At 42.7% G+C, this 60,716-nt stretch overlaps 4 protein-coding genes across 12 annotated transcripts in view; 2 read left to right on the top strand and 2 right to left on the bottom strand.

The window, feature by feature from the left end:
• The first annotated feature begins 5,452 nt into the window (after positions 1-5,452).
• Positions 5,453-30,541, top strand: GTF2H2 (general transcription factor IIH subunit 2). Of its 2 annotated transcripts, XM_032769567.2 has the most exons (16): positions 5,453-5,521; positions 6,109-6,192; positions 6,271-6,348; positions 7,240-7,276; positions 8,226-8,312; positions 10,655-10,705; positions 11,275-11,329; positions 12,279-12,384; positions 14,373-14,463; positions 14,614-14,701; positions 15,281-15,388; positions 16,667-16,730; positions 21,151-21,254; positions 29,032-29,134; positions 29,390-29,429; positions 30,089-30,541. In XM_032769567.2, the coding sequence occupies exons 2-16, from the start codon at positions 6,137-6,139 to the stop codon at positions 30,206-30,208; spliced, it is 1,188 nt and encodes a 395-aa protein (XP_032625458.1). In that variant the 5' UTR covers positions 5,453-5,521; positions 6,109-6,136; the 3' UTR covers positions 30,209-30,541. The 2 variants fall into 2 exon arrangements, with proteins under 2 accessions (XP_032625458.1, XP_032625459.1); XM_032769568.2 differs by lacking the exons at positions 5,453-5,521; positions 6,109-6,192; positions 7,240-7,276 and having other exon boundaries at positions 6,270-6,348; positions 30,089-30,301.
• Positions 16,898-46,487, bottom strand: LOC116818563 (survival of motor neuron protein-like). 4 transcript variants are annotated; one of them, XM_075067033.1, is made up of 9 exons: positions 46,371-46,486; positions 45,927-45,998; positions 40,580-40,705; positions 40,208-40,408; positions 37,953-38,099; positions 36,998-37,069; positions 35,364-35,474; positions 34,291-34,376; positions 16,898-21,233 (listed from the first exon to the last, which is right to left on the bottom strand). In XM_075067033.1, the coding sequence occupies exons 1-8, from the start codon at positions 46,422-46,424 to the stop codon at positions 34,320-34,322; spliced, it is 840 nt and encodes a 279-aa protein (XP_074923134.1). In that variant the 5' UTR covers positions 46,425-46,486; the 3' UTR covers positions 16,898-21,233; positions 34,291-34,319. The 4 variants fall into 4 exon arrangements, with proteins under 4 accessions (XP_074923134.1, XP_032625462.1, XP_032625460.1 ...); XM_032769571.2 differs by lacking the exon at positions 16,898-21,233 and adding an exon at positions 24,180-25,559; XM_032769569.2 differs by lacking the exon at positions 16,898-21,233 and adding an exon at positions 33,062-33,223 and having other exon boundaries at positions 46,371-46,487.
• A 2,610-nt stretch (positions 46,488-49,097) lies between these two features.
• On the bottom strand, positions 49,098-54,540 carry SERF1B (small EDRK-rich factor 1B). The gene is made up of 3 exons (XM_032769574.2): positions 54,435-54,540; positions 52,098-52,206; positions 49,098-49,282 (listed from the first exon to the last, which is right to left on the bottom strand). Exons 1-3 carry the CDS (start codon positions 54,439-54,441, stop codon positions 49,210-49,212), a joined length of 189 nt encoding a protein of 62 aa, XP_032625465.1. The 5' UTR covers positions 54,442-54,540; the 3' UTR covers positions 49,098-49,209.
• Positions 54,541-58,462: 3,922 nt separating this feature from the next.
• Positions 58,463-60,716, top strand: part of BDP1 (BDP1 general transcription factor IIIB subunit) — an 81,306-nt gene continuing 79,052 nt past the window's right edge. For all 5 annotated transcript variants that reach the window (XM_032769558.2, XM_032769557.2, XM_032769559.2 and 2 more), the window contains exon 1: positions 58,463-58,921. In XM_032769558.2, coding sequence (XP_032625449.1) covers positions 58,692-58,921 — 230 coding nt within the window. In that variant the 5' untranslated portion in view covers positions 58,463-58,691. The remainder of the gene's footprint in view (positions 58,922-60,716) is intronic.

Raw genomic sequence — 60,716 nt, 5'->3', positions numbered from 1 at the left:
AACAGAAACATTACCCAAGAATTGTAGTAAAATTGAGTGAGCGGGTTTTTTTAACTTGCAACTGAAAAAAATATTCTACATTGAGCTGTTCACTTTAGTAGATTGAGCGTAACGTAGCATTTCACTAGTTTCTTTCACATCAATAAAGCTGTCAAAGTTGAATATATATATTTCCATTATCTGAATACCCATTTAAACATAAAGCTATGCGTTAGCTGATGCACCTACTCTTCAGTGAGGTTGCTGACTCTGACTGATCTATACCTCATGTTTTCAGAAGCATCACAAGCCATTTTAAATTGGTTTCTCAGAGGGAATATACTTCATTCACTGGGCTTTGTGCCTGTTTATATATAAAACTTTGAATTCTGTGCACCCACTGCTCTACCAGGCAATGACCTAGTACAACTTAAACTCTTACTCAAGTTAAAAGGGACTGTATTTGATAATTTCACCCACTTATTTATTGTAGTCCTTACAAGGAACTAGACTGAGTGTGTTCAGTCAAAGGCTTGTATCTTAGTCTTGAAGTCTTATTTGTATTCCTTACTGCCTGAAAACTTACTCAAAGCTTTACAGTATCTGCAACATCTGTGCTGAAACCTATCCTCTCTTGGAAAGGCAGAAGATAGGCCACCCAAATGCAAGACTGAGTACGCAGCTTCCATCAGTTTTTTGTGAGGGAAATCTTTTTCAAAAGGACTACAGAAACATTACTAGCATGACATCAGGCACAGTGGTGAACAAGAGATTTGATCTGGAGGAAGTGTCCTTGTGACAGGTTTCCCCTGGGGTGCTATCTGGAGCTGGGGCTCCACTGAGTCCCCTTGACCCACTAGCCTGGGCTTCCTTTACACTGTACTGTTGTGACAAGCTACCCAGCCCACATGTAGGTCAGGATACACCCAGCTGCAATTACATGCAGATGCTGTGCCCAGCCCTGCATGGGAAGGCTCCAGCTAAGGAACTTCCCAACTACTCAGGCATGCACCCCCTCTGGATTGTAAACCCAAAATTATGCCAACTTGCACTGCTCAGAGAACTGTACAGCATAAGCTCTTTAAAGTTACCCCCTCCCTCAATGTGGAGAGGAATATACAACAGCTTTTTATGCCGAGTTATGACTCCCACACAATGGTCTTAGGCAAAGCAAAAACAAGTTTATTAATTACAAACAGATTTTAAGTGATTATAAGGGATTACCTAGCAAATAAACAAAACATGCAAACTAAGCTTAATATTCTACATAGATTGCCTATGAATAGCAAATCTTCACCTTAAGTAAGGATACAAGCAGGCTGCAGATTGGTAAGGGGCAAGCTGCACTTGCTTACAGTTTGGAGTCACCAGGTGTTCCATTCACAAGCTAAAAAATCTCTTTAGCCTGGGTCCAGTGCTTCCCCCAGTTGAGTCTTTGTTCCTCAGGTGTTTCCAGGAGTCTCTTCGGGGAGTCAGAGAAGAACCATGATGATGTCACTCCTCTGCCTTAAATAGCTTTTGCATGTGGCAGGAACCCTTTGGGCTTGTCTACACCATGTGGGTTTTAGGGACAAAGTCTGTGTGTAAATGCTCTTTGTCCATACTTTTGCTGACAAAATACTTCCAGGCACATGAGTGGCATTAGTTTTGTCAGCAGGAGAATGCTCCTGTTCACAAAGCCCTGTTCACACTGCCACTTGCATTGTCAAATCTTTAGTCTTTCATGGGGAGGGGCTTTTTTAACTACCCGTGAAAGACAAAAGTTTTGTTGACAACTCTGCATTGTAGATATACATATACCCTTTGTTTCAAAGCTTGGTTCCCAAGCCAGCCATTGGAAAAATACTGATATCCCAAGCTGGAGTTCTGGTCACATGTCCCTCTACTGTCACAGCAGCCATAACTTGGAGGCTTTCTGTAGCATCCTCAGGAAGGCTCACCTTCTAAGGCCTATTGTTTTCTCCTAATGGCTCATTAACCTGAATGGGTCCTTCCTAGCCAGCGATCTAGACTGAGACCTTTGTCTAGTGGGCATTCCCCATGTGTAAACACATTTGTAATACAGATGCATAGTCAATATTCCTAACTTCAGATACAAAAATGATACATCCATACAAATAGGATAATCATATTCAGTAAATCATAACTTTTTCAATGACATCTCACATAACCTATCTTCCATAAAATACAGCATAATTATGCCATAATCATATATCACTATGAAGAATATGGGGTGCACTGTGATAGTCCTGTTCCAGAAAATCCGTGTGATGACTGTTTTGTGCAAGACTATATTGCTATTCTGGATTTGCATTAACACTGGACTGCACAAATACTGGGTGAAACCACTCCCAAGATTTTAAATGCTGGAAGATTCCAGGTGTAGGACTCTTTAATGATAGTTTTTCTACTGTGTTAAAAGATTAATTGAATAAAATTATATTCTTCTCTTTGAACAATGAAACACTTCTGTTAAGTTAAAATTTACTAAGATTCAGCTATTTTATGAAGAGTAATCTCAATTCTTACTCACCACCTTGTATTTTAGGAGTAGTGTACAAACAGCATTCAGTCCACATCTCTCATCTTGTGAAGTGGGGAAATACCCCCATTTTACAGATAGGGAAACCAAGACAAGCAGAAGTGGTATGACCATCTTGAAGTCTGTCAGTCAGCCATGGATTACAATGGCTTAAAACCATGTGTAGTCCACTTGACCATACTGTCATAGTTTATTAGAAAATGCCCCTGAGTATGACCTGAACACAAGATCTGGAAAGGGTTTAAAGTCTATTTGATACCAAGAGCTGTCATATATAGGAGCCAGTAGTTTTCAAAAGTTTGAATAACTAAATAAATTATTTTTAACGGTTTCCATATACAGTATGCAATGAGTTTGCATGAGAGACTATTTTAGACACTTAAAAAATAGAAACTACTAGATACTTCGAAAAATGCTCAAAAAGAATAGGCGTATTTGTGGCCCCTTAGAGACTAACCAATTTATTGTAGCATAAGCTTTTGTGGCCTGTTTCTCTTCCTCATAGCAATTATCACACCCACTCATAATAATGTTGTTCCAGGTAATAAATGTTGGGAGATTTCATGTATGAGTCAAGTAACTGTCCATAGGTTTTGTAATGATGTTTTATTACAAAAAATCCTAAACAAAGTAAATTATCCCAATGAAACAGGTTCCTGGCCCCAGGGAAAGCATTCTGAGGTCAAAGTCTGAGATTATTTGATTTGTAAAAATTAATTTTTTGTTTGTTCAAAATTTTTCTGTTAATTAGTTGATTAGTCATAGAGCCATATCAAATAGATGTTTTCACCCCTCTTTATTACACTACTGTGTAGAAGTACAACAATTACTGCAGTGGTTCTCAAACTTTTGTACTGGTGACCCCTTTCACATAGCAAGCTTCTGAGTACAACCCTCCCTAATAAATGAAAAACATTTTTTTTATACATTTAACACCATTATAAATGCTGGAGGCAAAGCAGGGTTTGGGGTGGAGGCTGACAGCTCACGACCCCATGTAATAACCTCATGACCCCCTGAGGAGTCCCAACCCCCAGTTTGAGAACCCCTGAATTAGAGACTCTGTGTCTTACAAGAGTGTTACTACCCTATTTGGGGTCATAGCTCTAGACTATAACAGTATCATTAGGGAACATTCAACAAATGGAAAAAATAGATGTACAGTAACTTACACATAATACTGTATTTTAATGTATAAATCCTACCTCTCAGATACTTCAGTTAATGACTAAAATAAAGATGATTTACACAGGTGTTTTTAGAAGTAGTGCTTTAAACTGGTGGAAAATCATACTTCCTTGATAACACATTCCCCATGAAACAAATTTATTTATGAACAATTGGCATGAAATCTCCACAATCTGGCACTATATGAATCATAGCAAACGACCAAGAGAAACAGTATTATTATATGGGAAACAATATTAATTTATATCTACGTGAACAGGAATTTTGCCCCAATCCTACAGATTTATGAACCTGCAGAACTCTAAACCCTGTGAGTAGTCCCACTGATATTGGAGGTATTCACACTATGCAAACAGTCTTTGGAGGACTGGGATCTTTGTCAAGTAATTAGAGTAGGGAACTAACAGTTGTGTGATTCATTATTTGTCCTAGAGTAAGGCTACTTCTGGATCTGAACTAGATCAGTCTGTTTTCGGTATAGATGCTGTGCTAACCATCACAGTCAATACTGGAGTGCCTTACAAACCCTAAATCAAGAGAATATTCTAGATATAAATACCTCCTTGCCCAGCACATGGATTTTTTATTAAATATTTCTTAGTATTGTAAGTTAGGGTAGAGAGATGTCTTGTCTTTTATTTGGACAGTGGCAAGGTTTGCCCCAATCTTAGCTTTTAAGGGAGTTTCACAGCTATCAGCTGCTGTATCAGCTCCTACTAGTCTCATTTTTGTTCTTGCAGGGCACAGCTTGATGGCAGTATGGAAGACTACTTGTCCAATCCTTTTGACAGTTTTGAAGGTCAAACCAGGACATTAAACTTAATCTGGTATTTCACTGGAAGCTAATGTAGTTACCAAAGCATCAAGGTGATGGTACTTATGATGAGGTATGGTGCCTAATAGTAGAGTTTCACATGTTGCACCAGCTTTTTCAGTGTCTCTTAATTCCTAGCTATATTGTGTGTTGTACCCATCAAGCCTGCCATGGTGTTGGTGACAAATAAATTGAAACATTTCCCTCTTCTTCACAGGTGCTGAGTTATTTCAGGGGTTTGAACCAGGTGCTGAGTAATTTCAGGGGTTTGGGATATGGCGCTATTTGCGTTTCAGGTAAAGCTGGAACTTGTCTTTATGCAACTTGCCACTTAACTCCTCTTACCTCCTCACAGACAGATTTGAACTTAATGGGCGAAAGAGCCCAAGGGTTCAGAGGCCACGAGAGGGGACAGCTCTGTCTGCGGAGAGTTTCCCCTCGCAGGAACCAAGGAAGTGCGAGGCTAGACCGGCCTTAAGGTCCATCTAAGCCCGAGTCCTGTCTCTGACAGACGGCGGCCAGCAGTGGAGGCTGCAGAGCCAGGTTCAGAGCCGTCCCCAGCGAGCGGAGCATGGCCCGTGGAGATAGGAGCGCGGACACTCCACTGCACCAGCGCTGGGCTGCAGCTCTGCCGGGAGAGTGCTGCGGTCCCGTGTAACTCGGGCAGCGCCTGTGGGCGGCCGGCTGGGGCCGACCCACGGCAGCCTCGCACAGTAACGGGTCAGCCTGGCCCGGGCGCGGCTGGAGGGAGAGGCGTCCCCTTCGGCGGCCTGGGCCTCACCGGAGGGGAACGTGCGTTCCCCCGTGTAGCTCCCCGCGGAGGCCCGCCACCAATCCCTACCCCGTTCCAGGCCGGCCCTTCCTGAAACCGGAACGTTCCTGCCGCGGCCGGGCGCGCCGGTCGGACGAGTTGCAACGGCACCGAGCGGGGGTGTGGGTGTGCGCGCGCGCGGGCGTTTCCGAGATTGTCGCCGGGAGCTCGAGCCGGGTCCTGGCAGGTCAGTGGTGTGCGCTGGAATCCGTGCGTCGCTCCGCTAAGCTCCCCAGCCGGCCTGGGTGAGCGGGGCGCGCGGGTGGCAGGACCAGGTCGGGGCCGAGGGGAAAGTAGAGTTGCGCCCAGGCCCGCAGACTGCTGCCCCGGCCCCGCCTCTCACTGGGGCCCCGGGTAACGGCGCTAGGCAGAGCGGCCGCGCCTCAGGCTCTCGGGGCCCCTTTTAGCTCTGTAGGAAATTTGCTTTAAATGAACCGCCCTGGCCTCCCCTTTGTGAGGCGCGGGCGTGAGCGTCATTGACAGCAAAACTAACCGGGCACAACAAACGCACGGAACGTGTTCCCCGGGCGCGGCGTTATTCAGCCGTTGTACGCTCAGCGCTTCGCTCAGGAGCTCACCCATGCACAGGGCAAAGTGCATGTTAGTATTGAGGGACCTAGTTTTGACAAAAGTAATTGAGCATCTTAAGTCACATTTTTATTGTTAACACAGAGACTGATGCATTGCATTAGTTCCAATGTTCTGTGGCACGTAATCAGACAGAATTTAGCAAAATGCCTTTGCTTATAAGGATGTAATCATTGTACTTAACAGTGTTGTAGGCGAGCAGTTTTGGACAGACATGGATGACGAGCCTGAAAGAACCAAACGCTGGGAAGGGGGTTATGAAAGAACATGGTAAGCTTTGTTTTATTAATTATTTTATTTTAAGAGTGAAAATTTAATCTAACTTATGTAATAAATTGTTCATTGTAGGGAGGTTCTGAAAGAAGATGAATCTGGGTCACTGAAAGCAACTATAGAGGACATTCTCTTTAAGGCTAAGAGAAAAAGGTAAGCAGCCCTGAAGTTCTGAAGTACAGAGAACACATTAGGAAAAGGTCATCTCTGGAGTAACTATGTTGAAGTCAAAGGAATTATATTGAGAAAAAATTGTCCCCATCAGATAGTTTAAACATACTGCAATATTTATAAGTAAACATACTTTATCTTTTCCCTTTTTTTCCTCATTACGTGTCTTAGATTCAGCCTCCCCTTCCATAGTTCCATCTTTACTTAATTGTGTCAGAAAGAGTAATATGTGATTTCTTTTCAACCTGTTTAAGGGCATTGATACTGCGTAGTTCATACCTCTGCTCCCAAAGAAAATGGGTCCTAAACTTATATTTTATATGTGGTAGTGCAGTGTGCTGCAACTAGACAACTGAATGTAAATAGCAGAATCCATCTTTGTATGCCCTCTAACAAAATATTGATATACAGATTATTTTACTCTATTCATTATTGGACTGGCTGGATATTTGCATAGTGCTGTGTTATTTGCACCAAATTATAAACTGATTTTGTTTAAAATTCTGTATCTGAAAACATTCTAGGCAAAGGCTAGTTTTCATTCACAGATTGATGTTAAGGCAACCCCCCCCAAACTTTCAAACATACTATGTTTGTGTAAATACTTCAGAGTGGCAAAGAAGTTCAAAACAAATAACTCCATTAAAATTTGATACGACTCACTGCACTGTTTTTTTTACTGAGCCTCTTCCACAGTTTTTCACAGTCCTAGTTGTATGCTTATTTAGAACCTAATCTTTCATCTCTTTTAAATGCATTGATGTTAATGGTAATTTAACATGTGATGTAACTGTAGGATTGGTTTTAGTCATTGATGCTGTTTTAGAATCCCATGTTACAGTCTTAGCTCAAATTCTTCTGTATTTTTAACAGAATCTTTGAACACCATGGGCAAGTTAGACTTGGAATGGTATGTTTATATATTCCCCTTGACTGTTAGATCTAGTTTTGTTGTGTCTGAGATTATTTGTACAGAGGTGGTTTTCCCTCTTCAGAAAACAGTGGCATCAAATCTAAGAAATATTTTTACTGACTTGATGTGCATGAGTTTGAGGTTTCTTTCTGTCCCAACAGACAACTTTTTTTTTTTTTTACTTTCATGAGTTGGTGTGTGGTATGCTAAATATTGAACGTGCCTGATATTCAAGAGACCTGGGTTCTATTTCTTTTGGTATGACCTGCTTTGTGATACAGTTGAATTGGACAACCTCTTGGAGTCTTTTTCCCAGTGTGTAAAATGGGCATAATGGTACTAGCTTAATTCATAGAATATCAGGGTTGGAAGGGACCTCAGGAGGTCCTCTAGTCCAACCCCCTGCTCAAGGGAGGACGAATCTCCAGATAGACTTTTGCCCCAGATCCCTAAATGGCCCTCTCAAGGATTGAACTCACAACCCTGCATTTAGTAGGCCAGTGCTCAAACCACTGAACTATCTGTCCTCCCAATTCAGACCAGTTGTGAGAACTGATTGATTTGTAAAACACTGACTTCCTCAGTTGAAATGATATAAATACAAAATATTATTATTCCATAATCCATCTTTTGAGAGAGGATGAGAACAGTGATCATTTATCAGGAGAAGCTCTCTGCTCACATTGTAAAGGGAGGATGGAGAGGAACTTAACCTCTTTAATCAGCAGCCACCAAAGACTCCGTAAAGGCCATTATGCTGTTCTGTACTCTAAATATTGCCAATGTGACAGAGAAGGCTATATATGTTGTCTATTTAATTTACTTGAAATAAACAGCAGTTATTTTAAATTACTGTCTTATAAATGTGTTTAATGTGAGTTCTAAAAGTTTATTTGTTTCAAACCAAGAATTTGCGGAATTAATATCCTTTCTGATTATGATTCAGATGCGTCACCTTTATGTGGTGGTAGATGGATCAAGAACTATGGAGGACCAAGATTTAAAACCTAACAGGCTTACGTGTACCTTAAAGGTATTTATTTTATCACAAGTATATTCATCTACCTTTGTTGTGATGTCTGCAGATCACATTCATCTGGACTCAAACAGGATTGCAACTACCTTTGACTAATACTTATGTTAATGCTCCCATCTGCCTCTTCTCTCTTTGTCTGTTGTTTGTCTTGCATATTTTCCAAACTCTAGATCAGTAATTCCTAGACTTCGTACTTAGGCGACTCACCTACAGCATTTGGTCTTGGGTTTGTTTTTTTTTCTTTTGTAACCCACCATTACATATATGCACCCTCTGCTCTCGCACTGCAACCTTAATCTTGGCCCAGTGCGAGGACTAGGAGAGGAAGGGCATGTTTGGAGAGTGAGTCCGCCCTGCACTGATCCCGTAGTGGCAGCTCCTCTCCAGGGTGTGTCCCCCTCCAGATGTTGTGACCTGGTGCACAGGGGCACAGCACTTCTCTCTCAAATTTGGCCTTGCTGCCCCTCCATGGTGACCAAATTTGTGTGGGTGAGACTGCAATCCCAGGTACCAGGTTGCAATACCTGGAGTAGGAAGCTGGGCTTAGCCCCATGGGAGAGGAGCTGCCACTGTGGGATGAATATGGGGTGGGCTTGCTCTCCAACCCCCTACTTTCACCAGGCTGGGAGAAGTGTATGCTTGGCTAGGCTGTGCAGTGATTGGTTAGTCTGGCCCTGGTTGTGGTGATCCGTCTAGAACATTCCTGTAATCCACTGGTGGGTTGGGACCACCGATTTGGGAAACACTGTTTCAAACTCTGTGCTCTGTGAGGTAAAGGCTGTCTTTGTGTTTGTTTTGTACAGTAGCTAGTACAGTGGGGCTGTTTGGCATCATTAAGCACTACAGAAGTAATAATAATAATTATGTTAGGAGGGCTGTGGAGAAGTTTAAATAACAGGAAGTGCCATACAAAAAATGTGGGAGTTGGCAAACTGTGGGATATCACCCGCAGCATGCAGAGGAAAGAGAACAAATATACTTTGCACTTCTTAAAAATAAATTTTTAATTTTTTGTGCTGAAAATATGCTTCATAGGTCCTGATTGAGTCTGTGATAGTGACTTACTCCAGTTTAGATAGGTATGACTAACTACAGAGGACTGAACTTGATGGAGATAAGATGTTGCCCTGACAATACTAAGCATTAAAGTTGTTTTAAAATATGTGTATTATTCTGATTTCCTATACAAATAAAACGTGCCATATTTATGGCAACAGTTTTAGCTAACATAGGAAAAACTTTCACATTTTGCTGAATCAAATACTTCATTTTTCTCTTTTCCCTGTAATATGTGGTGGACCACCTGCGTCCCATCAGGGTAATCTGATTGCAGGCCACAAGACATTTTGCTGATGTTAACCACAGGCATGGCCCCCTGCAGCTCTCAGTGGCCATAGTTCCCAGTGGAAGCTGCGAGAAGCAGCAACCAGCATGTCCCTGCAGCCCGTGTCTTTCCGCAGCTCCCATTGGCCAGGAAGGGCGAACTGTGGTCATGGGGGGCTGTGCCTGTGCCTGCGGACGGTCATTGTCAGCAAAATGTTTTGGGGCGCGCAATCAGATTATCCTGATGGGCCGCATCCAGGCTGCAGGTTGTCCACCACTGCTGTAATATCTTCCATGTGTTCAGAAGTATAGATAATGTAGGGTCCTTGGTGTGAATTAGGGGAACACACTTTGTTTAAACTTCATAGCTTTTTAAAAATTAAGTAATTATCAATATTTCTTTTGTGTGAATGGGAAAGACCCTCTGTTCAAAATAACTCTAATCTTCCATGTGTTGACCAAAATACTGCTTAGTTTTGGTTAGTGAATTTGAGCCATATGGAAAGTGGAATAAGTTTGGCTAAATATGACATAGTCCTTGATCTGTTCCTGCAAACAGTTACATGTGTTTAGCTTTATGGACATGAGTAATTCCATTGACTTCATGGGTGTACACACGTTTAATGTTAAATGTGTGTGTACAACCATTTTCAGGATTGAGACCTTAATTTTTGTAACCAAGATTATTAGTTGTAGAAAATAACTCAGTAATCATTACCACTGACCTGTATTAAAGACTAAAATTTCAGCTGTTGTCTTAATTCTAACTAATGCTGTTAGATCTATTTTAAATTTGCTGCAGAAATAACAGTAGTATAGTTGCCATGTACTTAATGTAAGCTGAGATTTTTCTAAAGTTTCTGAAAGGTACTGTGCACCCAAGGAGTGTCATGGGCAGAGGGTGGGAGGATGGGGGTGTTACAGGTTCTAAATGGTTTTATAAGTACTGTCATTTTAACAGATATGAAATGACTGATGTGTTTAATTATCTTAATACTCAAACTTTTTTTTTATAGTTATTGGAATATTTTGTTGAAGAATACTTTGACCAAAATCCTATTAGTCAGGTAGGTATGTACACCTGTGTGGGAAACCAGATTAATTGTTACTGATTAAGCAGCTGTCTGAAAACGAAGTTGGAAGAACTATTTTGAAGTTTTCATTTAATTTTAATTAAACATTTTTCAACAGATTATTTTAAATTAATATTAGTCTTTTCCTCCCCGATCTTGAGTCATTTTTGTTTTCCTCTTAAATGGTGAGAATGAGAATTCAATTGAATATTGATTTACAGTTTTCTGAAGTACAAATGCTAACACAATTAGGATTTGGAATTGCGTTCTTAATGCCAGAAAGAGGATGTAAAGAGACATTTTAGTCCTTAGGGGGCTAGAGGTACCAATAGAGTGAAGAATTAAGAATATATTTTCATCTTAATACAAAGGGAGTTGTGCTAGTAATTTCCTGTATCTCAAAATAAGAGCTGGTTTTAAATTACTGTGCTTGCAAAGAAAGGCTGCAGAGAAATATGTGGGTATTATAAGCACTGATCCAAAAAGATCTATATAACAATACACAGGGTATACTAAGAATGTAGATCAAATTGATAACTCACTAATAGAACTATTTCTTGCAGATTGGTATAATTGTAACTAAGAGTAAAAGAGCTGAAAAGTTGACAGAACTTTCAGGTAGGAAAGAAGTATCCTTTCGTATTAGAGAATCATTGTTATCACTATAACTGTTGCACTCTACAGCCCTGATCTTGCCAACTTGTTCCATACAGGCAGGCCCTAATGAAGTTAGCAGAGCACCAGAAGGGTGTAGGGGTCCACATTAGTGGATCTAATTGCAGGATTGTAGCCTGTTTTGAGATAAGTTTCTGATTGGTCAGGGAGTCTACTTATGCTTAGGAATATAAATATATGTATGTTTTAAGAGCAGAAATCAAATTTCAGTGTTTTTCTCTTGATAACTTTGTGCATGTAATTTGTATTGAGTGCCAACACATGACTTTCTCTATTGCCTGCCCTTCCTTCTCTCTTTTTCTTCTCTCACCAACTTCCTCTTTTTTATATACATTTTCATGATTCGGTGCGAGAGCCGTCTTCTGGGAGCTCTTCCCATTCGGAACAGCCTTCTCATATTTCTCCCTCATCAATATTTCAAATATAATATGAAAAAAATACCTTTTTTCTGATGCTGGTTATTTTCTTTCTCTCCTTGTTATCTGTTTTAACTTTGTAATTGTAGTTAATGGAGGATTAGAGGTGAGGCTGAGAAACAGGAACTCTTGATTTCTAATGTATGTACTACCACTAACAAACTTTGTGGCTTCAGGCAAGTCATTTAACCTCCTCTTGTCTACTACGCCATCTGTAAAATTGGGATAACTACTCCCTGGTTTAGGTGCTTTGAGAGTGATTTAAGGTTTGTACAGTGCTTTGAGGATGTAAAGGACAATGTAAGTACTAAATAGTATTGTTACTAAAACAATTTGTGATACAGTTGACACATTAGGATATTTTGTTTATGTATTTCATACTGTATCAGTATAAATTTAAAAAAAATCTTACAATTGTACGTTTTTCTGTTATCTTACCATTACAGGTGAGTTTTGTTTTTTGTTTTTACTTATAGGAAACCCAAGAAAGCATATAAGTGCTCTGAAGAAAGCTGTAGATCTGACCTGCCATGGAGAACCATCTCTGTATAACTCTTTAAATTTGGCCATGCAGACTTTAAAGTTAGTATATGTAGGTTATTATAGGTTTCATTCTTTTTGGAACTACAGAAACTGATAAAACGCTGATTGTAAGCTCTTTGTGGCAGGGAGCGTATTTGTGTTGGGAGTAATGCCTTGCATAGTGCTGCATTGATCCTTTTGAGATACCTTAAGGTGTTATTGCAATACAGATAACTAACTTCTGCTTTGTACAATGCACAGTCAACATAATTGTCATTTAAAAATAAATTAAAGCATTTAATATTCCCAGACAAAAACCTGTTTATGTTGCTGTTCAGATGGGAGTATGTAATTGTTGTTAGGAAAAATTGGAAGCATTATTTAATATTAGTAAGAAGTGGGAAACTTTGGTTTTGTCTCTGTAAGAGCACAAAGTATTTCTCAAAACATATCAACAAAGCGTAACTGTTAGTTACCTATAACATAAATATCAAATGTCCCCTTGTCTTTTGGTTCACTCCGTTTCAGCACCTTAGAGAAACAGTTACTGCCAAAATTAACATTCTGAGTATTTCTATATAGGATTTCATTCTCTTCTTCGAAGAGGTAGGCAAGACCACAGCTGTTACATGCAAAGAGCTGAGAAGTGCAGATTTTGAACTTTTAATTGCATATCTATTAAAGCAAAGAACATATTAAAATTTTGTTTTCTGCACAGTAAGTGGCTCAGCTCCTCCGATATGAACAGACTTTTCATGGAGCTGTAAAGTCAAATGGGAAAAATGGTGTAAGTAATGGTCTGTAGGAATGGTTTTAATGAACTCAGCTATGAGGCCAGGACAAATGGAACCTGGGTTACTGTAGCAAAAGGAGCAGTTTATCATAATTAAAAAAATAATCATCTGTAAAGGCCCCACTGAGGATCCAAGCCCCATTGTGCTGGGTATTGTACAAACACAGCTGAAGACAACATAGCCCCTGTCCTAGAAAGGTTAAAATCTAATAACAGATGAAGGTTTAGAAATGGGGATATAGAAGACAGGTAAATGAACAGGATGATGAAATACCATCAATTTTGTAGTTTCCTATTTTTTATTTTTAACTATTTATTTTGAATTTGGCTGTAGAGGTAGGGTCTGGGGAAATAGCAGGAGCAGGGGGTTAGTTAAAGATATGAGAAAAGGAAGGAGGAGGAAGAGGAACAGTCATAGCTTACCACCTGCGGCAAGGTCATCTGGCTGGGTTTTGTATGTATCACATGAAAAGCGAGTTTTAAAATAGTAGCTTTTTAGATTTTTTTGCTGGGAGGGAGCTTGCATGGTAAATAAGTGGCATGAGAGAAAGAATGGATATTTGAGGGAGAGTCTGACTGGTGAGCAAGAAGGGCCAAGAACAATGACAGTCAGTAAAGGATGTGGTGGAGGTTGCAGTAAGTTACAAGGATGGATATTTAGAGTGGTTCTAAATTGTTAAAAGCCTTAAAAGGAAATACAAGAAGCTTGTTGTCTGAGTTGATGATGATTTTTTTTCCTATAGAGAGTTGAAAAGAAAAGAAAAAAGATGATCTTAAAGCATTTGCTGTATTCTGATATGTGAAAGTGAGAGAGGATCCGCTCTCTGTGAAAGATATCATAGATTTGCATCTCCGAATTGACCACAGAATAATGGTTTAAAAAAAAGAAAAATGCTCGGAGATGATTTGCTGTGGTCGTGTCAGACTTAATCTAATTTTTCCCTGGAGGACTGTGGTGGGATAACTTCAAGAACTATAACAAGCCATCAACTTGAAAGGGTTATTTCAGTAGGTTAGATTTTTGGAAAAGTATGACCTTATTGTGGGAGCAGCTCTCTGAGGGATTTACAGCATCCTTTGATGTTTGTGGGCATTAGCCATGTGTTTTTCTGAATTTTGTACAACTGATTACTAGGAAATGTTACTCTTGGGGATTCTTAAAAAGCCACAGCATCAGACTTCAACATACTTGTATGTAATTGTTATATTCTTAGTTTATAGCTAATTTAAATATACATCTTTTTACCTTCTATAGGCACATGCCAGGACATACAAGCAGAGAGGTTTTGATTATCTTCAGTAGCCTGACAACGTGTGATCCATCTAATATCTATGATCTAATTAAGGTATAGAACTAAAGAATTAGTACTTCTTTTAAAAAAAAAATTTGTTGATGCATCATTTTTGTGATTACTTTTAAATTGAATATTTATATACCTTTTACAGTTTGCAGTTCTGCTGATGCATTCGAGTGTTTTTTGTTTTTCTATGTGAAGTGTTTAAAAGCAGTTAAGATCAGAGTATCTGTCATCGGCCTATCTGCTGAAGTTCGAGTTTGTACTGTACTTGCCCGAGAAACAGGTGGTAAGTATATAGACTGATTCTGAACACGTCAGTAATAGTCATTTAAGAACGTACTGTTGTGTTAGGAGACCAATTCATAATTGCTCCCTCCGTTTAAAGAAGTCATACAAATTCAGTAAATTTGATATGTAACCATAGTTGCTGATTTGGAAGAGAGATGATTAAAGAAATAAGGATACCTGAAAAAGTTTGTAAGCAAACTGCATCATATAAAAGTTAATAAATATATACTACCATTAGTGACTACAATGGTTAGTTAGTGTGGAGAAGGAAAAGTAGGCTCTCACTATCTAGCTTTTAGAAGTACACAGTCATACTTGTATATTAAAAAAAAAAAAATGTAGTAACTATAGGTAACATCCCATATATTTTGCACTATTAGAATTATACATTTTTGCTTAAACTGTTTTCAAGTTTTGCCTAAACTTGATTTTTCCATGTTTTTTTCTTTCTTGTTCATGGTTCTGATCTCAGTAAAATTATCTGTATGTTATTTGAACAGGTGTTATGATTGTGGTGCTTACCTATTCTTAATAAATGAGTCAGCGGAGAGTCATGCATTTTTTTCCTCCATGGTAGGAACGTACCATGTAATTTTAGATGAAAGCCACTATAAGGAGCTGCTGATGCATCATGTTAGCCCTCCTCCTGCCAGTTCAAGTTCTGAATGCTCCCTCATTCGAATGGGTAGGATCTTGTTTTACTAAATTTTAAGTGCAAGATTTAAGAATCTTTGGTGTAACATCCTCTTTTGTGTCTTCTGTATTAAAGTAATACGAACAAGGAAGCTGTTTGAAATCTGAAAAACATATTGATGCATAATTGTTTTCACTTTAATTTTTCAGTTTTAGCAAACTGGATTTTAACATATTTAACAATATACCTACAAACCATTTAGCTATTTAAATTAAAAATTGAGAATTAAAACAAAAGAGACAAAACTCCATTTTAAGTGGGTAGTAACAAATTTTACACAATATTTCTTTGTGTGGTAGTAGAAAAATGTGATATGTAAAATATTAAGATGATAAACCTAAAAAGTGTGCCTCTCCATTTGTATTTCTATTTGCCATTTTATCATGATGACTGCCTTCTGTACCTAGGCCAAAATCCATGAGCCTTTTAAATTCATCTGCGTATTGCTTGATTAACTGATTGGGCATATATTAGGAGAAATCTTGTCAGCTTGTTCCTTTCTAACAACTGGAATGAGCTCCTTTGCTTCCTTGTGATAGAAAAAGAATTCTGAAAGAGTGTGAGCCTGAAGTTAAGTAGCAGCACAATGTTCTGCTGCAGTGCCATTGTGCAGGCTTGTTCCCCATTTTAAAACAACTTTGTTTTCATTCGTCTAAGTGCATAAATACGTAAAAAGTAGACATTTGTGTATAATCATCCTTATAATTAAATGATTTAAGCTTTTTTGTTTTTTCAGTCTAATCAGTGGAACAGTTTTTCTTATTACTATCTCCTTAGTTGAGATGAGTTATACAAATAATTACCAGAGGAGGACTGGAAGCTACCTTAGGACCTCCAAAAAATATTGTATTAATCATCACACTGCATTCAAAGGGATCATGTCTGAAGTCTGAATGTAAAATTAGTTCCCTTTAATTTCTGACTTGAACCATAGTTCCCTTTAATACATTGCTCTTTCTTCTTCTCTACTATCTCACCTAATTTTCTCTGTAATTGTATGCCAAAAAATTGGGGTTTGTCAATTTCAGCCTAAGTGGGGGAAAAATTTTTTTTTGTAAGGAGGTGCAATACAGAATTTGGAGGCAGAAGTAGGAAGAGAACGCTCACAATGGATTTAATATCTAGGAAAAGGTTTATTGACTTCTGTAATAACATGAAATATTTTAAACAGTAACCCCTAACTTTTTTAACTTCTCCACTCAAATAGGAAGTAGTTTGTTGTATGTTACCGATTCATATACTGATGTAATATTTTTCTTGTCTCCTAAGGTTTTCCTCAGCATACCATTGCTTCGCTCTCTGATCAGGATGCTAAACCATCATTTAGCATGGCGTAAGTAAAATATGGTTACTTTTAGGCATTATTAGAATTCTGTGGTATCTGGATAAACTTAGAAAATACTGTATATGCACTGAAAGATACAAAACATCATGAAAATGGATAGGCAGCAGGTGTGCTGTGACCACTGCTTATGACATTGTTCATAATGAGAGACAAGGTGGGTGAGGTAATATATTTTATTGGACCAACTTCTTTTGGTGAGAGAGATAAGCTTTTGAGCTTATACAGAGGTCATCTTCAGGTCACTGTGTACAACTGTTCATAATAGTCTCATTTTATCTTGTACTGCAAACATCTGTTTGTATCCAGCTGTTGTCTCTTATCTTATACTTCCTTAGATTTTAAGATCTTTAGGGTAGCGATCATCTTTTGGTTGTTTTTATAGTGCCTAGCACAATGGGACCCTGATCCCAAACTGGTGCCCTTAGGAGCCACTGCAATACATATACACTTTTTACTATACTATAGCAAATAATATAAATCAGCATCCGTAACCATGGTGGTGATAAAGAGAGAATATCTGGAACTGAGTCTTCCATTAGTTTCATTGATGATGTATAGTGAAATTGAAAGCTTGATTAGCAAGAGTGCCCTTCTTTGTGAGAAGAGGAAATAGAGGATTTTTTTAAGTTGTCAGAAGGAAAAAAACGGTTACTCACCTTCTCATAACTCTTGTTCTTTGAGATGTGTTGCTCATATCCATTCCAATTAGGGTGTTTGTGTGCCGCATGCACAGTTGGAAAGTTTTTTCCCCTAGCAGCACATGTTGAGTTGACTGTGGAGCCACCTGGAGTTGCGCTTCCATGGCACTCAATATGTAACGCTGCCAACCTGGCACCTCCTCAGTTCTTTCTTGCCAGTTACTTCAACAGAGGGGAAGGTGGCTGAGTTTGGAATGGATGTGAGCAACGCCTCTTGAAGAACAACAGTTACGAGAAGGTGAGTAACTATTTTTCTTCTTCGAGTGATTGCTCATATTGATTCCATTTAGGTGACTCCCAAGCCTTTCCTAGGCGGTGGAGTCAGAGTTATGGAATCACAGACTGGAGCGCTGCTCTGCCAAAGGCTGCATCGTCTCTAGCGTGCTGAGTCATGGCATAGTGAGTAGCAAAGGTATGCACCAAAGACCACATTGCCATCCTGCAGATCTCTTGGATTGGCACCTGGGCCTGGAATGCTATCGATGATGCCTGTGCCCTTGTGGAGTGATCCGTGAGAGCCGGGACTGGAACGTTGGCTAATTCATAGCAGGTGTGGATGCAAGAAGTAATCCATGATGAGATCCTCTGCAATGAGACTGGGAGGTCTTTCATATAGTCCACCACAAATAGCTGGTTCGACTTTTGGAATGGTTTCATGTGTTTGATCTAAAAGGCGCGCACACGGCAAATGTTTAGAGGATGGAGTCTCTGCTCCTGACTGCTTGCATGCGGTTTGGGGTAAAACACAGGCAGGAAAATGTTCTGGTTAGAGTGAAATTGAGAAACAACCTTCGGAAGGAAAGCCGGGTGAGGCCTAAGCTCACAGTATATGGAGAGTCAGAGGTGAGGGCCTTGAGCTCTGGAAACTATCTCACCAAAGTAATGGCAACTAGGAAGGCAACTTTCCATGATAGATAAAGGGGTGAGAAGGTTGCCAACGGTTCGAAGGGGGGCCCCATCAGTTTGGAGAGAACCAGCTTGAGGTCCATGCAGGGATTGGCTGCCGAACCTGTGGGTACAGACACTCCAGGCCCTTTAGGAAACGGCCAGCCCTGGGGTTGGTACAGAGGGATCACCCAGCTGCTTCTTGGTGGAATGCAGAGATACCTGCTAGGTGTACCTTGATGGAAGAAGTAGCCAAGCCTTGCTGCTTAAGGTGTAACAGATATAGTCTAGGATGAGAGGAATGATTGTAAACCTCTTCCACTTTGCCAGATAGGTGGCCCTAGTGGAGGGCTTCCTGTTACCAAGTAGGACTTCCCTGACGGAGCACGAGAGCTCTTTGCGGTTTAGCCATGAAGCTTCCAGGCCGTGAGGTGGAGAGACTGGAGGTCTGGGTGATGAAGACGACTGTGGTCCTGGGTGATCAGGTCTGGGAACAGCGGCAACATGACCAGGACATTCATCGACAGCTCCAAGAGGGTGGTATATCAGTGCTGGCATGGCCACGCTGGCGCTACTAGTATCATTGCCGCCTTGTTCCTGCGGATTTTGAGCAGGACTTTGTGTACGAGCAGAAACAACGGGAATGCATATAGCAGATAGTCGGACCATGATAGGAGGAAAGCATCCGCAATGGAGCCTTAGCTGTGGTTTTTGGAAGGAGCAGAACCGCTGGCACTTCCTGTTGCTTCGAGTGGCGAAGAGATTGATGTGGGGAATTGCCCATCTCTGGAAGATGATGAGGATGAGGTCCAGTTGGATGGACTGCTTGTGGTTGCAGAAGGACCTCGTGGTTGCCTCCAAGTGAACTGAGTCAGCTATGTAAAACTCCCGCAGCTGGAGGGGTTCCTGACATAGCGGAGAGGAACGGGCTCCACCGTCCTGCTGATTGAGCCACCAGTCGAGGGCCTGGATGACCTATGCTGGTAGAGTGACCACCGAGTCCAGACTGTCGTGTCCTTGGTGAAGAGCTAGAGAGGTCTGAGTCTCATCCTAGCATGCTGTACCACATACGTGCATGACGCCGTGTGATCATGCAGCCCCTTGCTTTGGTGGTGAGGTACTGTCCGAGGCTGCGTATGATGTCCGAGATGGGCCAGGGCATTTCAGACAAAGTCGAGTCCAGCACTGCCCCTATAAACTCTATTCTCTGAGTTGGTATCAGGGTCGACTTGCTCTCGATTAGAAGGAGACCTAGATTGTCGAAGGTGGATTTCACCAGTAGTGTGGCCGGTACAACCTCAGCACCCTTAGGGGTGGGGCCACTGGCTGATGCCTCTGGCACCCTTGGTTCGAACACCGCTGAATGGGAACCTTTGGATTGGGTGCCCTGGGCTTGGTGGTACTCCCATGGGGTCCAAAATGGCTACTGCACTGATCCATGCCACTCCGCAGGCCATGACCCTGCACCCACCATCAGGCCTTCTATGGGCTCACCGGTGTCAGCCCTGCTCAGAGTGTCTGGACCCTGCCTCCAAAGACAGGAACTGGGACCGCGATGGCCAGGGTGGTGCGGAGCTGGGCTGGGAAGCGGTGCCACGAGACTGGAGAGCAGTGCTGTGACCTGGAGTGGTACCATGAGTAGGCTCTGCATGGAGTGGCCGACCGGTAACAAGACAACTGGAGCCGGGAGTGGGACTTGCTGCGCAGCGAGGATTGGTGCTGCGATCCGGAGCACTGGCGTGACTTCGATCTGTGCTGCAAATCTGACTGGTGCCATGAGTCCGAGTGGTGCTGGGACTCAGAGCGGTATCTTGCCTCTGCTGGCGATACTGAAGGACGAAGCATTGCCAGTTTGCCTCAAGATGGAGCCATATGTTGTGGCGCTGGAGGCTTGGCATGGAGGACTGGGGACCGTAGCACTGTGTGGCAAACTAGTACCTTGTTGCCTTCCACCCCAGACACCTTTGAGGCAGTTCTACCTCCTCAGTCACCTGGCTTGGGGAGTCCTAGAGTATCGGACTCGATGGTCCGCCTTGGAGATGCCACTCTAGGGGGCTCCACAGCCAAACCAACAGGTGCTGCTAGGGGAAAAACTTGCCAATGACTGTGCACGCGGCGTGCACACCCCCCCCAATTGGAATCGATATGAGTAAGAAGACTAGTGTATACTCCATGAGAGAATTAAAATGCATATCTTTAGTTTTTAAGTCGAAACCAGAGTTTCTCTATGTGAGGAAAAATTATGACTATAATATATTGGATGCCTTTTATAAAGTCACTTTCTAGAGGTAAAGGAAATTTCAGTTATCTGGGGGAAAAATAATCTTTTCTTCTGTTATTGAGGGAGAGCGTGGTACTGGCTTCTGAGTCAAAAGCAGGTGGCTAAATCAAGTATAAATTTCCTCTCTTGGAAATCCTGGATCACATTTCAAAAAGCTTATTGATCTCCTCATGATATTTCCCTATTTTTGGGTATTTATTGAGACACAGGGTTACAAACTCCATTACCAGTGGAAATTGATCTATTAGGTAACACTTAATAAATTTCTGAATATTTTGCTACTTAAAAATGGGAAGGTTAATCCCAGGATTTAATTAAAGACCCTGGTAAAGTGTTGTTGTTTTGTTGTAACATTTCATTAAATGGCTATGTCATTTAAGGAAATGTGTATTTAATAGTGAATTTTCTGGTTGATTTGCAACTTCACATCACGCCAAACTCTGTGACAATCTCTGTGCTCGTTCTCCAGTTCTGTCCAACAGTTTCACATTTGTCCAAGAGATTTCAACAGTATTGATTTCTTCTCTTCCTGCCCCACCCCCAGGCACTTGGAAAACAACAGTGATCCTGGTCTCACGTTGGGTGGATATTTCTGTCCCCAGTGTAGGGCCAAATACTGTGAACTCCCTGTGGAATGCAAAATCTGTGGTGAGTATAAAAAAACAGAATATATAGACTTGGTGAAGACAAAATGGGGAGGAAACAGAGATGATGTCATGGGAGGGGGGTCTACTATAGACCAGCAAATCAGGAGAAGGAGGTGAATGAAGCATTTCTAGAACAAATTATAGAAATAACCAAAACATCAGATTTGGTAGGACTGGGGGACTTCAACTACCCAGGCATCTCTTGGAAAAGCAATATGGCAAAACGCAGAATGTCCAAAAAGTTATTTTAATGTACTGGGGACAACATTTTGTTTAAGAAGATGGTGGAAGTAACCAGGGGAACAGCATTTTAGACTTGCCTCTAACTATCAGGGAGGAATTGATTGCAGATCTGAAGGTGGATGGCAATGTGGGTGAAAGTGATCATGAAACGATAGATTTTATGATCCTAAGGAAAGGGAGGAGTGAGAGCAGCAGAATAAGGACTTAGACAAACTCAGAGAATTGGAAGGTAAGGTCCCATGGGAGGAAAATCTAAGGGATAAATGAGTTCAGGAGAGCTAGCAGCTTCTCCGAGACAATATTAAAGGCATAACATTAAACGATCCTGATGTGATGGAAAGATAGGAAGGATACTAAGAGGCTGCTTTGGCTGCACTTGAAAATGAAAAGGGAATCCTACAAAAAAAGGAAATGGACAAATTGCTGAGGATGAGTACAAAAGAATAGCACATGTACAAAATCAGAAAGTCTAAGGCACAAAATGAGTTGCACCTAGCAAGAGACAATAAAAGGCAACAAGAAGAGGTTTTACAAAGACATTAGGAGCAAGAGAAAGACAAAGGAAAAGTGTAAATCCTGTACTTAGCAGCGAAGAAGAGCTGATAATGGACCACATTCAGACGGCTGAGGTGTTTAATGCTTATTTCTTCAGTCTTCACAGAAACGATAAATTGTGACCAGATACTTTGCACAATTATTAACAACGAGGAAGGAGTTCAGACCAAAATAGGGAAAGAACTGGTTAAAGAATAATATTTAAATGTGTTCATATTGATATTGCCTGATGAAATGCACCCTAGGGTATCTTAAGGAATTATCTGAAACAATTAGTAATTATCTTTGAGAACTCATGGAGTATGGACGACTAGAGCAGGGCGAAGATAGTACCTATTTTTAAAAAGGGGGGTCCAGGGAATTACAGACCAGTGAAAGGTGAAAGTAAGCCAGTACAGCGTACCAGTAAGAAGGTGGCTGCCGGTACTGGCCGGCACACAGTCAAAGTTAGAGCACTGCCGCAGCAGTGCCTTAAGGACCGTACTGGGAGGGCCGCTGATATGGGGGGGGGCAAAAGGGGCAGCTGCCCCAGGGCCCAGCTATTTAAAAGGACCCAGGGCTACCGCAGCAGTGGCTGGAGCCCCAGGCCTTTTAAATCACAGAGCCCCAGACAGAGCTTGCTGGGCAGTGCTGAAGGGCTGGCTGGGGGAGGTTGGCCCCCAGCCCCGCCCATAGGTGTGGGAAGTAGGGGTGCGGAGGGTGGTGCTGCTCCCCCAGGCTTTGTGCCCAGCATGGCCCTGTGCCAGGATCCTGGCCACTGACCCCATGCCCAGGAGCTCCACTACAGGTCCCAGCTGCTGGCCCCGGGTCCCAGCCATCAGGTCCTCTGCTGCTGCCCGGGGTCCTGGCTGTGGGGCTCTGCTCCTGGCCCCGGCCTGGAGCTCCTCAGCTGCCCCCAGCTGTGGTCCCAGCCTGGGGCACTGAGGGATGTGGACGGGGTGGGGTGGGGAGGCTGCAGCTCAGCACTCTCGCCCTAAAAATTGTTCCAGTGCCACTGGCCATGCCCCTTGGATCCAAGGCCTCACCCCTTCTGGGGGCCCATGGCTGTGGTGCACCCCTCCCCTCCCCCCAGCTTGCTCAGGAGCCCGGCAGGCCCACGTACAGTAAGAGATTTGTTACTTTCACCCCTGAGTCCAGACAGCTTAACTTTGATACCTGGAAAAATATTGGAACAAATTTTTAAACAATTAGTTTTAAAGCACCTAGAGTATAGTAGATTTACCAGTAAGAGCCAGCATGGATTTGCTAAGAGCATATCATGCCAACCAATGTAATTTCCTTCTTTGACAAGGGTACTGGCCTAGTGGATGGGGGAGGGAGGGCGGTGAAGAAGTAGGTATGATTTATCTTGATTTTAGTAAGGCTTTTGACACAGTCACACATGACATTTTCATAAGCAAACTAGGGAAATGTGGCTTAGATGAAATTATTATAAAGTGGATGCATAACTGGTTGAAAGACCATGCTCAATAGTTATCAGTGGTTTACTGTTAAACTGGGAGGACATATCTAGTGGGGTCCTCCAGGGTTGTGTCCTGGGATCAGTTCTGTTAAGTATTTTCATTAATGACTTGGATAATGGAGTGAACGGTATGCTTATAAAATGTGTGGATGACACCAAGTACAGAGGAGTTGCTTGCACTTTGAAAGACAGGATTAGCATTCAAAATGACCGTGACAAATTAAAGAATTGGCCTGAAATCAACATAATAAAATTCAATAAAGACAAGTGCAAAGTACTACACTTAGGAATAAAAAAATCAAATGCCCAGGTGTAAAATGGGGAATAACTGGCTAGGTGATGATATTGCTGAAAAGGATCAGAGGGTTACTGTGGAACACAAATTGAATACGAGTCAAAAATGTGATGCAGTTGCAAAACAGGCTAATATACTTCTGGGGTGAATGAAGTGTTATATGTAAGGCATGGGAGGTAATTGTCCTGTCTGTTTGGTGCTGATGAGGCCTCAGCTGGATTCCAGTTCTGAGGGCCACACTTTAAGGAAGATATTAACAAATTGCAGAGGGTCTGGTGGAGGGTAACAAAAATGATAAATGGTTAAAAAACCTGACCTATGAGTATTCTGCATTTTCAGTTGTTATTTGTTTTAAAAAAAAAAGTCCAGGAATTTTTCAGTGTTTATTTTCCAAACCTTAAAAACAGGATGAAATCAGGTTATGAAATGGGGGGAGGGGAGGAGGAGGAGAGGAAAAAGAAAAAAAAAAAACCCCCCTGTAATATACATATTTTACTACAGTATAATTGAAACTTCTTGTGTGTACCCAAAGGTATATTTTGTCTCTCAGAGCTTGCAGTTTTTCCAGAAATCCTTGTTTGCATATGCTTGCATAATTTTCTTCAAAGTATCCTCATTCATGTTGAACCTCTTGCTATCATGGAATTAGTCCAACTGTGAAAATATGCACTCTGCATCAATAGATCCAGGGGATACACGCATAGCTTGCTGTGCCGCTTTGCTGAAGTTGGGAAGTGTGTCTTGATGTTCTAAAAAGCCAGAACATCCAGTTTCATATCGTCAGGGTTAGGCAAGTTCATGGAATTAGTAAATGGCCCTTTCAGATTTGAAATTTTATCTTTAGTAACAAATGGTTGAAATACTCTGGCATAACAGTCATAGTCTGCTGCAAAATTCATCTTGAGGAAGAGGTCCAGTATCTGGATGACATTCCAAAAAGAATCTTTGGCACCATACACTTTTGGGTTCAGATTATAGGCCATGGTCATCTCCTATTTCTGGCTGCGTTGTGTTGAAGGTTTTGAGTCCTTGTTAGATTTTCTTGTGTTCCAAGGTGGGAAGGATTTCCAGAAACTGCTGGATTTTTCTTGCCATATGTTTCTCCTGCAGGTTTTGTGCTCAGTTCAGCTGAGATTTTGGTTCTCAGGATCCAGTAAATATCTGTATTGGCAAATGTGTTGGCAGTAGTTGGAGAAAATTTGAGTGTTTTCTGTGTGTCACACAGTGACTCCCAAGTTTTCAACAATGAATATTACTTTGGTGCACAGAATCTAGCACTTATTTTGGTTATTTGCCAGTCTCTTCAGAGTTTCTGCTTTAGAACTAACAAACTCAGGATAATCTAGGAGAGACATTAGCACAGTCCATATGTTGTTTACATAACACACAGCGAAATACAAGATCACCAGTGTGGCACAACACAGGGGTAGCTAATTGGCAGTTGGCTCTGCACTCAACTCGCACTGTGTTAAACAAAGCCTTCAGTCTGTTTGCATGCTTGAAAATGGCCCTGAATCCAGTGATGCAAAATTTCACATCTTTCATTTCTTCTGTAGCAGTAGCTGCTGACAGCGCAGTATTAATCAGATGAGCGGGACAGGTAATACGTAGCAGCTCCGATTTCTGATTGAGTTTAATCTCCTGTGCAAACGTAGTCATGTAGGAAGCAGAATCTGTACTAGTTGTAGTCACGTTTTCCCAAGTTAGTTGGTACATCTCAAACATGTCAGTTATTGTTGTTGACAGAACGGCTGTAAGCAGAGGGGATGAATGTTACATCAGCACAAAACAATGTGGGTTTACTTGCTTTGAAATAAAAAAACTAAAACAAAAGGCCAGGAATCGGAGGGTCCACAGTATCATGAGACTCATCACAAATCAGACTAGACACCACATTTCCATCAGTCTTTTCCATCAGGGTAGATTCTAAAGCATTGTCATTTTCTTTCAGATGCTTATGAGTGAGGTTGTCTGCATTAGGAAGGGTTTTGCAGCTGATGATTTTGTGCAACAATACTGTCCAATAGGTCCCTCTCCTATTAATAGCAGTTGTCCGGCAAACCGAAGAGCATGTACAAATTCATTGACACAATTGTACTGTGCCTTCTTTTTCATTAAAGCCCTGGTAAAAGCTCCTGATATTGACTGTTTATCCCAAAGCTCACTTTCTTGTTTCTTGTGTCACTTCCTTTCAACTGTTCCTTTATTCTGTCAGCACGAGCATGACCTTAATCATAGGCACCAACTTCTAATGGTGCTGCTGGGTGCTTGACCCCCCCCGCACCCGGCCCTGCCCTGACTCCACCCCTCCTCTGCCTCTCCCAACCCCATTCCAACCCCTTCCCCAAAGTCTTTGCCTCTATTCAACTCCTTCCACAAATCCCCACCCCGCCTCTTCCCTGAGCGTACCATGTTCCTGCTCCTCCCACCTCTCTCCTGGAGCTTGCTACATCTATTTGGTGGTGGCAAGCGCTGGGAGGGGATGGGGAGGAGCGGGGACGTGGCATGCTCAGGGGAGGAGGTAGGGTGGAGAGCTTGGCTGCTGGCGGATGCAGAGCACCCACTAATTTTTCCCCATGGGTACTCCAGCCCTGGAGCAGTGGCGTTAGTGCTTATGACCTCAGTGCTGCAGTACTTGCAGCACAATGGATCCTTCTCACTCCCATCTTTACTTTTCTTGAAAATTTCCAAGCATTGATTTGCCTATTGGTATTCAGCACAGGTTTGCATTTTCATTCCATGTTTTATCTGTTTACCTTATCTATCTATAACCTCAAGGAGCTTACCTAGGTTTCTGGGGCTCTGTGTGCTGGTAGTTCAGGGAGACCCAAGGGTAGACTCAGAGTATGCTAGGTAACCGAGAGAGAGAGACTGTGTAGAAGGGGGTGGACAAACTACGGCCTGGGGGCTGCATCCAGCCCACCAGACGTATTAATCCGGCCCTCAAGCTCCCACTGTGGAGCGGGGTTCGGGGCTTGCCGTGCTCCAGCTGGGAAGCAGGGGCTTTCCCCACTCCGCGTGGCTCCTGGAAGCAGTGGCATGTCCCCCCCCCTCTGGCTCCTACGCATAGAGGCAGCCAAGAGGCTCTGCACACTGCCCCTGCCCTAAGTGCTGCCCCCACAGCTCCCGTTGGTCAGAATCTGTGGCCAGTGGAAGCTGCAGGGGTGGCAGCCGCGGACAGGGCAGCGTGCAGAGCTGCCTGGCCGTGCCCCCATGTAGGAACTGGAGGGGGGACAAGCAGCTTCTGGGAGCTGCTTGAGGTAAGCGTTACCCAGAGTCTGCACCCTGACCCCCTTCTGCACTGCAACCCTCTGCCTCAGCCCTGAGCCCCCTCCTGTACCCTGAACTCATTTATAGCCCCAGCCCAGAGCCCACATCCCCAGCCAGAGCCCTCACCCCTCCCACACCCCAACCCTGTTTCATGAGCATTCATAGCCCACCATACAATTTCCATACCCAGATGTGGCCCTTAGGCCAGAAAGTTTGCCTACCCCTGTTGGTTTGGGGAAGGCTTGCAGGCATGCCTGCTCAGAGGAAGGGTCAGAGTCAAATGATTGACAAGGGAAAGTTTGGGAAGGGCTAGCCTGATCAATAGGGAATGAGATGCCCTTCCCCAGGGGCCCTGAATGGGGGAGAAGCCCTTTTGGGGGTAGTCTGGAACCAGCCACAGAAAGGGTAGGACTGGCTGTGTGGGGATCCTGAAGAACCCAGACCTGTCCATCCAAACCTATAAGGAGATAGGTAGATAAGGCCATTACATATCTTTATCTGTAGAGGATTGTTTAAATTCAGCGGCACAAAGAAATGGACAGGCACTGTTTCCTTGTGAGCCAATAGTAGAGCAATATTAATTTTTAATTTTCCAACCTCTACTCTGTGTGTACTGTGTTTTACACTGTGGAACTGCTTCAGTTTCAGCGCTCTAGGACACAACAATCGCATAAAGTTTTAGTAAATACAGAGTGGATTGATAAAGGGGTGTAAATCAGTAAAAACTGGACTCCTTTAATAAACCTGGTAACTTATCAGTGAAAATTGGTAAAAACTCAACATGGAACTCTATCTATGAGGAAAGGTAAAAAAAAAACTGGGCAAGTCTAATCCTGAGAAAAGAAGATGGAGAGGAGGGAACCGGATAGTCCTCAGATACGTTAAGATGATGAATTGTTCTCCATGTTCACTGACAGTAGGACAAGAAGTAATTGGCTTAAACTGCATCAAGGGAGTTTGTTAGATATTAGGAAGAACTAGCTATCCCTATAGTTAGACAAGTACTGGAATAGGCTTCCAAGGAAGTTTGTGGAATCCCTGTTGAAGGTTTTTAAGAACAGGTTAGACAAAATAAATGTTAGGTATGATTTTAGGTATATTTGATCATGCTTCAGTGTAGGGTGTTGGATTAGATGACCTCTCAAGGTCCCTCCAGCCCTACATTGCTATGATTCTTTACATGCAATGGTAAGCAACAACAACAAACAACCCCCTAAGCTATTGGGATGTGGAAAAACTCAATTATGCCTGTTGCAGACGTTGTCCTTAATTCTATAGTCTTGGGTATCAAATAGGTTTGAGGCTCTGAGGGCTACAGTGTGCAGAAAGCAATACCACAACCCAGACAGTTGTCTTAGACTGGATGCTGAATTCCTTGTGTGCCTGAAACTTTCATTGAGGTCAGTGGAATTTGGGGTGAATTAGAATTTGATCAGACTCCATTTCTTTTGTAATTCCAGTATCTTTTATATTCAGTTGGAATATATTTGGAATACATATATATCCAAAAAGGGATTCCTTTAGCAACCAATTTAGTTATATAGTATAGTGGAAATATCACTTGTGCTGGAGGAAAGTTGTAACTAGCCTTCATTGAAGGGCTTGGGCATAGTTTTATATTTTCATGTATAGAATTAAAATAATTCACTAACCCTCAAAGGAAGCCATTAGTATAGTTCTGTAAACCTCTGCAATCAGTAACCTAGACGGAACAGAATGGAGTTATATACCTTCTAAGAGTTTTTTAATTTTATGTGGACTAAGGCAGAAATTCAGATTATTAAAATTGATGCACTCCCATAAAATACCTTTTGCTGTTAAAAAGGGAGGTTGTGGGGCCAAAGGGTTTGTAAACATATGCTTACTTTTGCTACTTTCTCCTGTATTCATGAAATAAATTTTGGTTTATCTTGACAAATGATTCGTTTTTGTCTTCTTATTTTGACATTCAAGGGCTTACATTAGTCTCTGCACCCCATCTAGCTCGGTCTTACCATCACCTGTTTCCTTTGGATGCCTTTCAAGAAGTTACACTGGAAGAATATAAAGGAGAACGGTATGTAAATCATGCCTGCTATAATCAATCAACTTGGGCCCTTATAGATTTCATCTTTTGTTTTGAAAATAAGATAAGTTGGCAATGGCTTCTTTAGTACTGGTTGAACTAGTGCATGTTCAGTGAAATGGCTGTGATTTGTCCTTTAAATTATAGAAATGGATATCAAATTATAATTGTATAAGAAATGACTGTGTAAAATGCTGTTACTGAAAAAAAAATTTTCAATAAAAATATTTTAATTCTGTTTCATAGCTATTGTCAAGGCTGCCAAGGAGAGATTAAAGATCAACATGTAAGTTATTAAAATATATTCTAATTTGCACCCTGTGTCTTAATGTAATTAATCTTTGTGAAGTTCATCTTGATGTCAAAAAAAACCTGTATAGAGACCATCGTCTTGGTCAGACTGAATTTTCAGTCCTGGGTTCTCACTTTAGACTGCAAAAGCAGCACACTTGAGGTAAGGAGTGTCCAGAGACTGTAAGGTGTGCTGCTGCCCTTGCTCAAAAAGTTGACAGGGTTAAGAATGAGTCCTGTTCCCACCTCTGGGCATAAGGATGGTGGGAATCTAATGAGTAGAGTTAAATTAGAGAAAAATGAGCTTTGTCAGACAAGATGGTTCTATCTGTAGAACTCTTTAATGGAACCTGTACTTACTTTTTAAAAAACATAAGTTAGCTGCAGTACCCCTAGAATTCCGAAGTTATTACAATTATGGGGTTTTTAAGGGTGAGAATTTGGGCAATTAGTTTAAGAAATACAATTTATAGTTTATTCCGATTGAATCTAAAAGTTACATTTAGCCTGAAAAATTTTCATATTGGAAACTTATTTGGTAATCTTATGTAAATATGTAAAACAGTTTTACAGTACTCTATTGCATTACTGTAATACAACAGTGATATTTGTATCTGAAAATTTAACTTTAATTTTTTTATCCTTTTCACTCAGGTTTACATTTGTAAAGTCTGCCAGAATGTGTTTTGTGTGGAATGTGACTTATTTGTTCATGATTCTCTCCACTGCTGTCCTGGCTGCATTCACAAGCATCCTACTCCTCTGTGTGTATGATACCAGGTGTTCCTAGAGATGGTCCTACCTGTTTCATTCCTGCACAAAGAGTCAAATTAGACTATTCAACCATAGACTTCAGTAAGACAACTCAGAAACAAGGAGAAATACCTAGATGAATGCAGTAATAGTGAAGACAAACACACAATTTTTAGTTAGTGTATAGAATTGGAATATTTAAATTCTCATGGTCAATGTTTATAAAAATATCTGCATCATCTGATTTCTCACTTGTTTTGAAAACCTTTGACTTATTCAAGAGTTGTGCTAAATAAATGTGTAAATCTGTAAGTGTGTGGAAAAGTGATAAAAATAGATTTGTATGCTAAAACTAATTCATGTTTGTTTCATAACTTGTAAAAGAAAAAAAACCTTAACATCTTAAAACGCCAAGTGGAAGCGTTTCTCCTGCTGGTGTGCTCTGAGCAATAGTGCCTGTCTGGAGGCGCCAGTAACTACCATCTTAAACTCTCTCATCCTTGAAATAGCAAGGCCTAGCAGTTTCTTCTGTCGGAGTACACATAGCAGCAATTTCGGCCTTGCACCCAGGTGAAAATGGGTGCTCGGTCTTCTCCAATCCCATGGTCAGCAGGTTCAAGGGATTAGGACATCTGTATCCGCAAATTCAGCATCCAGCTCCGATGTGGGACCTCAGCCTGGTCCTATCCAGACTCATGGGTGTCCCGTTCAAGCTGATGGCCCCTTGCTGGAAAATAGCTTTCCTTGTCGCTATCACCTCAGTGAGACGTGTGTCGGAGCTCAGAGCCCTCATGTCGGACCCACTGTATACAGTGTTCCATAAGGCAAGGTACAGCTGTGACCACACCCTGCCTTCCTTTGTAAGGTGGTGTCTGCCTTCCATGTCAACCAAGACATCTTCCTTCCAGTCCTTCCTTCTGCACGGTTCTCAATGAGAACAACAGCTGGACTCCATAGACCTTTGCAGGGCCCTCACCTTTTATATTAAACAAACCAACCCTTTTAGGAGGACTACCCAGCTGTTCCTAGCTGTGGCAGACCGGATGAAGGGCCTCCCAGTCTCCACACAGCGCATCTCGTCCTGGATCACATCTTGCATCCTTGTGTGCTGTGACTTGGCTGGCATGCCAACTACACACCTTACTGCCCACTCCACTCAGGCTCAAGCTTTGTCTTCCGCCTTCCTGGCTCATGTACCCATACAGGAGATGCGTAGGGCAGCAACCTGGTCATCAGTGCACACCTTTGCTTCCCACTACACAGTTGTCCAACAGTCAAGGGCTGATGCGCCATTTGGCTCAGCAGTTCTCCACTCTGCAACGTCTCTCTCCAGCCCCACCGCCTGGGTAAGGTTTAGGAGTCACCTAATTGGAATAGATATGAGCAAGCACTTTAAGAAGAAAAGACTGTTACTCACTTTTGTAACTGCTGTTCTTTGAGATGTGATGCTCATATCCCTTCCAAACCTGCCCTCTGTCGGAGTAGCTGGCAAGAAGGAACTGGGTGGCAGTGGGTCGACTGGGAGTATATATCTGGTGTCATAAAGACACCACTCCAGGGGGTGCCTCAGCCAACCCACCAAGTGTTGCTCAGGTAAAAATTGTCCGTGTGCACACCTAATTGGAATGGATATGAGCAACACATCTCAAAGAACAGCAGTTACAAAAGTGAGTACCTGTCTTTTTTTTCCCCTTCCTAAGTGGTGGTGTTTGCACTAATTTTACTGAATTTCTTACTTTCCAATTTATCAAGGTAATTTGGAATTTTAATCCTGTCCTTCACTGTGCTTGCAACCACTCCCAGTTTGGCATCAGCCACAGATTTTATAAGTATACTCTCTACTCCATCAGAAAATAGTGATATGTACCAGACTGCTCAGGGATCTCACTTAATATGTCCTCCCAGGTTGAAATTAACCCTGAAAGGTGAGTCGTTTTGAATTGGTCCAATGACAAGTCATTTTGATGTTTCAATCCATGTATTATAGCCAATATGGACTGTAAAAGTTTTGCTTAACATTTAAAAACCTAAGACTCCAAAAGATGTGAAAAAAAATAGCCAGTACATTTTAATTAAGTGACCTCCCTCATTCTCCGAAAAGTGAGCTGCAGCCTTTGTCAGGGTGAGATGTTACATCTAAACTAAAGGAAATGAAAATGAGGGTTAAAGAGGGAAGGCACCTTTTAAGCCTGTGATTCATTTTAAGTCCTACTGTAAATATGATTACCTAAAAAGCACTCTTAGCAATTCTGTTTTTTAGGGCTTTTCATTTTTTAGCATTGCAGTGTTACAATACTTTGAAAGAGGATCTGAATTATCTTCCTTCTTATATCAGCAACAGAATGATGTAAGTTCCAGTGAATTATAACCTTGGCAAATCAAAGGAAGGCAATACATTTGCCCAAGAAGTGGGAGCAGAGTTGGTTACTGACAGTTAAGTGACACTTAAACATTTCATTACTCCAAACATGTAAGAAAAGTGTGTTGTATAGAGCTACTCTGAATTGACTGCATTTTGCTAGACCTTTAACAAAATGCAAATAAATGGGAGCACATGCTACTCCTGTGAGAATTTTGCATCCCTCTGCACAGGCAGAATTCATATCCCTCCAGCAAATTTTCCCCCCTTTGCAGAATATAGATTCTGCTGCAGTTATACCTTTCACCCACCAGGGGCTGCTGTGGCACCAGAGGGAGGGGGAAGAGGCTGCACTCCTCTGAGTAGGGCCAGCTGAAGCGGCACTGGCCAGACAGAGCAGGGTCCAGGAGGCTACTATGATCTAGACGTTATGTCTTTCCTATATACATATGCCATCCAAAAGGTAAAAACATTTAAGTAGCAAAATTTGTAACCAAAGTTAAAAAAAGCAAATTCAAAGTCTGAGTAAATTTTATTTACAAACATGCAAAATAAGTATAGCAACAACCCATAACTGGAGATGTTAAGCCTAGTTAGTCTTCGTTATTTAAAAAAAATCAGATCTTCATATCAGCCAATATACAAGTGAGATCTCTCCCAGAGATATTTGTACCTGGCTTAAAAGAGAAAATTATATTGTATGGGTGCATGCACACACTAATTTTTTTAAACAAGTATTACTTGCAAATCACTATAAATCATATCTGCCCTTTAAAGACAAGTCTGTCAGAGAAACAAGCGAAAAGGAACAGATGGCAGAATATATGTTTTGCACCGTAGTAAAGTGATTACTCCTTAAGGGAGATCCTATGCAAAAGTTATTTCAAACTAAAGTGCAGATACTCAGCAATAAGGAGAGGAAGGAATTTAAAAAAAAGAAACCCTCAACAGGACACAAACTCAAGAAGTGAGCTAGATGTTAGTCCTGTCCTGAAAACCAAACTCAAGCACAATCTCTCCTACTCTACATGTGTAAGCAAGCAACTGTTTCTAAAAATGTGATCACAAACTCAATTAACAGGTCTTCTGTTTCTAGGACTGATTAAGTTAGCTGTCTTTCTCACATTAAGGCCTGGTCTACATGGGGGTGGGGTGGGGTGGGGGGGGGTGTCGATTTAAGATACACAACAACTTCAGCTATGACAATAGTGTAACTGAAGTCGACGCATCTTAGTTTGACTTATCTCACAGCATGAGATCAACGGCCACAGCTCGCCCTAGTGGAGTTCCAGAGTCGACGGGGAGCACATTCGGGTATCAATTTATCGCGCCGAGCTGAGTTGCGATAAAATCGATCCCCAATAGATCGATTGCTATCTGGCGGGTAGTGTGGATATATCCTAAGATAGCAGCCCTTCTAAATCATAGTGGAAATCATCAACAACATGGATTTAAATTACTTTTTAGTAATACCAGCCACATTGATTTCCCAATCACAAATCCCACCTTGGAAAATTCTTTAACAGCCTATTCCAGCTCTCACCCACTATGCCTGGTGGCAAGTCATTTGCTACATTTTGACAGTGGCAGAGATTTTCTTCACTGATGGCCAAGATGACTAGAGATCTTGGAACCCAAAGTTGCCCTTTTCTTTAAAGGGACACTCTCCAGACCTAGGATGTAAGCTGCAACAGGCTGCCCACTGATTGCAACATTAAACTTTAAACACAAATGCAGTACTTACAATTGCTCAAGATAGGAAGTGATATTCAATTATTTAGGGTGAGGACATCTCTCCAAGGCAGCTTCCATTCGGCTCTGTTTTAAACCCTGTGAGACACAGGATAGCGAGAGTTTGTTGTTCAAGTGTTCAGACAAAATAAAAATGAATCTTTGCTCATCATGGTAAAATATTTTGGGCCAAATCCTTCTAGTCTCTCTCATGAAAAGCAGGTTTGGTTCTTTATAGATTACAGACTGAAGATGAACAACCAACATATATTATATTGAAATCAGGAACTAAAACTTAACTATTTGCTATTGTCTTGATCTGTGTCCCTACAGAAGAGTTTGAGAAATTTTTGCTGTTAAACCAAAAGTAAATAATGGAAACCCAAAGACATTAATCTAAAGTGTCAATTCCCAAATTCTGTTTCTTTAGTTTTCAGTCCACATTTGAATGTTAGCAAGAATTAATCTCAAGCTTGAAAAGTCAAATCCTTTCTACACTGTTTTTCTTCCTTTGCAAATATACAAAAAGCAGCCCTGCACAACAACCATGGATTTTTCATCAGTGTGGAGTTCCAGCATGAGCTATCCATGTACCACAAACCCACCCCTCCCACAGGTCAGCAAGGAAGTGTGTTGATGGGGGAGGGGGGGGGAGAGAGGAGGGTAAGAGAATAAATTAGCTCTGTCTTATACCCCACCAATATCCAGCAGTTAAATTTTTTTTATTTTCTAAGAACTAAATATTGAATAAGTCTAGATTTACTCCAACCACACAATCTATTTCAACTATGACAAACTGTGCATAGTAGGAGAACTGGACTGGAAAGCTGCAACTGGTGATCTCAAAATTATTTTTATAATATATTTAAATATGCAAATATAAACATAGTTCTCATTAGTTAAGTGGACTGATCTGTTTTTGCTCACAGAGAGACAGGAACACTTAACCTAACTTGAAAGGCATTCTATTTCTCAAATTAAAGTAAAAGCTCCATAGAGGAAAAAAAAACCACACCTACTTTTCTTAAACAACAGTAGAACCCAAACCTAGACTACACATGCAACATTTCAATAGAACTCACTTACCAGATAGTAGCCGGTGTGATAACCACTCATATACCAGGCTATTAACATACTTCCCAAAGCTTCCTCATCTTCAGGAGAATCTGGACCCATGGGTGGTGGAGGAGGAATCAACTAGGAGATTGCAACAAAACACTGTACTGGCTTTATTTAATTGGTGTTTATCTTACAGGCAGGGAAACTGAATGACAACAACCAACTCTGAAATTACTGACAAATAAATGAAAGAATAGGAATGCATTCTTGCACATGCTTCAAAATATGATAGATAGTATTTCCTTAAACACCTTATTTAAAAAGGCACATGTACCACTGCTCTGTTTTTAGCTCCTATGATCAGTGTATCCACTGAGAGATAAAAGGAAAAACGTATTTTCCAAAATTCATCACATACTCAGAGCTTTTCTACATACAAAAGCTTTGACTATACTGATATTAAAGCACTATAAACACACTAATGCAGATGCAGTTGTATTAGTATCATTATTCCCATAAGGGAAGGGAAATAAGATGTGTCAATATAATGGAACTTAATATCAGTTGGAATTATTAATAAAATTTTTAATTAATATGGGAAATCAACAAACACCAATTTAACCATCAACTCCTTTATTAAATCCACAGGCCAAATGGCACTATATGTAGTTCCTCTAAACATGCCTAAAAAGCCAAACAGGCAATTTATTACATCCAAACATTATACGCATTTGATCAAGATACTTACAAATGGGCTAAACCCAGCGTACTCAGACCCTTATTGGCCACCTCCAGAATGGTCAGGCAGATATTAAAGAGTTCATTGCTAAGAGTTTACATTTTTATACCCTTTAACAAACAAGTGATGTCACTGCCAACTACCGAAGTCAGTTAAAGACCAATTGGAGACAATTCACCCTTATTTTGTCTTAATCCAGATAAGATTTACAACCTCCTTTCTTCTCAAGGGTTTTCCACCTCTCCTCCTTGCTGTCCAACAGTTTTCCCATTGCACCTGGGTTCACATGGGTTTTAACACTGGTATGTGGGTTGGGGAAGGGCTAGGTTGGCTTATTTTAAGACAGATTCTCTTTTTTTGATTTAAAACCATCTGTAGTCACCCCTCTCAGTCAGAAGCCTTCTTTTTAGAAACTTCCCCTAATGTTATTAATTGAATGGGACATCCTCAATACTTTATTCCTTCTGGCCTTAACACTTATTATTTTCAAGGCCTTCCTTTGCAACACATACAAATTTCCTTAACCAAACTTAAGATAAGTATAAAATTAAAGAATTAAAGTTACTTATTCTACAATATCAGTAACTATTTTGGTAAAAAAAAAAAAGAGTCACACGTCTAACTGAAATGGTTACACCAGTACAAAAATTCTGTATAAAACAGATCTTTATCCTTGTGAACTCCATAATAGAAATTGACTCCCCGTGATCCTGAATACCAACCCCAGAAGCTGGGAGGAAATTTATAATTGGAACATTAAGATTGGCTTAACTCGAACTCTGCTACTGGGCACATACGCAGTACTGAATAGGTACTCATTTAAATTTAAAAGCAAGTACGTGCACATAGGTGACCAAGAAAGTCAGAAAAGTGGAGATCACAAATATTTGCCTTTAACCACTGTTTTCCACATACCACTTACCGGTGGTCCTGTTGGGAATGGTGGGGGGCAGCTTGATAAGAAGGGTGGTGGTCCACTAAATTTTGGTCCAGGCTACAGTGAAAGAATTGAATATGAAACAAAATTTGAAATTAAAAAAGGGAAAGAAACCTTCTGCCTTAAAATATTATTATGCAACAGATCACAAAATTGCTTAAGCAAAGGTAGCAAGTCCCAATGACTTAATGAATCAACAGTACAGGAATATGGGCCAGCTATAAATGATTCTTGCCTGTATTCTCTGACATGAGCGTCAGCAAGCCTAGCAAAACGAGACAGTGACTTTCTTTATAAATATCATAAAAAGACAGGCTTACAGTGATGTTTTAATAGTAGTAATTTTTAAAACGCCCTTTAAAGGGAATCTGAAGTTGGATGCTCACATAAAAAAAACAAACTGTTCCTTACATCTAATATTCCTCTATCCAAGATATAACTGACAATACCTGGTCTAGGATACAAGCTAAGCTCACTCTGTTTTTGAATACTAAATTTACCATATCACATTTTTATTAGAATCACACTGTGTCTATATTCGTATAGAAAAATGAAATGATAGGCTCTTATCTTAATTTATACTAGTTCTTCACATACGAAAATTTTTTGGTCATCTTCCACTTATATTGCAATGTTCCTAAAATAAAGCCAATTGTTTTTATTTCAATTGCATTTCATATAGAATCTATTCTAGATTGTAAATACATGGGGGGATAATTTGACCCCAAAGAAGTCAATGGGAAAACTCCAACTGACTACCAGGGTGTCTGGATTTCACTCCTACCGTTTACCACAGGAATATACATTAAGGTTCAAGAGTTGTTGTAAGAGCTTAACACCATGCAAAAGTTGGAATTTGATGTCTAGAGGAAGAGTGGTAAATACATTATTTTCTCAGAGCTGAGGAATAAATCATGTCTGAAGATCCTGCTCTGCTTACCCTTCCCAGGCCTGGTGGTGGAGGAGGAGGAGGAGGAAAATGGGAGTTCCAGTGAGAGGATTTTAATTTTGTAGAGTTGTATTTGTTTCCAGGTGACTGGGAGAACTTTTCACTTTCATCTGTTGAATACTGAGTTTCATTTTCATTCTACAAGGAAAATTGTATTTTTAATTAAAACTCTGGTACACTTGTTCCCAGGTTACACCTCCCATGTGTCTAGAGCAAATGTTAAACCAAATTCAACATGAAACCTTTCACTAGGAAAGCCTTGTCCACATCCTTGTCTTCCATCTTGATTTCTGCATCTTCCTACATTTTGATTTCTTAACTCTGCCCCTGCTAATTCAAAAATGCACCTGCTAAGATCATCTTCCTGTTCTTTCATTTTGACCATGTAATCCCTTCTCTCTTTGAATCTCTCCACTGTCTCCTCCCTTTCTACCACGTCAAGTTCAATCTTCTTGTCCTCACATCCAAGGCCCTTTACAGTTCTACTCCTCCCCTATTTATTTGCTCATTCCTTAAGAATGGCCATACTGGGTCAGACTAAAGTAGAGTGACCAGACAGCAAGTGTGAAAAATCAGGACAGGGGTGGGGGGTAATAGGCACCTATATAAGATAAAGTCCCAAATATTGGGACTGTCCCTATAAAATCTAGACATCTGGTCACCTTAGACCAAAGGTCCATCTAGCCCCGTATCCTGTCTTTCAACAGTGGCCAATGCCAAATGCCCCACAGGGAATGAACAGAACAGATAATCGTCAAGAGATCCATCCCATCACCCATCCCCAGCTTCTGGCAAAGTTAGGGAAACCATCCCTATCCATCTTGGCCAACAGCCATTGATGAACCTATCCTACATGAATTTATCTAGTTATTTTTGAACTCTGTTATGGTTTTGGCCTTCACAATATCCTCTGGCAAGAACTGACTGTGCATTGTGTGAAAGAATACTTCCTTTTGTTTGCTTTAAACCTGCTGCCTATTACTTTCATTTGGTGACCCCTAGTTCTTGTGTTATGAAAAGGAGTAAATAATACTTCCTTCTTTACATTTTCCACACCAGTCATGATTTTATAGACCTCTATCATATCACCCCTTAGTCATCTCTTTTTCTAGCTGAAAAGTCCCAGTCTTATTAATCTCTCCTTGGCAGCTGTTCCATACCCCTAATCATTTTTGTTGCCCTTTTCTGAACCTTTTCCAATATATATTTTTTGAGATGGGGCAATCCTATCTGCACATATTATTCAAGATGTGGGTGTACTATGGATTTATATAGTGGCAATATGATATTTTCTGTCTTATCTATCCCTTTCTTAATTATTTCCAGCATTCTGTTCACTTTTTTGATTGGCACTGCACATTGAGTGGATGTTTTCAGAGAACTATCCACAATGACTCCAAGATCTCTTTCTTGAGTGGTAACAGCTAATTTAGATCCCATCATTTTATATGTATAGTTGGGATTATGCTTTCCAATTTGCATCACTTTGCATTTATCAACATTAAATTTCATCTGCCATTTTGTTGCCCAGTCACCCAGTTTTGAGAGATCCTTTCGTAGCTCTGCCTGGGACTTAACTATCTTGAGTAGTTTTGTATCTGCAGATTTTGCCACCTCACTGTTTATGCCTTTTTCCAGATCATATATGAATATATTGAAAAGGACTCGGCCTAGTACAGATCCCTGGGGGCACCACTATTTCTCTCTCTCCATTCTGAAAATTGATCTTTTAACCAGTTACGAATCCATGAGAAGACCTTCCCTCTTATCCTATGACAGCTTACTTTGCTTAAGAGCCTTTGGTGATGGACCTTGTGAAAGGCTTTCTGAAAAATCTAAGTACACTATATCCACTGGATCCTCCTTGTCCACATGCTTGTTGACTTCCCTCAAAGAATCCTAATAGATTGGTGAGGTATGATTTCCCTTTACAAAAGCCATGTTGACTCTTCCCCAACAAATTATGCTCATCTGATAATTTTGTTCTTTACTATAGTTTCAACCAGTTTGCCTGGTACTGAAGTCAGGCTTACCAGCCTGTAATTGCCAGGATCACCTCTGGAGCCCTTTTTAAAATTTGGTGTCGCATGAGCTATCCTCCAGTCATTTAGTACAGAAGCTGATTTAAATGACAGGTTCCAGACTACAGTTAGTAGTTCTGCAATTTCACATCTGAGTTCCTTCAGAACTTTTGGATGAATACCATCTTGTTCTGGTTACTTGCTTTTTGAATTGCTCCCTCTCACCTCCTCAGCATTCTGCTCCTCGTTTTCTTTTTCAACAGTGTTCGGAAGAAGCAGATCGGATAGATTGTGCTCTTCCCTATTTCCGTACCCAGTGTAAACAGCAACACAGGTCCCTCTCTTCTGATCGATTGAGGCAATAGTTGCTAGGTACACATTGCCATCCTCAGACCAAACTGCACTACAGGTATCACCAACTCTCCACTGCAACAAAAGCAAGAAATTCAAATCAATCTTATTTACAATCTCATTGACATCAATGACTAAAATCTTCCCTTGATAAAACATAAGGTTTATTTGCTTAAAACTGACTATGAACATGTGCAATACAAAAATTATTAACATTTAGTTTTGGTATTCAGTTTTTAAGACGACCTGCTTCAACGGTGCTGCGTTGCTTTTCTTCCTACTTCTGTTCTTTTTGTTATTTTTTCTCTTTGTTCCTGAGCATTGTTCTTGTTTGTCCAAAGGCTCCGAACACTCACCATTCTTTAGAGCATTCTACAAAAGAAAAAAAGATTCTATGAATTATACCCCAAAATCTCAACTATGACGTGTATTTCTATCCCCCATTATAATAGCATCCAGAGCTATACAGGGGATGCAGAAAGCAAATTTCTCCTGTTCTGATAAATGACATAATGGTAACGATGCATGTATTTATTTTGTCAATATTTCATGGTGTTATAAAAAGGTCCACTAAATTTAGATATGTGTTTAAAAGACAGATTTTAGTCCAATGTGATATTTGCACTTGTATGAACCATTTTCTACAATTCTACTTTTGAAATAATATTCTGACAGAGATGGACTTCTCTACACTGTGGGTGCTTCAGCAGCACAGCTATGGTGACATAGCTGTGCCGCTGTAATACGGTCATGTAGACTCTTCCTGCAGCAACTGGGAAAGAATTTTTCCATCGCTATGGATAATCAACCTCCTGAAGTGGTGGTTACTCTGTCAACAGAAGCATTCTTCTATCAACCCAGCCACGTCTATGCCAGGAATTAGGCTAGTGTAGCTACAGTGCCGAAATGTGAATCTTTCATACACCTAAGCCAGAAGTGGGCAAACTACGGCCCACAGGACCCTCCCGCTCAGCCCCGAGCTCCTGCCCCAAGAGGCTAGCCCCTGGCCCCTCCCCTGCTGTTTCCTCTCCCCTGCAGTCTCAGCTCATCCCACCGCTGGCGCAATCCTCTGGGGAGTGCAGCTGCAGAGCCAGGGCCTGATGTGGTGCTCTGTGCTGCGCGGTGGCATGGCTGGCTCCAGCCAGGCGGTGCGGCTGTAGCACCGCCAGCCACCAGTGCTCCAGGCAGCGCAGTAAGGGAGCAGGGGGGTTGGATAGAGGGTAGGGGAGTTCGGGGTGGTGGGCGGGGGTGTGGATAGGGGTCGAGGTGATCAGAGGGCAGGGAACAAGGGAGTTGAATGGCGGCAGGAGTCCCCAGGGGACAGTCAAGAAGCAGAGGGGGGATTGGATGGGTGGCGAGCGGCAGAAGTTCTGGGGGCAGTCAGGGGACAGGGAGAAGGCGTGGTTGGATGGGGCATGGGTCCTGGGTGGGGGGGCACACTGCAGGAATTGAGGAGGAGGGTCTGGAGGGGCAGTCAGGGGCAGAAGACGGTGGTGATGGCAGGAGTCCCCCGGGTGTGTGTTCAGGAGGGCAGAAGCAAAGATCGTCCAGATAGGGGACAGAGACAGGCCAGCCGTGGATCTGTTATGGAGGAGGCACACCTCCCCTAAACCCAGACAAACCAGTTTTGAACCTGATGTGGCCCTCAGGGCCAAAAAGTTTGACTGCTCGAACTTTTAGCAAGCAACTATGTTCAATCAGTCTAAATTTAGAGTAGCCCCAGGCCCGTAAGCAAAATGATGGAAAACGACTCCTGTTTAACTACCAACTTTATAAAAAAAAAAATTATCTGTAAATTCCTATTGAGGTGTCATTAGTCTTACTTTCCTCAATCTGAACTTAGAGTCCAAAATGAGGTACTAGCATGAAGTCCTCTATAGCTTAAGTACCAGCTTAGTCTGATACGCTGCACCAATTCTTATTTCTGAGTAGCCTGAAATTGTCTCTCCAGAATTGCTTCCACTGGGGACATCCCTCAAGACCACAGACTGCCTTGGGATATCAATACAAGGACGTAACTCTTTCCCTCCCTAGGTTACCATAGAAAGCTAACACCTGAGTCAACCCTTGACTCTTGAAAACACTACGTGATTTATCCACTCACCTAAAGGGCAATTACAGATTCTAGCTCGTGGAGATTCAAACAAAGGGATCCTCTTTCCCCTCCTCTCTTTTCTCTCATGCTCCCCACCTTCCTCCTGGTTAAAGATAAGATCTCAAATCCTGAGCCTAACTGAGGAAAAAAATCAAAACAGGTCTTAAATAAAACACTTTTAATAAAAGAAAGAAAAGTAAAGAATATATCCTAATCTAGAACTGGTATATATTAGAGTCTTTTCAGCTTTACAGCAATGAGAAGCCTTCTGCACAGAAACCATTTAAAACTACTTATCAGCAATCCACTTAAAAACTTCTCCAGCCAGAGACACTGTTGCAAATACAGAACAATCTAAGACCTAAACCGCCTTTTACTCAATATCACTATTCTTGATATAATAAGAGACTGTATCAGGGAGATGGCAAAACTAGTTTCGCACAGTCTAGTCCGCTATCCAGGGACTCAGAACGAACACGCAAAAACCCCAAACCCACAAACAAGGACTTCCCTCCACACGAGATTTGAAATATTCTTCGTCCTGATTTGTTCTCTGGTACAGTGTTGCAGGTCACTGTTGTTAAACCTTTCCTAAAGCAACATCTCCCCTTCAGTATCTGATTGTATGACAGGAGGAGGCAATCAGAAGCCACCTTCGAAGCTAGGAATATTATGTCCCTCCTAGTCCTAGAAATCAATAGCTTGTGTGTGTGCACTAGAAGGATCTTTGGCCCTTATCCCACATGGAGGCACCCCCGACACGTAGGGTTGCCAGGTGTTCAGTTTTTAGTGATAATGCCTGGGTCAACTAAGGGTACGCCGTCTAGGTCTTCAGCACTGCCAACCAGCGCTATTAATTTATTTGTCGTCCGGGGCTTGGGTGCTAAACATTCCCTGCCTCTCTGGTGGTTCTGTGCCGCGCCAAAGCAGCTCCCATCCTCTCTTTCCTATGATCCGATGTTCTTTTTCTTAAATGCGAGCGAGATGACCACTCTATAACTAATCTCGTTGCTTTCGTTGGAGTAATTACCCACTTCGCAACGCAGCAGTGTTTGGAATTGTCCAGGTGGGCAGGTTATGTATATACGCTACAGTGTCCAAGCTCGAGTTAGAGAGCTGATGGGTTAGTGCGAAGTCAGGGAGATTTAGGCCCTTTCTAGGGTCGTTGTGAGGTTGATGAAGACTCAAGAGATAGGAGAACCTGGTTCTGTATGTGTTGTGAGTCAGAAGCCCTTCACAGTCTTTGTGTAGTCTTGAGCTATGCGTGTCAAGTTGCAGATTATGCAATCTGGTGCTCGAGCAGATTTGCTCGTGACGTTGTAGGTATCCAAAGTTTGTTTTCGCTGCAGTGAGTGGCCACCTTATTGGTACTGCTTAGTGTGCAGGAGTTGAGAGTGCTCTTCACAGGTGTTTTTGATAGTGTAGAGCCTTTCCTATATCTGTGCTTTTGTGAGTTTACCATTTCTCCTTTCCGTAGACTGTCCGTTTATTGTTATGAGCCAGTGTAGCTATAGCATAAGGGGTAGCATTGCTGCTTTTCGATGGTAGATCTATATTACATTGGTGGACGTGAGTGAATGAACCAGTCGATGTGTGGCTGATCCTGTTATTCCTTGTGTGTGTCCCGGTGTTTAGACTTGTGGGCAGAGTGCATCGAGTTTGGTTGGTCATGGGATTTTGGGCTAGCTAGATTTTACGTATGTGGATACGGTGTGCAGATGGCTGTGAGAAGATCGGCCGTACTCAGAAGTGGGTGGTGCCAGGATGTGTGCTGCTGGGTAGTATCTCAGAGCCCTAGCCCACCTCTCTAGACCTCTCTATGTGTATCCATTTCTTCAGGGGATGGGGTTGTATGAGAGTGCCCACAGCTAGTCGGCTGCCTCGTGTGTTCTCTTCTCTTCTGTATTGGTCCTCATGTGTCTGTTGTTTCCTTCTTGGGTTAGTCTTTCGGCAGTTAGGAGGGTTCTTGGTACCGTTGCTCTGTTTGATTCTGTTTCCTAATTTCCGTCGTCGGGTATTTCCCTTCAGTTGATGACGGATGCGATTGGTGGAGAGTTTTGTGAGATGAGTTGTGGTACTGTCCTTAGGCATCCGTCGCTTTTCCACCGGTAAACGTACTGCCGCCGCTCCGCCCCGTGAAACCGCGTAATGTGCGGCTGCTGAGTGTGGCATCGCTACTTGCTCCACGCGATTTTTGCATCGGTAGCATGCTCCTTCAGCTCTTAGAGGTGAGCAGACCCCGCATCTGATGCCGCCAAACGCGCCCTTCTTCTGGTGTCCAGACTGCGTAGATCTCCTTATTTCGACACCATCACAGCCCACCTTAATGTGATGCCCGAGATGCGCAGCGCCCACCCAACACCCTCCAGATCCCTACTCCTTTCTGTCCATTAGCTGTTCCCCTAGGGACATTCCACCAATGGTGAGATATACCATACATCACTATGCCCAGGTGTCTCTCTCATAGCTGCCCCCGGCTTGTACACTGCGCCCGACTGGTGCGAACTATGAGAATTTGGTGAGTTTGCCGACTACAGTCGATATCTGTCTGTCTGTCTGCCTCTTCTCAAAAAAGCGCTGTAGAACGGCAGCTTCACCCTTCTCCACTGGCCGACACGTATAGCAGACCTTATAGTGGCCATCCTGACGCGACAAAAGAGTCTTTGTTCAGGACTCAGCTGACTTCAAAAGAAGAACTGCTGAGCTTCAGTATCATCGTGCAAATTGACACCATTCGCTCAGACTGAACAAAGACTAGTGAAATGGTCTTGTCTACAACGGTTCTCCTCCCTGGTTTCATCGCTCAACTGTACGACGGACCTATCCTCCTGATGAACTACCTCGTTATGCTCTAGCTTGCTTGGCTAGCATATATTATATATATATAGATACACAACAACAATTCCCCTGGAAATTTCCACTACCTGCATCTGATGAAGTGGGTATTCACCCACGAAAGCTCACGCTCCAAAACGTCTGTTAGTCTATAAGGTGCCACAGGATTCTCTGCTGCTACCAGGTCCTGTGGCCCCTAGACGCATGGGTGACCAGCGCTAGCTCTGCAGCTCCCACTGGTAGGGAACTGCGAGCAATGGGAGCTGCGTCTGTGGGTCGAAGGGCAGCACATAGAACTGCCCATGCACCTAGGGGCCACAGGGACCTGGTGGCCACTTCCTGGGAGCCACAGTAAACACCACCAGGACCCTGCACCCCAAGCCCCGCCCCAGAGCCCACACCCCCAGCCGAGTGAATGAGGGAGGGTGGGGAAGACCCAGTAACAGAGGGAGCAGGGATGGAGCAGAGATGTTTGGTTTTGTTTGTGCCATTAGAAAGTTGGAAACCAACCCTACAGACGGGGTAGAGGGAGCTGCCCCGCGAGGTTCCCCGCAGGAAATGGGTCATACAGCGCAAAGAGAAGAAGTTTTTGGAGCGGGGGAAACGCATGCTGGGGGTTTCTGGCTGAACGGCTGCTAGCACAGCGCGGGAGAGCCGCGTTACCTTAAATGACGCCACCGCTCTGTCGTACGCCTTGATCAGCGCGGTGTCATCCCAGATGTCCGAGTCGTCGCTCTGCGGGGGGAGCGGGGACAGGAAGTGTTACCAACACTCGCGGCACGCGCACGCCGTTGCCCTCCCACCCCCACGGTCAGGCCGCGGCGGCAGTCACGGCGTCTAGATTGTTGGGAGGGCGGACAGGGCACGGGGTAAAACGCGCCCACCCCGCACGGCCACTAACGGTCCGCGGGCAGCGCTCGATGCCAGACGCGCGGGGAGCAGCCCCCGCCGCCCGGCCTGGCCCAGCCACGCGGCCCCGCCGGTCTCACGCGTCTGAGGCGGCCCCGGCATCATCTGGGGGATAACACGGCAGGGTCCTGCCCCAAACACTGCCCCGGGAGCCACAACCCCTGCCAGGGGCGAGACCCACCCGCCTCCCTCCAATACCTGCCCGGCGCCGCGTTTAAACAGCACCGTCTCAGCCCCACCACTGCCTGCCATGGTAAAAGTATGACCGGCCGTTGGCCTCCCCCACTCAACCAGCGCGCATGCGCGGCCCTTCACACGCCCTCCCCCCCTGCACTGGGGTAGAGGGGTGGAGCTTGATTGGTTGCGGCAGCGGCCTCGTCCGGCTCGTCCCTTTACCAGTGATCCACCTCCTTGCTAGGAAAGAAACGGGCTGCTTGCTGCCCCCTCCCTTCTCCGCAGGAAGAGCTACAGCCGCTCATCCCAACTCCAGACACTTGACCCACAGCAGGGTTGGACGTGCTGCCATTGTTTTAACAAGGGGTGCCCCAAGGATCTTCTCACCCGTTCCCTCGTCCCCCCCTTTGTGCCAAATCCTCTGCCCCAAATGGGTAGGGGTAAACTGTTCATTTCCTATTTAAATGAATGTGCTTTTCCAAAAGGCGGCAGGAGTACAGGCAAATTCACCCAGTGTCCAACTGCTCTTGTACAGGACATTTTCTTCTGGAAGAACAGACTAAATGCATGATTAGAATAATGCAATGCTCACAGTGTACAATTTTAAACAGGGAGAGAGAGAGGGAGAGGAAATCTAGGGGAGTCTGGGGTATTTCCCCTCAAATCTCTATAGAGCAAGATAGACATCTTAGTGCAAGAATCAGAATCCAAAATTCAACTTGACAGTTCAGAAAATTCTGAGTGAAACTTATGTTAGGAAATCTAATATTTTGTATTTATGTGATGAACTGCTTATATAAACCATTTAATGAGTGCTGTGGCTTGATAATGTTTTACTCCTGCAAACATTTTTAGTTCTGAATTTTGCATCTGGCATGGTAGAAGAGACCTAAAATGAGTACTAACCCTACTTGTTCATAATATGGGTTAATATTAATTATACTGAGCATGCTTGTGCTATTAGTACTGCTGTCAAAACTGCCACCCTTGCAAGCAGTCCTGAACTAAGCAAGTTTCATTACACTTTCTTGTAGTTTGGAGTGAACAAAGGGAACACTATCTCACATAGAGCATCAGGGTTGGAAGGGACCTCAGGAGGTCATCTAGTCCAACCCCCTGCTCAAAGCAGGACCAATCCCCAGACAGATTTTTGCCCCAGATCCCTAAATGGCCCCCTCAAAATTGAACTCACAACCCTGGGTTTAGCAGGCCAGTGCTCAAACCACTGAGCTCTCCCTCCATATAAAAGATGATAGCATGTGTATAGCTTTTTGTTGATACTATCATACTACTTTGAAAACACAAGTTCTTGGCCAATTACTGATCTTTCTTTTATTGCCTCTCACAAGAAGTGTAAGAGCAGTGGCAGAACAGGTGGAGATTATGCTATCCAGCAGTTGGGTGCATGCAAGTCCCACACAAGTTACTAGGACCTTCACCTTCCTCATGCCATTTGTTTATATTCATGCAGGGAAGAGGGAGTTTACTCAGATCTTGCACTTTTAAATGAAGCCCAAGCTTGTCTGAATTGATACTTATCCTTAATAGAAGATTTGTCAGACTGTCTAGAGAGCGCAAGACCTGAAAATAGGCTAACTGGTAGTTCAGACTACTTTCCATTTATTAATGTACTACACAGGAATCAAAAGGAAACTAGAGTTTGCATCATCAAAGGCCAAAGGAGCAGTGAAAGCCCCATGACAATGAAGAAATTTTACCTTCCACACTGCATGGATATATGGGTAATAGTTAAAGCTCATTAAAACCTACCTTACCTGCTCCCAAGAAAAGCTAGTTTGCCCTGTTAGCGTTTACCTTAAAATCAGTTCACTGCACCCCAACAGACTGCCCTACCTATGAAAGGAATCCCTGTTTAAGCCAATTTACCACATCATACATATCTACATACAAAATGCGGATAAGGAGAAATGGAGGATTGACAGTTAAATGCATGTTTAAGAAAAATCATGGGAGGGCACATTTTTTTGAACAAATCTCAAAAATGAGATTTAACAATCTCATTTTAATGGAAAAGGCTAGTTTTCAGATTTTTCTGAGCAGTTCTCCTTGACCTTCAGCTTAGGGTGCTCAGAAAATTCAATGAGTTAGGCCATACATCTGTGGTTATGAGGTTGGTGCCCTCCCCACCCAAACAATGTTTTAACTAGGTGAGGCTAAACTAAAAGTTTACAAGCAGATCTACTGTGGAAAAGATTACAGCATAAGATTAAACAAATCATGCCAGATTTTAGTCTTCTGAAAGTTAGTTTTGAAAAGTTCATTCTCTCAATAAATCTGCACTTTTATGGGCTTGAATTAAGCTATCCACTGTATCCCATTTCAGATTAATCAATACTTCATGCAACATTTTATTGTAAAAATAAAATGAGATTTACAGTTCAGGCCTTTACAAGTTTGAATGCATTGTACAAAGGTATTGGGCTTTTAAAGTAGTGTTCCACTGTGAATGATTGTTATACTTTAAGGGTCACAAAGAGGGCAGCCTGTCTAACTGTGGCTTTAATAGTGTAGTCACACAAGCCATTCAGTGAAGTCAATATTGTTAATAATGAAAGGTGCAGTTAAGCTATTGCTACCATTACTTAAACTATGCTTATTTGCATGCCTATAAAAGCGCTTCCAATTTTTTTTGGAAGTAAGTATTCCAGGTAACTTAATGAAGTCTTGGTTTACTCAGCCTATACTAACCAAAAATTCTAAATAAATGCAAATTGAATAAGTCTGCAAGTATAAGATAAACATTTACCATTTAATGGTAGGCCACTTTTACAAACAAGTCTGATATTTTAGGCCCTATAACTTGGTGTACTTTAACATTTTAGGTCATTTATGTTGCCACAGTTTATTTTGCTTCTGCCTGCAGAGTCTTCTTCTCATTAGCTGCTTTCTGCTTTTGCTGCATGATTTCAGAGTCTCTGTAAAAAGACATATGTAGTTAGAAAAATACTGAGCTACTGATGGAACAAAAACAAATGCAACAGCATACGGTATCAATATTTAAGCTTAAAAGTGATCAGCACAATCAGCTGATACCTGGGCTGATCCTCTGAAGGGCTAACAAGTCTACTTGCCTGCATTTTACTACAGTGAAAGAACTATTGATATTATGTACCTGTCAGCATTCCATCTTGGATGAACAGATATTTCCAAGGTAGCACTGAAGTTCTAGTCTGATACTTCTTCAGCAGACGATGCATACAATAGATGAATCCAAGCTCCAATATTTAAACCCTACTTGAGCTACTGATAGTTTTGAGTTTGCCAATACTTGGCAGAAAATGGAAACCAAAGCCATTTGGTATAGATATTCCAAAATCCAATTCACAGATTATGCTCAGTCACATGAAATTATATATAGAGCAAGCTGTAACGAAGATCACAAATCCTGTCTCATATGTTCAGTAAAGTCAGGAGTCTGATAGCTTTTTACCTGACTGTAACACAAGGAAAACATCTTTCAACTTGTAACCTTTAGGTCAAGAGGCTGCGTCTCTAATTTGACTGGTTCTGAAGCCAGCTATTTTCTGGATCAGTTTAAATTTGAAAGTGTATTTTGAGGCAGTTGCTATTCAATTCAAGGCTGATTGCACACTTGATAGCTCTATAATACAAGGTAGTATATTAAAGTCTTATAATTCAAGAACACTGTTGTGGCCTTGAGTCATGTTGTGACCAAATTTTACACTTAATTGTTGCCTGGATCTTAGTTTTCAGTACAGATTGTGTTTAGTGTGATGCTTTCCCAGGATTGTGAGGCACCTCACCATTAGCATGAAATAGTCTGGTCTATGCCTGTTGTGGAAAACAGCCTCTAGCAGCACAAGCACTATCTTCCAGGCCTCTGCAGACCTTGCTCTCCATTCAGGTAGAGGCACACACCAATCCCTGAATACTTGGAAGTGTTCCCTGTAGCATCCAACCCCTGATCCACTGAACACTTACATAATTAACAGGATTGCTATTCTTAAAGGAACAGTACACACTAACTTCTAAGAGTCAACTGAGAACTATCACTTTGCTTAACACCACAGCACTTCGATATAGCTACAGTGAAAATAATAAGTTTTTCAAAGACTATAGTAAAGTGGCAGTAAGAGTACTGGAAACAAAGAACAAAAAAATTAGGGCTGTCAATTAATTGCTGTTAACTCATGCATTTAAAAAAATTAACTGCAACTAACTGCACTGTTAATAAATTTCAGTTGGATTCTATTGAAAGGTTTTTGGATGTTTCTACATTTTCAATATATTGATTTCTATTACAGAATAGTGTACAATGCTCACTTTTTGTATTTTTATTATAAATATTTTCATTGTAAAAATAAGATAGTATTTTTCAATTCACCTCATACAAGTACTGTAGTGCAATCTCTATCATGAAAGCTGAACTTACAAATGTAGATGTACAAAAAATAACTGCATTCAAAAACAATGTAGAACTTTAGAGCCTACAAGTCCACTCAGTCCTATTTCTTGTTCAGCCAATTGCCAAGACAAGACACTTTATTATATATGTTATAAATATTTTTGTATATATTGATTTCAATTACACTTATATAAATAGTATTCTATTATTGTTTTAGAGTGCAATTAATCGCAGTTGTTAATTGCTTGATAGCCCTAAAAATTATGCACTTTTAAAAACTAAATTTAAGTTATTCTTTAAAAAGACTCTCACCCAAAGTAGTCCAGTATTTTCAACCAAACCCGGTTGAGACCCCTTTTTTCCATGAAGCAAAAGCACTCTTACTCCCTCAATGAAGGATGCCTGGGCATCCCTTCCATTTCCTCAAATATACTCAAGCAAATCTTTGATATGCACCTCACAAGAAGGTTCTCTTTCCCCTCTGTGTTTTTCTTCCTGTTTCATTTTACAGTCCTTCATTTGTATTCAGTTCAGATGAATGGTAGCGGGACCCACTGTGAATGAGGCACTACTGAATTTATAGATCAGGGGTAGGCAACCTATGGCATGTGTGCTGATTTTCAGTAGCACTTATGCCACCTGGGTCCTGGCCACCAGTCTGGGGGGCTCTGCATTTTAATTTAATTTTAAATGAAGCTTCTTAAACATTGTAAAAAATTTACTTTACAAACAATAGTTTAGTTATATATTATGACATAGAAAGACCTTCTAAAAATGTTTAGATATATTACTGGCATGTGAAACCTTAAATTAGAGTAAATAAATGAAGACTTGGCGCACCACTTTTGAAAGGTGGTCAACGCGTTATAGATGAACAAATATTTCCTGTCTGTCTACTAGGTCAAGCTGCTTTTCAGACTGAAATGGCTAATTCCTTGTTTAGCTAAGAAAAGTATCTGGGGTTTGGACTGAGCCAGTACACTGATTTATTGTCTGTGAACTACATGCTTAAAGTCTCAAAGCATGTTAGAGGGAAGGAAAATATGAAGAACTGCACAATCTGAACATTTTGTTTTGGCACCTTAAATGAATGGCTCGGGGGGGGGGGGGTACTGCCACTTCCCTCCTAACAAGGAGGAACCAAGGACTACAGTAGAACCCAGAAGGGCATTTGAGGCCCTCTCAAAACAGATTCAAGCTCAAGAAGTACTATGGGGAAGCCAAGTCTGAGTAACCTAAAATATGTACAGATGTTCAAAATATAATCAGTCTACTAGTATCACGTAGGTACAGCTTATTTTCATGAGCAGAGCCTACAGAATACCACTCACCCTCCTCTCTGACACCTATGTACTAGCGCTTACCTTTGTTTTCTCTGAGAAGCAGACAAACTATCCTCTTTCCTTTTCCCCTTGAGGACCTCCTGGGTTTTCTTCATGTTTTTCTGGCGGGCAAGTTCACGCTGGTTCCCACCTACATAATATTCAAATTTATTTATGTGCTTCAATTTCCCTTCCTTACCTCCACTCTAAGATTGTATTCTGATAGTAATTTAGTACCTTAGACCAAAACCGGTAAAAAATATTACTAAAACTACCCATGAAGGTTTTCCTCCCAAAGTTCGGATCCAAAAACAAATTCTGCAAGGCAAAACAGCAACTCTGGTTGTAAAGCAAGGAGGTGCTAGAGCTTTCCAAATTTAAGTTAAGAGAATTCAACATTTTTCCCTAACCTTGCTCTCAGAAAACAGCTACATGTTTTTTGTCGAAGTGTTCCTAGGAACTTCAGTTTGAGGCAGATGTGGCATGAAAAAGTTCTGCCAAATATAAGCAGTTCAGGCAAGTTACAAGTAAACTTGGAAGGATCAGATTTTTATTGGTGTCAGTAAATATTGATTTCACCACATGTACAAAGTGACAAAAGTATTTCCAATGAAAATCATCAAAGTTTAGGTGTGTAGTCTGATGATCATGTACTTAAAGTTTTACGTATCAGAGGGGTAGCTGTGTTAGTCTGGATCTGTAAAAGCAGCAGAGAATCCTGTGGCACCTTATAGACTAACAGACGTTTTGGAGCATGAGCTTTCGTGGGTGAATACCCACTTCGTCAGACGCAGGACACTGCGTATTCACCCACGAAAGCTCACGCTCCAAAACATCTGTTAGTCTATAAGGTGCCACAGGATTCTCTGCTGCTTTTAAAGTTTTACATGTACCAGGACCCTAAACCTGGAAGTTCACTATATAATGAAAGTGAGAACAGGCCAGTATAGCAGAAACGTCTCCAGAGTGCTCTGCCTCTTCAATTACTATTTTAGAATAGATAAGGGGGAAGCATACCAATGCCCATGTTCTCGTATTAGCAAGTACTTTTGATCTGAGGATGACAGGGGTACAGAACATAATCCATGCCTTTTTGACCTCATGTTCTGCATACTATACAGTACCTCTTCATAAGTAGACTGAGACAGCTGTTTCACTCATTGCATAAGCCTGCAACTTCCCTTTCAGGCTAGAGGGCACTCATGTGAGGAAATTTAGTTCTTAGTTACCCAGTTCTTCCTTGAACTTGGATCACTACGGTGAATTTAAGCTGTATGTTTAGAAACCTCTAAGCTGCTTAGAACATCTCTGAAACTGAACTACAAAACAGACAACTTTAATAATTTGAAGATTAGTTTGTTGCCAGAAGAAATGAAGAAGTTGTTCTACAGTTTTCTCAAACTATAGAAATAAGTGTCTGACTACTACTGTGATATTTCTTCTATTAATTTTTTGCCATTAATATAGTCAAGTGGCATTGTACCCTCAACATCAGACTTTGAGCAATATGGGTTCCTGGAACACCTCACAGTACTGCTGCAGTTAACATTTTTGGTTTATTTACATCAATAAGAAGGGCACAGTCTGGTGGTGGTAAATTCAGTATGGTGGGATTAGATGTTCAGGGGCTATTTAAGGGCATTTTATTTGTAGCCTGACAGCCAACAATGAAACGCTGAGGTGCCGGCGGGCCTGACTGATCAGCAACTCATCACAAACAGCCCTGCAAAGACTATCCAGGAGGCTGCTTTGTTCCGAGTTGCCCACGTTTTTAAGGCTGTCTTTAGGGCCACCCTTCGGGGACTCGGCTCAGAACAGGGTCCATGTTTATAGCCACCGAAGTTTCTCTCCAGAAATACCTAGTTTTACAAGGAGAAAAAGGAGTCACCAAGGAGCGAGGTCGCAGTACAGGTACCCGGGTCCCGCCTGCCGCGTTAATCCCCCGCCGTGCCCCTTCCTGGGGGGAGCCCCGCACAACCTCTGGTTACCCTGAAGGACGCTACCCCGCGGGCCCGGCCGCTCCTGCAGTCAGACGGCGGGTGGGGCCACTATGGCGCCGGCTCGGCGGAAGCCTGCGGGGCTCACAGGCCCCGGGGCTTGCCTAGCTCGGCCGAGAGGCGGCGCTGCCGGGCTAGGTGCTGCGATCGGAGCGGAAAAGAGGCGCCCGGAGCCTCAATTACCGGGAACAGCCACCCCCCACGCACAATCCGGGCCCGACCCAGAGCCAGTGAGAAAGGGGCATGTGCCGCTCTCGTAGTCCTTCGCGGGGGCCCGGGTAGCCGCCGCGGCTCCATCCCCTAGGCCCGACAGCGGCCAGCGAACGCGCGGACCCGGCAGAGCCGTTCCCGACAGGGCGGAACCACACAGGTTGATACTCACGGGCCATAGCGAGACAATATCCCCGGCGGGACGCACCGAACCTGAACCGTGACTACTTCTCCCAAGCACTCCGACAACTGCCAGAACCTTCTGCCGCCTCCCCCTCAGCACCCCCCACCCCCGACGTGGCTTATATAGTGACACGCCTCTGTGACGTCAGAAACATACAGGCGTCACCAAACCAATATTAGAATTAGTTGAAGCCTTATTGCGCATGCGTAATTAGCAGCATGTCTGGGCTGCTGTGGCTCTGAAGGGCTAGGGTGGGCCTCAGTCAATCTGTTTCCCTCGGGTTGTGGAAATCAGCGTTCTCACGGTACTCAGGTTGTGTCGGAGTTTCAGGATATTTGGTCTGGTTTCTTACCCCTTCCTCCAATTCCGGGAGGCAGTAACGTCACGTGACTAGCTGAAAGCCACAGTTTTTCTGTTTTGGAAGCAGGTTTTCGTCCTGCCTGATTGTATAGGAAAGCGTGAAAATATGATCCCAGTGCACCCTAAAGTCTCAAAAACTAGAAAGCAAATAGAGCTGTTTTGAGCCTTTAGTTTTAGGGGACACTTGGGCCCTGTTTTCAAATTTTTCTCTTCAGCCCTGAAGACTTTTAAAAAAATTAAAACTGTGATTCTTCATATAATCACAGAATTCCAAGTACTCGGGCTTAAAAAACACACTAAATATTGCAATAGTCAAGATAAAATGGTGAGCGATGGTAAATCTTTAAAATGTAAACTGGAAGTGCCCAATATTTACTCTTCTTGCAATGTAGAAAATTATGGTGCTGTAACAGTGCCAGGTCCAGTCCTCACATGCTAAATGAGAGCTCATTCCCAGGAATTAACAGTTTCAGAGAAGGTCACTTTTGTACAATTTGAGAAAAACAATACTTTAAAAATCACATTTAATCCTTAAAAAGATAATATAATTTATCTAAAACTAAATAGCAAAACCCAAAAAACTAACTTCATAAACCAGAAGCCCCACTTAAATCTTTGCAAATTGTAATGTCTCTCTGGGCTGAACTGTCATCTGCTTGATTCTCAGCTCATGGTTTTATCATTATTTTAGGAATTTAGTACAAAATTAATTAAGCTGTTTTTGAGTTATTAGAATATGAAAAACTGCGGTCCTGATCTTGTAAGCAGATCTGTGCAGGCAGATCCTTAAAACTATGCAGCACCCCTTTGGTTTCTCTGCACAGGCAGAAGGGTCTGCCATTCCTACACAGATTTATTTGTAAAGTTGGTACTTTAGGTCCCAAATCTATAAATATTTAGGCACATGATTAATTTCACTCATGTGAGTAGTCTCAATCAAAGCAATAGGACTGCTCACATGAGTAAAATTAAATAGGAGCTCACAGCCCCGCCACCCAGAGCATTGCGCTGGCAGAGGAGTGAGCTGCGGCTGTGGGTGAGGGGGAACCGCAGGGGAGGGGCCGGGAGCTATCCTCCTGGGGCAGGAGCTCAGAGACTGGGCAGGAGGGTCCACGGGCCAGATGTGGCCCACCTCTGGGATAGATTCACACCTCAGCTTGCCATGAACTAAATGTTTATGAAGACAACTCTTGTGAGTTGTCAAAATGAGACATTGCTAACAGCAGATTGTGACAGGTTTCAGAGTAGCAGCGGTGTTAGTCTTATCCGCAAAAAGAACAGGAGTATTTGTTAGTCTCTAAGGTGCCACAAGTACTCCTGTTCTTAGTAGATTGTGAAGAATTTCGTAACATGACTGTGCCTGTCCTCTGAGGTCTACTGCACCCCTTGAACTTGGCTCCCCCTGGTGGGGTCTGAATATGCCTGTGGATTCTATGGATTCCTTGGGCGTGGCTTCTTAATTGAGGAAAAATTAGTATTCAAATTTAAATTATTACAGTGCATGTGCATTAACACCTAACTGAAATGAATGGGGTAGTTAACACATAGGAGAGCTATGTTATTCCAGGCTCTCTGCAAACTCATCTCCATATCAGTTACACCTGCTTGCCATTTTTGAGGTTTTCTTTGCAACAAAAGCTAGAGATTTTTTTTTTCTAAATGGAAGCTGAAATTGTAGAGAAAAAGATGGCAGCTTTACAGAGTACTGTTATGGTGTGCTACCGTGTTCCAGCTCTGTCTAAGTCCTGAAGTATGAGAAGAATGAAGGAGCCAAGGCCACCTTGATAGAATCTGAGGCCTGGTGTTACAAAGAGACAAGCTTGAGCTAGTGCTTTGGATGCAAATACCCTCACAACGGGTGGTTGCGAAGCTGAAGCCTGGGTTTGGCTCTGCATTTGGTGACTAGTTCCTCTATGCCATTTTGTGGTCTTCACAATATGAATCCAAATTTGGATGTGGTCCCTTCATCTGTACAGAGCAACCTGCAGAATATACTCCTGGAGGAATTCTGCGCCACTGCATGCACGCAGAATTCATGTCCTGTAGATTTCTTTGCTTCTCCACAGAGACTTTCTGAGGAGGAAGCAAAGGGAAGCCGCAAGAGCGGTCATGCATCTCCCTCTCCCTAACCCCAGCAACACAGGCACATTGTTTTGGGTGCTCAGAGCAGCCAGCGGAGAGGTAAATGTCAAGGAGTGAGGACTGCTGGTGATGGCCTGGCCAGTGGCTCCTACTCTGCACTGGGTTCATCTGCTGGTCCTGGATGGGCTGGGGTTGGGGACAGATAGGACTTTCTCTTCCCCTGCAAAGAGCATCTGGGGCCGGGTCACTCCCAGCCCCAGAAACCTCCCCTGGCTGCAGGATGCTCTGCACTCTTCCCATCTCCGCTTCTTGCCCCCATCACTCCTCAGCCATGGGAGGAGCTGCTTCCCCATCCATCCAACCCCATGCATCTGGACCCCACCATGCCTAGCCCCCCCCAGCACCTGAACCCCCACTCTGCCAAGCCTCACTCCCTGCATCGAGCCTGCAAGCACCTAGATTCCCGCACAAGCCCCCCCTGTTGAGCTCCCTCTACACCTGGACCCCACCCCTGCATTCAAACCAACTCTCACTGAGCCCTCTGCACCTGGACCCCATCCCATTAAGCCCCTGCCCCAGCACCTAGACTCCCCAGCTCAGCCCCCAAGGCCACGTCCCCCTCCTCAGCCCCAACCACTGTCACCTAGACTCCCCCTGCAAACAGAACCCCCCAGCAAGCCCCTGTGCATCCATATTCCCCCTGCACCCGGATGCCAGCGCTGAGCAACATGCACTGATTGCCGCACCCAAAATCTTCTCACCCCACATCTGGATCCTCCCATGCTAAGCCTGCCCACACTTGCATCCTGGTGGACTGAGACTGACTCCCCATTCCTGGTGTGCACGGTGCAGAAGGGCAGAGCTCCCAGGATATTTCTGGGGCAGGCCCAGCCCTTGCGCTGTCAGGTTCGGGTGCAGTCTCACCATGAAATCCATGTCAAGAGGGTGGGGGGAGGCCTGCAGGGTGATGTCCCACCTCCATACAGCCAGTGGCCCGTGCTTTCTACTGCCACAGTGGAGCCTCAACATTTATTGATGAATAAAATTTACAGGACTTTAGAATATTGTGCACAGAATTTTTAAATTTTTGGCACAGAATTCCCTCAGGAATAAGGCTAGTTTATGGCCTTGTCCCCGGGACTGTGAACAGCAAGAACCTGAAAACCCTGAATAAGAACCCCACTCCCCCGTCCCAAAATCAGAAGACTGGCTTACAAATGAGATTTCAGAAAATATGCATTTTGGAAGTATTATTTATTTGCTTTCTTGTATGAGCCCTTTTCAACTCTGTAAACACAAAGGCTAGAAACGTAACTTTTTTAAAGGAAAACTCAGATTCTCACATCACTCACAGACCCTAGCAGTGGAGGAGGGGTGGGCGAAGCTTTAACAAACTCCCCACACCCTGCGAGCCACGGACTCGCAATACAAAGCACAGCGCTGTATGTCCCCTCCGGCTCTCTGTCACTTTGGCGCAATCTCCTCCAGTTAGGGAAGTTCTAGCGAGGGAACGTGCTTCACTTACCCTGTCTTTTGACGCGTCTCGTGTACACGCGATTTCCCCGCGGCGGCCCGTCGCAGGCTGATGACGTTGGCCTGCGCCAGGCCCTGTGCACTGTGGGGAGGGGGGACCTGCACCCGGTGTGCGGCAAGTGACATGAGGCGGCGCCGCCGGAGGAGGACACTCAGCTCTAGTGCTTCCCTGGCCGCGCGGGAGTGACCCCCCCGCTGCCGCTCCCAGGGGCCGGACCAAGCTCTTTTCTCCCCTGCCTGAGCAAGGGGAACGAGGAGCAGCCCGGCAACATGTTCCGCCGAGCCAGGCTGAGCGTGAAACCCAACGTGAGGCCCGGGGGTAGGGGCGGCGGCTGCAGCCCGAGCGCCCCGGCGGCCCCGGAGCCACAGCGCGGCCAGGTTTGTGCCTCCCTGCCGGCAAGGCAAGAGCCGCAGCCCAACTCGCCAGCCTCTCCCGGAACTGCTGCCGGTCCCCGCCCGGAGCCCCCGCCCCAGCCGGAGGGGGGACAGCCGGGGAGCAGGTGAGTCCCGCGGGTCTAACCCCACCAAGCCGCCGCTGGGCAAGTCTCGCCGTCAGGAGCAGCTCCAGCTCCGTGCACCCTGAGGGAGCAGGACCAGCAACCGCCGGGAGGGCGCTGCTTGGCGGTCTCGGTCCAGTACGGGTGCTCAGGTACCTGGAAAGCTTTGGGAGCTGTTTAGTTACCATCATGGCCAGCAGCCTACCTGCCCTTGCGCTCTGCGCTGTCCCTCACACCGCAGCTGTACGCACCGTGCTTGGGAGCTGCTAGGTGTCCAACGCCTTCTCCGTGCCTGTCTCCCTTCATTTCAAGAGGTATTTTTCCTGTCTGAGGGTGATTTCCTCGTTGGCTTGGGTTTGCTGTGTTTGAAGTTGTGAAGTACATATTACTGCAGGATGAGAGGGCACTATTTGCTAAGTCTAAGATAACCAAGAATGTAACGAGTGCTAGCTCTTGGTTTAGAAATAAATGGCCATATAGGTATTTTTTGTACGTAATTATTCTGATTTTGTGTTAGTCCTCAATCCTGCAATAAGCCTCATATGGAAGAGACTCCGTTGAAATAAATTGATTCTTACATAGGGGCAGGGGTTCTCCTAGGTGGAAAACAATTCTGGATTGGGCCATACATTTAATATTTGTGGTTGAAGTTAGTACTTAGCAGTTTAGTGTTGATTTCCCTAGGACTGAATAATTTCTTTTTATCAGTGCAGACCTTTTTCTATTATTATTAATCTACTATGTTATTGAATTAGTACCTAGGAACTTGTCATATCTGCTTTCCTGTAACATCTTAGGACACTAGAGCAAATACTAAGAAAAACCATTATAATAATGATTCACTCTGGGACCAGATATTGCCTTGATTTGCACAGTTCTCATTGAAATCAATGGTGGAGGTCTTCAGAACACAACTCAAGGAAAATATACCACTCCTAGTTGTGTAACGCTGACAGTTGAGGGGGGCTATTAAAAAACAGCAGCAGCAAACAAGTATTTTTGTTTGTTTTTGGTACCAAAATTTGGGTGGATATCTATGAATTAAGATGGGCAACACTTTCTTGGATTTACACCTATAGTTAAAGAAACAGTCCAGATTTAAAATAATTAAATATCACTTAGTACTTTGTCCATTTTAAAATGTCTAAATGACTTTACCACGGAGCTTGAAAAATATACCTGACATTTTGTGGAGTTCTATTTTATTTAAACTTGATTTTCCTGATACTTTGAAAGTTAAAACTGCAACCAGGGACTGACCTCTTTCCCTCTCCCCCCGCCCGCAAAAAAAAAGCACAATCCTCATTATAAAAAAAATCTTTGCACTTCACCTCTGCTGTATCTTGACCAGGCAATGATCAGCAGTTGAGGCACTGGAGTGGTCTGCAGAGTTAGGAAGATAACAGTGCATTGGTTTGCACTAAATTCATGTTGGGAATATTGTCGTTGCAACTTTAAGTGTTAGACCATTTTAAACCAAGATTGACGTCCTAAAGAAAGTAATAGTACTGTACTCATTTAGGAAAGGCTGCTGACTTTTTGTACACTTAGCATAGATAGTGAAACTCTTGTCAGTTTCACTCTGGGTTTTAAGGAGTTACACAGTGATATAATATTTGAGTTGCAAATACCGCAGAGGAATTTAAATTAAGCCTTTTTCCTAACACCTAAAAATCGTAAACGTTGTTACATCTGAGTTCATTAAATATTTTTATGCAATTTTAATTTTATGCATAAACTATTTTATTATTTGGTGACCTATGAGTGCATGTTGAGATTGAAGGTAAAGAGCATTCCA

This window comes from Chelonoidis abingdonii, chromosome 6 (assembly GCF_003597395.2).
Source record: "Chelonoidis abingdonii isolate Lonesome George chromosome 6, CheloAbing_2.0, whole genome shotgun sequence".
Taxonomy (NCBI): Eukaryota; Metazoa; Chordata; order Testudines; family Testudinidae; genus Chelonoidis; species Chelonoidis abingdonii.
Note: the sequence above shows the minus strand (reverse complement) of the source record. Positions and strands in the feature narration are given on the sequence as shown.

What these genes read in the sequence shown, in the direction of transcription:
- GTF2H2 (XM_032769567.2), top strand. Translation starts at nt 6,137, where the DNA reads ATGGATGACGAGCCTGAAAGAACCAAACGCTGGGAAGGGGGTTATGAA. An exon ending in GGCTTACGTGTACCTTAAAG is followed by an intron (nt 8,313 to 10,654) that starts GTATTTATTTTA and finishes TTTTTTTTATAG; the next exon opens with TTATTGGAATATTTTGTTGA. An exon ending in TGTGGAATGCAAAATCTGTG is followed by an intron (nt 21,255 to 29,031) that starts GTGAGTATAAAA and finishes TTGACATTCAAG; the next exon opens with GGCTTACATTAGTCTCTGCA.
- LOC116818563 (XM_032769569.2), bottom strand. Translation starts at nt 46,424, where the DNA reads ATGGCAGGCAGTGGTGGGGCTGAGACGGTGCTGTTTAAACGCGGCGCC. An exon ending in TTAAACGCGGCGCCGGGCAG is followed by an intron (nt 45,999 to 46,370) that starts GTATTGGAGGGA and finishes CTCCCCCCGCAG; the next exon opens with AGCGACGACTCGGACATCTG. An exon ending in CACCACCAGGCCTGGGAAGG is followed by an intron (nt 37,070 to 37,952) that starts GTAAGCAGAGCA and finishes CTTTCACTGTAG; the next exon opens with CCTGGACCAAAATTTAGTGG.
- SERF1B (XM_032769574.2), bottom strand. An exon ending in GCTTCTCAGAGAAAACAAAG is followed by an intron (nt 49,283 to 52,097) that starts GTAAGCGCTAGT and finishes GTCTTTTTACAG; the next exon opens with AGACTCTGAAATCATGCAGC.